Source organism: Opisthocomus hoazin, chromosome Z, assembly GCF_030867145.1.
Source record: "Opisthocomus hoazin isolate bOpiHoa1 chromosome Z, bOpiHoa1.hap1, whole genome shotgun sequence".
Taxonomy (NCBI): Eukaryota; Metazoa; Chordata; class Aves; order Opisthocomiformes; family Opisthocomidae; genus Opisthocomus; species Opisthocomus hoazin.
Window position 1 is genome coordinate 16572378 of NC_134454.1, and position 72089 is coordinate 16644466.

General features: G+C 43.7%; 2 protein-coding genes across 2 annotated transcripts; both read right to left on the reverse strand.

Annotated features, from left to right (window-relative positions):
• Nucleotides 1-27599: 27599 nt before the first annotated feature.
• Nucleotides 27600-48803, reverse strand: FEM1C (fem-1 homolog C). Its single transcript, XM_075411078.1, has 3 exons — nucleotides 48706-48803; nucleotides 47391-48120; nucleotides 27600-33277 (listed from the first exon to the last, which is right to left on the reverse strand). Exons 2-3 carry the CDS (start codon nucleotides 47932-47934, stop codon nucleotides 31968-31970), a joined length of 1854 nt encoding a protein of 617 aa, XP_075267193.1. The 5' UTR covers nucleotides 47935-48120; nucleotides 48706-48803; the 3' UTR covers nucleotides 27600-31967.
• An 11494-nt stretch (nucleotides 48804-60297) lies between these two features.
• Nucleotides 60298-60903, reverse strand: TICAM2 (TIR domain containing adaptor molecule 2). The gene is given in 3 exon segments (XM_009932206.1): nucleotides 60298-60396; nucleotides 60399-60531; nucleotides 60533-60903. Coding segments are annotated over 3 exon segments (603 nt in total).
• Nucleotides 60904-72089: the final 11186 nt, after the last annotated feature.

Below are 72089 nucleotides of genomic sequence, written 5' to 3' on the forward strand. Positions count from 1 at the left end.
AGAGCTCCATCCAGCCTGGCCTTGAACACTGCCAGGGAGGGGGCAGCCGCAGCTTCTCTGGGCAACCTGTGCCAGTGCCTCACTGCCCTCACAGTAAAAAGTTTCTTCCTTATGTCCAATCTAAACCTACTTGCTTTCAACTTAACACTGTTGCCCCTTGTCCTGTCACTACAAGCCCTTGTAAAAGGTCCCTCTCCATTTTTTTAAGTCCACTCTGCATATCAAAAGGCTGCAATAAGGTCTCCCCGGAGCCTTCTCTTCTCCAGGCTGAACAGCTCCAACTCTCTCCGCCTGTCCTCATAATAGAGGTGTTCCAGCCCTCGGATCATTTTCGTGGCCCTCCTCTGGGCCCACACCAACAGCTCCAGGTCTTCCCTGTGCTGAGGGCTCCAGAGCTGGACACAGTACCCCAGATAGGGTCTCACCAGAGCAGAGCAGAGGGGCAGAATCTCCTCCCTCGACCTGCTGGACACGCTGCTGGTGATGCAGCCCAGGATACAGTTGGCCTTCGGGGCTATGAGCGCATTCCAGGCTCATGTCCAACTTTTCATCCACCAAGTCCTCTCCTTCTCTGCTGTCAATACCTTCATCCCCCATTCTGTAATGGTATCAGGGATTTCCCTGACCCAGGTGCAGGATCTTGCACTTGGCTGTGTTGAACTTCATGAAGATCACAGGGGCCCACCTCTCAAGTCTGTCAAGGTTCCTCTGGATGATACTTCCTTGTTAACATGGGTGTGAACAGAGATCTGGTTCTGCATTTGTTTCTGCACTGGTGAGGTTTTAAACCCCAGCAGCTCATGTGAGAGAAGAGCCGGTCCTCAGAGCCAGCTCTGCAAGCCTGACACCCCACGCTGTCCCAGGACGTACTGTCCCCTCTCTGGCTTCACAGACACTCTCTGGCTCCCAGCTGCCGGTGACAGCTCTGCGCAGAGCGTGGCAGGCTCCCGGGAGAAGAACAGAGCCGGCTTTGTCTCCTCACCCACCACCAATGGGTTCCGGCAGACGCCAGCCCCGCGGGACCAGCTGCTGCTGCCCTGCCACATCCGTACCTGGAGGAGCTGGGCTGCCCGGCCGGGCGCTGCGGGAGAGGTCACTGCTCGGACATGTCTTGGAGCAGCAATGCCGGGGGCTTGCCGAAGGGACCGCGACCTCCTGCTCGTTACAGGAGGGGCAGACAGCAGCAATAATGCAGTAGGGACAACCCCTGCCCCTCCCAGGTCTGTGCCGGGCCACACTGATGGAGACGGGCTTCGAGCACGGGTCAGCTCTCCTCTGCTCAGCGAGCAGCCTTTCTGCTGCCAGCCGTGGCAGCTTGTGACCAGAAATTCAAGCGCTCCGTTGTGTCTTAAATTGACCCGTCATTAAATTATCCCTCATTAGCAACTCAGTGATTTCACTTGAAAGGGATAAAGCACTGATTAATGTTAATGGTAGCAGGACTCAGGTAGTGACACAGAGGTGGAAGTCGTGGGCTGGCACTGGCACCGCCCCTGCATCCCCCACCGGCGACAGAGCCATTTCGTGTTCATGCCTCTCACCACTGCTCTTTAATATCTGTTCATCAAGATACATTAAGTAATCCTGGGACAGCCGCAGTGTAAGTTCTACTCGTTCAGATACGGAGCCTATTACTCAAATTGTTCTCGGTTTTGATATTTTAGGGTTTTGACACTGGCTCAGCCAATTAAAGAGAACAGAAAAGAAGCATGTTTGGTTTTAGTTTAACAATGCCAGTCCTTTTTCTCCATCCTCCTTTTATTCCATTGCTTTTTCCTCACTAACATATGCACAGTTCTCTTCTATGGACGGCATTAATTTGTGAACAGAAATGCTACATTTTATCAGCCATGGTGTGAAGGTTTTTTTGTTGAAGACCTTTACTGTTTCTTGCCATGAAAAACCTCTTGCCGTGCTATTATGTGAAACTACAGAGCAAAATATGCACCTCCCTAGTGCATTTCTCCCCCCTCATTGCCTACAATCCCCTTGTAGGAAATAAGTCTCTTCCTTGAGGTAAAATGCTCTGTTTGGCAGTTTTACAGCAGTGTAAACAACCTTTCTGAGCTGCAAATCCTAGCACAACTGATGTTACACACAAAAGCAAGTTCACCTTTTGTTACTTCAGTCACTTCCCTAAAGCTAAAGGTTTTTTCTTGCATATAGATAATGTGCTGCTTGTACCTATGTGTGCATGTGCATCTATCTGTCTAGATATGTTCTGTGTTGTACCCATATACATTGAATACAAGTGTACTACAGCTCAGATTTCCCATTCCATACACTGGAGATCATCGCTTTGTTTGGACTCTGGGCAGAAAAAACGTCTGCATGCACCCATCACCCTGTATCCCTTTAGTCACATACGCAAAAGCTTCCTTACTCCTAAACACATGAGCTGTTCTCTGGCCAGTAGTTCCACCCCCAGGAAAAACTGCTGAAACACATACAACCTGAATTGGCTCCAGATGATGAGAAACCAGAGTGAAAAGTGAACCACAAAGCAGCAGCAGGTATAGGACTGTACCTGAGTCCTTGGGGGGAGGGTGAGAAGGAAAGAAGTCATACTTTCACACTTGGCATCTCTTGATTTTAAAGTTGGAGTCTAAAAGGGCCAAGAGCACTTTTAAAGGGCTTTCTTGGGCACAGGATGACATGTCAACACCATCGACTGTGGCTGGACAAAGTTCTGATCTTCACAAAGGGCCCAGACTCTCCTCTGCCGGGTGGGTACCACTGCCGCCATCACCGGTGCTCTACAGGTGACAGCACGGTGACAGTGACCACACCACCTCTCCGGCTGTAGCCCAGGGGTAATATCCCTTGGGAGGGTTCTTGCCAGCATCTGAGGTACCACAACAAATACACGAAAGTACAGCACTTTGAAGGAGGAAGGTACAACATTCCTCCAGCCATTTTTTAATCTCTGGTTAGTTTGAAGCCATCGTTTTATGAGTTTCAACAGGCTTCAGAGAGAGAAAGCAGCGGATAGGGGAGAGCTCACTTCATCAAAGTGCGCAGCAAGTCTCTGCAGTACCTGCTGGAATTGCCCTTCCATGTGGGTGTATTAACTATGCTTGACCACCTCTCTGCAAGTATACTCATGCTACTCATGACAGGTGAGGCTCAACAGCAGATGCAAATCTATGCTCAGGAGTATTTTGCATGCTATACAGATTATTAACCTTAACATACTTCATTGTGCATGCAGATGAGGAACAGCTTTTTTTTTAAAAAAAAACCTAGAGTATAATTGTGTTCCAGGTAGGAAGGGGGCATATTTTTTTCCCTTTCATTAAGAAAAGCGTTTTGGAGATAGGTGTGATGAAGACGTTGACCTTCCATTTTGAGAAAGCGTGACTTTGGGTAAGAATTCGCCTGCTTTAAGCTCCACCTCCATTAAATTCCACCCCAAACTTAATCAAACATAGATGTGCTGTTTGCAAAGTAATAGTACAGTCACACAGTTTGAAGTGCAGCAGTGTATCTGCGTGAAGTAACTCTAAGGCAGGAAAAAGCGAATCATAAAAGGAAACAATTGGAGAGTTCAGTGGAACTGAGAAAGGTAACACAGGCAGCATTGTGGGGGGGCTCAGAAGAAGGCTAGGATGATCTTTGCAGTTTCTTATGCAGGTAGCTTCACTAAGGGTCATGTCAAGTGAGGTCTTACTCAGACCACAGCTCTCTGAACACTGCTGAAATAAAATTATGGTAATTTCTGTGAGAGGGACAAGAAAAGTGCAAGATTTTAGTATTCAGAAGGGTCAACGTGACTTTACTTACTTTTTTATTTATTTAGAGGCTTTATTTGTGATGTAAAGTTGAGCACTCAAGAGGCCCATCCTGGGTGCTGGCAATATATTTACTTTGATTGTAATTGTGAGATATTTTCAAACAGAGCAGAAGGAACTGTGCAGTGACCTTGCCTTGCACAAGCATCACATTTATAGAAGCTTAGGAAAGTATTTTTGCCCTTGGAAGGGTGCATGCATATTTTAGCTGTTATTTCCAATATTAGAAGTCATCTTTTCCTGTAAAAGTGCTTTGAAGAAATAGAAAGCAGATACGGTATCTTCTGCTCAAGCTTGGTTCCCATAAAGAAACTGCAGCTGACAGCATACTGCCTGAGACCCCAAGAGACACCAGGCTTCCTTCCTCCCTCTGCCAAAAGTTTCCTGTGTCGTCTTGTAAGTGGACTCTTTCTGTGTTCTCTGTTTCTTTGCCTACCCGTAATTTCACAGTGCATCTCCTAGAGATGTTTTGTGACTTAAATCATTTGCTTTAAGGCCTTAGGATGAAAGGCTCCCTAAAAGTCCAGGGATAAATACAGCCAAGACTGCAATTTAATTAAAGTACTCCAATTATTTAGGGAAAGAGGAAATTTAAACCAGAAGCCACCAGATGTTCTTAGCACTCCTTTTGAAATTACCCTGTCAATAATTAAGCAGGATTTTGTGCTCCTGGGAAGTTTTCTTCAGCTTTCAGTCTCTTCTTGCATCCCCTGCTGGAAAGAAATCCAGACCAGCAGCACTTAATCTTACGAGCTGTGTGAATCATTTTCTTCAGACACATGGCCTCATACAATAGATATTGACACAAATGAGAAAAAGATCTACTGATGTTTGCTCTGGAATAGACATCATCATTAACTTGTTATTCAGCACAAATCACACGGGAAGAAGTATTTACACCCCCTCCTTTAAAATGCAGTCCAGTCACGGAGAATAGTGTGCAGCACAAGGGACAGGAGGGAGAATTTATGGCATCCAAGTTGGAAGCATTAAAATAAATATCCCGAGTAGCTCTGCACTCGGTGTCATGTATATTCTTCTAAATGTGTTGTTCTGAACGAGTTGCTATAGAATTATAACTCAGAACACTGTAGTGAGGCGCAGTGCTGGTCGCAGTCCGGGGCAAAGCTGTGCCCCCGCATCCAGCGATGTGCAATACGCACGCCGCACTGCCTGGGCGCTGACGTGGGGGCAAGGAGCCGCTTTTGGCTCACGGTAAATCGATGGACACAGTGACTCGTCTGACATTTATCAGGTTCGCCATTGTGCTTGATGACGCGCAGCTGAAAAATTAACAAAACAGGGTCGAGATCCGAAGCTGCGCTCCCAGCACGGACAAACAGGTTACGCAGCCTGCGGGGCTAGCAACAGCCTCCCTGCGCTGGCTGCCTGCTGCTCTCGGTGCGTCCCCCCTTTAGAGGTGACAGTGTCTGAAATTACGGAGGAAAAACCAGAAGTGCCCCTAGTGACCCCCCTTCAAAGCCAGCCCTACCAAGTGCTGGCTTACCTAAAAAGAACGGTTTGTTATTTTCTCTGAAAAAAATGTGTTTGAAGAGAAGCAAAGGCACATAGCCAGGAGACAGGCATGTTTCGCTTTCAGAGGTCTTGCGAGCTAGCTCAGATGTTATAGATAATAACCAGGAGGCTGGAAGTAGACTGCTAGGACATATGCAAACCTTTGATGATAAATCAATCCCTGGCTATTAATGACAGTTTAATTTATTTTGATGAGGCTCTTGCCTTTCTTTAGGAAGTTCTAAATATCTACAGCAGGCCACAGACTCTGCAGTGCCCTGTGCAGCGTGCACGGTGGGTCGGAGGGTGCTAGAATGCATCTAGGGCCAAGAGCCTCCTTTACTGAGAGACAAACTCTAACCACCCCAGGAGCTGTCGATTTCAAGCTTGGAAACAAAGTTATTAATACTAGGTTTTTTTCCTCTTTAAATTAATTAACCTGGATCAATGACGAGTTGATCTTACCTGCTGCTTAAAAACCCTTCATGATCATCTATGTCACTGTGTTACCGCCCAGTTTTCATACTTCCATCTTATAGTAAGGACTTTTTTATAGCAGCTGGCCTTCTAGCAGCTCTAGGACCCTGCATATTCCAGGTTTCACATGGGGAGACCTTCCCATTACTGTAAAACACCTGTGGTCTGCAGGCTCCCATCACCTAAACATTTACTTCATAAAATGAATGAAGATCATCATCTGCAAAGCTGAGACACAGTTTACTGCTGGAGGCCCAGCTCATCTCTTCACAGCAGCCCTTGCCAGCCACAGTTCAGGTACTGAACACCCACATACACCCAAATTTCTGTTCTCAAAGGGCTGGAGAAGAAACTCTCCTGAGAACAGAATCCAAACTTTGGATTTCCTTCCAAGGAAGACCTGCTTGTGTCCCAGTGTGACTGCCATCATGTCAAAGTGAACCACATGCCCCTTCAGTAAGGTCAAATGATACTTAGAAAAATCCACATACAGATCCACATATACGTCTTGCTAAGGGGGAACACTTTAAAAACCCCTCGATTTCCTCACGGACTCCTCCTTCATGGTTTCCAGTGGTACTTCAGTTGGCAGAGATGGACACGTTGAAATGGGGCAGGGGAGAGCTCTTTTACTGAACTAGGTGAGGATAGTTTTCCCCTGCCCTTCATTCAGCACTTATACTTTTGGATTTTTAAAGGCAGGCATAATCCTTCCGTGTATTCATTTGAAATTTCATGTAGAAGGTTTATTTATTGTTTCAGTTATGTCAATTTCCGAACCCTTCCCCATTACCAGGCTTGCTTTAGAAGGGGACAGCTGAAGGTGACCCTCCACCGGTCACTGCAGCTTCCTTTCCTTACTGTGTTGTAGCCCTTTACAATGAATTTCATTAGCACCTACTAACTCAATACGCATGGTCTAAGTAGGTCGTTCTGAATTTAGTTACTGCCCTCCTTTTGTACATACCCAACCTCGTTACACGTCTGCAGCTACGCTGACCTGCATTCTCCAGGGGAGGACCACTGTAGGACCTAAACCTTCCGCCCGAGACAACTGTCAGTGTAAGGACAGTGAGGTCAATCTCACTGACCTCGCAGCAAGGTACAGCTGCTGGCACAAGGGCCTTAAACTCAACACAAACAACAAATAAAAGAAAGGGGATCTTCATTGCACAAACGTGGAAAGGAGGCACTAAGAGAGGATGCATCCATCCCAAGCCTGTGCCGGAGGATGGACAGTACACCAGGTCTGCTCTGGCACTGTGCTAGTTTTACCACTTCACTGCCGGTATCATATTCTAAAGCAGATTTTGACTTCCCTGCCAAATCTCCAGCCAGCCGACTGGCATTTCAAACTCGTTTGCTTTTTCTGTGTTGAATGATTACATATCTTCATACGCAGGCTTTTGCAGGCTCCCTCAGAAAGATGTCAGATTGATTTGCTTAACTTCCTGCTCTGCCTAGACAATCATTTGTACAGAACTCAGGTGGGATTGAAAATCACATAGCAGGCAGTCTCGAAGTAACCCTGTAGGTGACAATCAAGGGGGTGACAGCCCCAGTGGGGCGAACTGATTCGGAGTGGAAAAGCAGACGAGCTCTTTGAGGAGCAGGAGTTTGCAGAAGTCAGCTTTCCAAGATGCCTCTTAAGCCAGTGGTCTCCAAAGTTTTTTGATTGTGCATACCTATCAGTAGGAAATTTTTGACCATGCATACCCAATATATGTATATTTATTTATTCATAAATAATATACATGTAGTACTGTGCTAATATATTAGGTACCTTATAAAACCTACACAAAACCAGATATTAAAGAAGGATGAGGTAAAGATGAAATAAACAGTTTCAAAATGTAGTTTCATCTTGTTTATTAATGGTACAAAAAATATTTTCTTCCTGCACTCCAACGGGTTGTCTCGCACACCCCCCGGGGGGGGAAGGCCCCCCCCCACTTCAGAGACCACTGTCGTAAGCTACCAGACCAACACAGGGGGAGGATCCACGCAGCAGGTTGCTGAAAGCTGGTGAGAAGGGGAAAGGGATGAAAATAGCACTGTGCAATGAACATCCTGCTCACGTACTGCATGACTCTGGCTATTCTAGGGATGAGAGGAGCACAACCACCAAAACAAGAACTTCATTAACTGCTCTTCTTGGGGCTCGTTACCCACAGATGTTATCGGCACCTTTCCGTGCCAACCCAGACAGCTGCAAACTATCTTCCAAAAGCTGCAGGGGGAGGAAATTGTGCACGCCCGGAGAAGATGAGCAGAGGGATTTTCCTGGTCCTGGTTTTACAAAAAGGAACATAGTGGGGAAAAGTCCATTCTTAGGCATTTAAGCAAGCCCTGTGCAGAGTGACAGGGGTCAGAGCCCTGCCAGACCCCTGACGGATCCCTGCTGCCTGGCAGAAGGACCCACAGGTGGCAGGTTCAGGATCCTCAAAGCCAAAGGCAGAACTGCGGAGATGACAGCGTGCACTCAGCAGTGCAAGACAAGATGAAGCTAAACAGAGGAACAGTTTGCTAGTGTGAGTCCAGTCTGGTCCCATATTTCAGTGAGACATCAGCCAGCAATAAATGCTTGAGGCAAGAGCATAAAGCACAACCCAAGTAGGAAGCAATCCTTTCCTTAGCACGGACTCTGGAAATTAACAGTTTAGGGGTTCAGGTGCATGCAGACCATGCAGTGTTTCCTTGAAGTGTCAATTTAACATGCCCAATCCCTTTCTAGAGCTACTGGTACTTTCAGCCACCTCAATCCTGTGGCAAAGCTGAAAGTAACAGTGCAAACTGCAGGCAAAGTAGCACAGGCAGCCCTGGCAGCCAGCCCCGGTGCTCCTTATAGTGGGGTCTGACAGCTCAGGGCCTAGTGATGGTGCAGCTTCAGCAGCAGCTTGAGCATCCCCTCCCCTGGCCCGTACAGGGACCCCAGTTGCCTTGATCTGAGCATCAGCAATGAAATTCTGCTGTTCAACACGTTATACAGCAGAAGCATATATTTTCCTGGAGAGTTTCCAACCCTCAACTCTTCAGAAATAGATAACAGTTTTTGTTACTGAACTGGTCTATTTACACACATATCTTTCAATAATGTAGCCCTCAGATTCAATTTAGTTTATTCATTCTGAAGCCCCTAAGCACATAAATTTCTTAATTTAATCTGAGGTAACTTCTGGTTTACAGCCAGTCGGTGAAAAAAAATTCCAACTAACAGTCCTTTTGGGGATTCTTTGTTTATTTGTTGATTTGTTTGGTTTTCTTTTAACTAAGATGTTAAATTAATTTCTAAAGGGTGAGAAAGAAGTGCCATACTTGCCCAGAGTGTGTGCTGGGCTGCTCTTGTTGTTTCACACTGCAATGGCTGTATTCAGAAGCTTTGTTTGTACAAGTGTAACAGCACGCCTTGCAGATATTTCAGCTCTTTTCATAGATCAGATAGTTTCTGTGCCTGGTCTAAACCCAGGACTGATACTACCAAGGCCACCTTCCTCTGGGTTAAAACACATCCACACCACTCATTTCCACCTGAGGACAGGGTGAAAAATTTAAGCCTGAAAAGCAAAACCTTTAGATTCTGTGTGATCTCACTTTGCTTAGAGTTTAAGAAATGCTTCAGGAAATGTTTTACAATGCAATGTTTTATCCAATTAAACCAGAAATGAATTGGGTAATTCTCTAGAATACTTCATTAGGAAAATGAATTGGGCTCCTCAGAAGTGAATCCGCAAGAGGAAAATCCCCTACATTGCAAAGTTACAGAGAAAACAGAAGGATTAACCCCAAATATGCATTAGTTTCTTTCTGTTTTACTTTCAGCTTTCCTTTCTGTAACACCCCGGTGCACACACTACACAAGAGCAGTAACCAGATTTCCTTCCCGGCGAGATACCGCACTTAACACAACTGGTACCCGACTGACAGAATTATGTTCGTACCTCCCTGTCCACGGGCAATCACCTCTGCCCCTGCGTGAAGGGCCCTCAGCTTGCCCCAGGAGGTGGTCACGGACCCCCGCAGGGGCACTGGCTGGGGGCAAGGGCCCTGCATTATGTCCCCAGATGCTGCCACCCCCAGCCTTGCCTCCCTACAGGCTATGAGGGCTACGAGGATGATGAGGGGACTGGGCCATTTCTCCTATGAGGAGAGGCTGGGGGAGCTAGGCTTGTTCAGCCTGAAGAAGAGAAGGCTGCGAGGGGACCTAACATATGCTTATCAGTATCTAAAGGGTGGGTGTCAGGAGGATGGGGCCAGACTCTTTTCAGTGGTGCCCAGTAATAGGACAAGGGGCAATGGGCACAAACTGAAGCACAGGAAGTTCCGTCTGAACATGAGGAAGAACTTCTTCCCTCTGAGGGTGACGGAGCACTGGCACAGGCTGCCCAGGGAGGTTGTGGAGTCTCCTTCTCTGGAGATATTCAAGACCCGCCCGGACGCGGTCCTGTGCAGCCTGCTGTAGGTGACCCTGCTTCGGCAGGAGGGTTGGACTAGATGACCCACAGAGGTCCCTTCCAACCCCGAACATTCTGTGACTCTGTGATTCTGTGATTCTGTGTCACAGCAGCGCTCATTCAGCAGAAAGCAGAAGAGGGACAGACCTAGGGAAACAGTTGGGGGCTGCAGTGGTTAAGTGTTTTGTTGTATTTTTCCCACGTGTAGCTTATCCCGCACAGTCCAGCACCTGCTACAAATAGGTGACGGTACCTCTACGTAAGCTGTTTAAGCCACATGGGTACAGATGTGCTCCTGAGCCTTTGAGACATTTCACACACCAGTCTTTGCTCCATTGCTACACTTGGCAGAACATCACATGTCCACTTTTGGCAGGATGTTTCCTTTAAAAGAAATCTTTTACGAGCTGGAAAAATCACTTTTTCTCACCTGGTTCTTGGTATTATTCCCTGCAAGACCATGTAAGAAACACTCCTACTGGAGAAACGCAAACAGATTTGCAAGGACTCGTCAAGAAAAGATAATGTCACATCTAAAAGATACAAGTCAAGCACTGTTTTGATTCCTTCTGCAATGAATATTGAATCATATTTATTTTAAAACTGTGCTGGCTTATTTCTGTTTCTGCAGAATGGTGATCCCAAGGATTACTAAGCCCTCAGAACTATCAATCAAATAAAGAATAACATCAAGAGTAAGCAAAGTGAACCCTACCATTTTTTAACCACTAATATCTTCAAGTTTTTGCAAAGCATCCGTTCAGTTCATCATGCCCAGGGATCTCATTTTCTCCTCTGCCCGGCTTGCAGTGCCCGAGGCTCTATTTGCACAGCTGTTGAACAATCTGAGTTCCCACTGCCGCCTCCTGAGTGCTTCACTTTTTGAAACTGGGGGTGTGTAAACTGAAACACAAAATAAGTAGGTGCATTTGAAATTAATGGACCTGAGTGACTTCTTGGAAATTGGCAGATCCTGGTGCTAGCAAGATAACCAACTCTGCCTCTTGGGTATTTCAGTAAAGATAATTGTAAATGTAAATGATATTTTCGGAAGGTGGGTGGTTCCCTTCCATGGCCTCAGCACTTCGCGCTGCATTAAAAGAGCAGTTCTCAGGCTGCAGCCCTGTCAGAGATTGCCAGGAGGGCAGCTGGGACCATCGACTTCCACTTTTGCTTCTACAGGCGAGAGACTGTGTGCTGCACGGATGCTGCAGCAGCCGTAAGCACATTGCTCGGCTGTACCCTCCCCGCTGAGCTGCCACCAGTATGAAGCTGCCACTACTGTTTGCATTTCATTCTTCTCCATCACCTGGAAGTGGAGGAGCCCCAACATCTGACCAGCCACTTGAGCAGTCACCAGCAGGGACTTGTGAGGAGTGGTCCTGCTGCCACCCAGCATCTCCCACTGCAGTTCTGCTGCCAGAGGAGCTCACTAGCACTTGCTTCCATCCGCATCTCCCCAATACAAACAAACTCCCCGAAAAAACCCCAGCTGAACAGTTTGGTCCACCACACCTTGGTCCACCAGACCTGTCTCCTGGCAGGCAAGAGGCATCCAGACCACCCACCTAGTCATTTCAATCACTGTTGCCACTCAGCCACCAGTCTATAGCGGCAGATGGCCTGGGAGACAAATTCCTTCCACAGACCACCCCCCCATCCCATTACTGAGCAGGGCTGCTGAGGGTCTCCCTCGACAACGTTGACTATGCACAGACACACACGTGTCCTCTGGGAACTTGTCATGCCATCCGCAGCACGTGCCTGTCCCAGAGCAAAAGGAACATTTGCTCTTTCCCTAGCCATGGTGCGCCCTTGTTCCCAAAGGCTTGTAAAACTAATGAAATTAGGAAAGGAGAGAGAGGGAAAAGGGACAGGGAAAAAACATCTACATGTCCTGTGTTTGTTGCGGTTGGTTGCACTGCTTTCATCCTGGGGATTTTGTGAGCATCAATTCAGTTGTGACCAGACAAATGAACTGCAACACGACCTGAAGAGATTAGAGCTGAGTGGGCTGCTGGCAGTGTCAAGATATTTGGTATTAACAAATGTATAAACCCATAAACTAGAGAGCTGATACAAACATCATCATGGTAGGTGGAAAGGCAGGCAATGTAACCAAGCAGCTGCACTGTCAGAGAAGTTTAAACTAATCTTTGATCCCTTATACCATCCCACGAATGCTAGTCCCTCTCCCCAGGCAGTGACTGTGCTGCTGGGAGACAGGGTGAGCTGTAAGAAATACATTTTAGGAATTGGTCCTAAAACAATATGCAAATGTAGTCAAAGCAAGATAAACAGTTGCCTATCTAACGAATTCATCCTTCTGGAGTTTTCTTGTAAAACTGCTGTGTCAGTTCCAACTGATATCTGCTTTTAATCTCCTTTGAAACCAGTGTTTCTTGGAAACGAAACAGGCATTGCTCTCTCACAAACGTTTGGCCAAGATTAGCATCACACTCGTTTCACGTCATTCACACACTTCACTGAGGGCGCATGTCCTCCTGTTGTTCAGGGGGAGCGGGGAGCATCAACTCAATCTTCCCCATTCAGATGTCTCCACGCTCAACTTATATTTCAGTAGATGCAGACACGCTAAAACATGCTATGGCAACACTGAGGTTGTGACATACAGGAAGCGAAGCAGAAAATGCAGCGTGAAGGATTACACACTGGCTGCTCCTCCTGTTACAAAAGAAAACCATGGGGCTGTGGCTCGGCAAACCGTCAGTCCCAGCACCCAGCCTTCCCACTTGTGTCCATCACCCATTTTACTACAGAAGTTCTATTTAGTGGCTCCGTAATACTTTTTCACCTGGTTTGCCAGAGTAATTTTCATTATTATGGTTTACTGCCTCCTGTTATTCATATAGCCTGGGGCCAGATCATCTCAAGGTATCTCACTCCTATCAGCAAAGGAGAGCTAGAAATTTGTACTGTCAGACCTCACACTTCTCAGCTAGTTTACTTGCTAGAAGCATTAACAAGTCTTGTATCAACAAAAATAAGGGCATGCCCTTGTCTGGGTTATGGCATGCCAGAGCACGCTGCAACCACTGGTTTCCCAAGGAGGTGGCTCCTTCATGGACAGCAAAGGGCAGGAGAGTGCTCCTGTGTCTCCTCCCGCGGTCTGGTACTGAGCTGCACTGCTGATTAGCTAGCTCCAGGTTTTACTGATCATGAAGGTCTTTTTCGGATACAGACAAAGCCATAACTACATCCTCCATGTCCTGTCATGGAGATATTTATTTTAGGGGTGATGTCCCATAATGCTCTACAAGAAGTTGAAAAAAAATTGTATGCTCTTAATGACAAATGACCCACTTGTTTGCTTCACTAAACTAAATTTCATGTGACTGCAGCAGTTAGGTATGACAGATGCTGAGGTTGAGCTCACTGAGGAACAACTGGGTGAGGCCACCTGCCCTGGGTTTCAGTCATAGAGGTGTGCACTGTTGTATCTGACATACACCCAACCTCTAAAAGATGTTGTCCCTTTTTCCTCTCCAATACTTTTCAGCTAGTTTGGTTGCCTCCAATATTTACAGCAAAAATACGCTTCCTAGCAGTGTTCAGGTAAGTCATTTTTATGCTCAAATTATTACATCTGAATATGGACTTCTGTAACTATTAATCCATTTTCATGCTAACTAGCAACACTGACAATATCGTATATGCTTTAAAAACAACAAATTTACCCTAAACCTGCGTACCTGCTTTTTAGTTAATACTTGAAACCACTGGCATAGCTGGGTATCTGCCCCCAGTATTTTGTTGCGGATAAAGCCCCGCAGCTCCCGTCAGTGCTAATTCACGGTACGGTGATTCAACGCCAAAGATGCCGACTGTACTGAGAAGCACTGCTGAGGCGGTATTTTCTCAGTGCTGTGCAGGTTGCCTAGTGACCGCTCACCAAAACAAATGTGGTCACTGGGGTATTTAAAGAGCAGTTTCCCCCAAAGGGTCCAGCATTTTGCAGGGGCACCTGTTACTTCCATGCTTGAAATTTCTGTCCTGAAATGACAGGCTCGATGTCGTACTCTAGCTGGTTAACACTTTTTATAAGGAAATCGTGCAACATGTGTGCAATCCTCTCTGACTCATCTCACACCAGAGCTGCTTAAATCACACTTCAACGTGCACATTGTCAGGCCAGCCACAGGAGCAAGAGTGAATAAAGCACCACCCTTTCCCAGACACGTAGTGGTTTATACGTTTGTTTCCTATTTCTCCATCTTTGGTGGAAACTGAAGGTAAACGGCACTCTTCTCAGGAAAACACAGCATTCGGTCACCCGTGAACAAGGACATGGGGCAGTATCTGAGGAAAGGGTTTCCCAGCAGTTTGGACACAAGTTGTCCTACGACGTTGTATCACCCCACGCACCCATGACAGGGCTGAGCGCTGATGTTCCCAAGTGCAGGAAGGGTCCTGCCTTATAAAGGTCACACTGTGTATTTCGTGGCTGGAGGTTAAGCGACGGACTCGAGGGTTGTGTCAGGAGGTTGGAGGTGCGTGGCAGCCAGTGCAAGCTCCAGTCAATGCAGGGTCCAGGTGTACCGGCTTAAGTAATAAGGCTTTAGGTATCTGTAACAACAGAGTGAATGACACCAAAAGGATGGCAACTTAAGAGTCACTGATACACATGCTCGTCCTTCTCCCCTCAGGCTGTCACCCACAAAACTAAAAAAGCCCCAAGCCTAACAAAATACATCATGTTTGTGAAGGCAGACACTTTATTTAGAAAACTCCAAACCCAAAGTTTTCACAGGGAACTTTACTTCAGCCCTCCTGTTTGCATGCTTGACGCTGGGACAGGTGAAGACTGCCTTTGGTGCAAGACTGGGGCTATGAGAAAAATTTATTTCTGGTCCAGCCATTGAAAGCAAGGAGATGGGAGTGCAGAAAGCAGGCCTGTCCCTGTGAGAGGAGTGCCTGAGGATGCCATGGTGTTACCAGCTTCCACCAAACCAGCATCCATCGCTTCTCTTCACAGCAAAGCCAGATCTTTTGCCTGGCTCATTTCAGAGCAGTGCATGGGGTGGTACACCTGCGGGACATACAGGACATCAAGGATTAGCCTCACGAACAACAGAGTGTTTTCTTTCTCCAGAGGCTTGGTGCCCACCGGCACTGGAAGAGGCTGGAGTGCCAGCACCAGTACCACCAGCACTGTCACCACCAGTCCCCTGCCCCGCACGCACGCCCCATCGCCCTGTAACTAGCGCGGGTAACTCCCAGCCTCCTTGTGTAACACTCCCTGCCTTGAACAAAGCTCTTATGAATCACAATTTCCTTTTATTCCATTCGTTCAGAGCACAGCCTCTAATGGACACTTCAAAGCCTGGCAGCAACTGTCAGAGAGGTTTCCTCCTGAGTGTGCTCGTGGAGCTCCAATGGCGAATGCTCCACACACACAAATGAGGTGAGTCCCCTCAGCACACCCATCATATCTGGTTGTGGCCTTCTTTTCATTTTAGAGCTTGGGAAATATTCCTAATGCTGTCTTAAACAAGCTGTGCCTCCTTTCAAGTTTTGATGCTCTGTTTGAAACATGGAGACGATTTTTTAAGAATACAGAAAGAGTCAGATTTTTCATATTTCTTCATATATTTAAAGCAAATCTTTCATATTGACTTCAGTTGCATCTGTGAAGATACAGAGTTTCCAATGTCAGGTATCAACTGTTAAGCACCTGGGAAGTGTGAAATGCCCAGTGTAACCACCTGTGAAAATTTAGGTGGAAGCCACCTGCTTTGCACGACCAAAATCCCATACCAGAGTCTAGTGGCATCCGACTGGTCAGGGCAGCGGTCAGTCCCCTTAACCACGAGGCTATCCTTTTGCTTTTGCTGCAACTGTCTGTCCCCCTTGCTACAAACCCTTCTGCAACAGCAAACAGCTTCCTTCAGTACACAGCCCTGACTCACACCCAGAATCACATCGTGCCCAAGGAACGAGGAAGGGTTTTGTGAATAAAATAACTTGATCATGTAATTATCAGCAGCTTGATCAGCCATGTGCATGTGGGAATGAAAAATGAGACAGCTGGCAGTCTTTCCTGAATTTTTAATTGTTTGACTTTGTCATCATATTTTCCTTTTAACTTTGCTCTTCTGCATAATTGTATACACACATGTCTATCCACATGAAGAAGCTGTTCAGAGAAACTGGATGATGCTGGAAGAAGTGTGGGATCAGAGAGGTGAGAGCAATGGGAACTTGGAGAGTACCTGGTGGCTGAAGAATAATCAGAGATGAAGAAGCATAAGGGAGTCTGACAACAATGGAGATTCAGGAAATGCTGAGGAAGGAAACCTGCAGTTTGCTAATCTATTAAATTAATATTAGGGGAAGAAAAGCACAAATCCAAATAGCAAACACATCTCAAACTATGCACGTGACTCACAGATGATGTGTTCGTGGAGCTTACTTTCCAGAGGCTGGTGCATTAAGCCAGCCAGGACAAAAAGCAGAAATACTCTTTATCCTGGGCTGGCTCTGGTAAAACATGCACATAGTTCTACACTGAAGAACATAAATGAGAAATCTTTCTCTCCAAGTATTCAGCAGAGACTAGATTATTCTGTAAGCAACATCTACCACCAAGATTTTCAAGACCCATCTGGACAAAACCCTGTGGCAACCTGGCCTGGCTTCACACTGGCCATGCTTTCAGCTGGAGGTTGGACGAGAGATATCCCGAGCTCCCATCCAACCTAAATTATCCTGTGAAAGACTAACTAATGGCACCAACACCCAGAAAACATGCAGTGTCTCATGCGTACTTAGCATTTGGCTGAGAGTCACGCGTAAAGTACATTTCCAGTCTCCTTGACAGCAGCAGAGCTACTCACAGGAAGAAATTGAGAAGAAGCACATTCTTAGTTACCAGTCTGGTTTGATAGGCTGTGATACTGCAAACCACACTGTTCCAAACCCACTCTGATCTGTGAGTTTCCAACAGGATAACAAGAATGAAAGTTGGCTGAAAAGCAAGAGACCATCAAAAACGGGAATTTGCCAAGCCATGTTGCACACATGTGCCACAGAGGATGTGGGTGAAGGTGAGGCCTCATCTGGAGTACTCTGTCCAGTTCTGGGCTCCCCAGTTCAAGAAAGATGAAGAGCTACTAGAGAGAGTCCAGCGGAGGGCCACAAGGATGATGAGGGGACCGGAACATCTCCCCTACGAGGAGAGGCTGAGCGAGCTGGGCTTGTTCAGCCTGAAGAAGAGAAGGCTGCGAGGGGACCTAATAAATGCTTATAAATATCTGAAGGGTGGGTGTCAGGAGGATGGGGCCAAGCTCTTTTCAGTGGTGCCCAGTGACAGGACAAGGGGCAATGGGCACAAACTGAAGCACAGGAAGTTCCGTCTGAACATGAGGAAGAACTTCTTCCCTCTGAGGGTGATGGAGCACTGGAACAGGCTGCCCAGGGAGGTTGTGGAGTCTCCTTCTCTGGAGATATTCAAGACCCGCCTGGACAAGGTCCTGTGCAGCCTGCTGTAGGTGACCCTGCTTCAGCAGGAGGGTTGGACTAGATGACCCACAGAGGTCCCTTCCAACCCCTACTATTCTGTGATTCTGTGATTCTGTGAAATACGGCTGGTGACTTCTGTAGCAACAAAGAAGAAAGCAGTACAGGTACCCTTCCAAGGGATGTTGTTATACTCACGGTTTATCTTCAACAGTGCAAACTGAGGAAAGTCCCCCAGTCACTGTAGAGGGTTAGAGAGCCAAGTGCAGATTCCTGGGGGAACTGCATCTGGACATGCCCACAGCACTAGGGGGGAGACACACCTGGAATCGGGAAAAACAAGGAATGTGATGGCACCCTCCTCGGCTTCACTAAGCCTTATGAAGCTAGAGCAACACTATTAATAATCCTGACATTTCTTTGCCTTTCCTAGAAGCTTTAGCTGTCATTTGCACAGTTAATAATGCTGTTGTATCATTGTGAGCTATCACTGTCATCATCCTGGAGAGATGGCTGGGAAATGCCAAAGCTTCAGGCTGTCTGCAAACATGAGATCTCTACCACTGGTTCACTGCTGAATGCTAAGGTCACAGCCACAAACACGAATGTCTACATTCACTTTTAAAAAACTGAAGTCTGAAATTAGGGAGCAGGCAAAAGGGATGGATGTTAGTTCTGCAACCTGCTGTCTCCGTTCTTTCCTGCTGTTGATATTCGCACTTGCAATTTGCCCTGTTTTAGAGGTGTCTCTTACCAGCACTTGTTCAGCAGCACAAACCATAGCTAGGGATGTATTTTAGTAATAGTAATTACATACTGAGGTGCATGCCAACTAAACAATGCTCTCTCTACTGCAGCATTTCACTGGGTGTGATGGAGAATTACTGTCCTTTGAATGCTCTCAGACACTGGGGACAAGCCAAAGAGATTTCTAGTCTTCATTTCTGCGAAGAATTCAACAAGTTCTCAATCAAGTAGTTTTGCGAGTGAGCTACTTAAGCAAACTGCAATTCCACCTTGCAGACAGTATGATCATTTTGAGGCAAAACACAGTCATTTCTTTGCAGTTCTGTTTTACATCCTGTTATTCTGTTCTGGGGAAAAAAAGCCAATCCGCAAAAGCTTGTAAGAAAAAAAAAATCCTACACAACTTGAGTCTGTAGGTGTTCCTCTCAAAAACATCATATCTTCCTCAACATTGAAAAACACTCTTCGTCCTCTTTCCATTCAATGAGTAGCCTCAATGGGGATGTTCTGTGAATATCTGCCAGATTTCATCCAAGAGATCTCTGCGGGGGCAGCGGTGCAAAACTACATGTGGTGGCTTGCAATTGATTGTAAAATGCTCACAGAAGGAAAGGAAGTAAAATCAGTTTTGGATTTCTTTTCTCTTCTACACTAGTTTGTCACACATTTTTCTAACCATGCTAAACCAGAAAAAGTGTCTACTTATCCATATATGCAGTTGCATTATATGCCATTAATACACAAAATACATTAATTTCTATGAAAACTAGTTTTCTGCTTGGCCAGTCTCTTTGTCCAAGTGCACATTTTTCTCTGTGCCCAGTATTAAACAGCCACAAAAGTAATAAAACGATGATGGTTAATGCTTCTGCTTCACTTAGTGCCTCTGTTTAACTACCTAGTATCTCTGCAGTTGCCTCAATCACTTTATGTCACTCCGCTTTGCCTTTGCTACTTCAGAAAAGAGAAGAGACATGCTAAAAGCAGAGTTAATTACCAAGTTAGGTTTGCAGCTCTTGAAGAAGGAGAGCTTGCTTCCCTGTTTTAAGTATGCACACAGTGTTCTGCTACGCATGCACACGCATATTTATACCATGAGCTATACACCTGTATTTTGATGTAATACAGGCGCGCTTGCTGGCCCCTGCTTGGTTAATGGCGATGGAATGTCTTCAGCCTCTTTCAAGTTGTTGTTCAGCTCTGGCATGTGGTCAACCCCAGGTGCTAAGCCCAGGAGCTTCAGGACACCTTTCAGCAGTCTGCACGGTTTAAACACTCAGGCAGGAGACAGAGACTAGAAATTCTAGGAAAGTTTTTAATTTGTAAGTCTTTCTGATATCCCTGATTAATTAAAAATCCCACCTCTGTATGAAAGCAGATATTTCCCTGATTTGAGTAACAGCAACATTCCTAGAACTCAACCATCTGACTGAACAATTACTGATTCTTTGAAGAAGCATCATCAGCCATCTTTCACAGAACATATAATAAGAGATATGGACAACTTCACTTGATCTTTTTCTTCCAGAGGAAGAATTTATCCAATTTATCTGATTTTTACAGATAAAGAAAATCAGTTGTTCCAGCTGTTAATTGACAGATTTCCTGAATTAAATAAAGGATGTACAGTCCTCCCCACCTTCTGAAATTTCTCTTTTGAACAAGAACTTATTGAGGGCTGAGTTGCTTATTAGTTTTCTGATGCTGTTGCACAATGCCTAGAACATTTTTGTCTCTGTCCCTGATGGAATATTTCCTCATGTCAAGAGTGCTCTTTTATCTGAGTAGACTGCTGAAGAGTTGATTATGTAGATGAACTCTGTCTAGAAGGTCCAAAGTTTGTGCTGAGAGGCCATTTACAGAAGCTTCTCCCGTGACTTTGCATCAATCATGGTGGAGATTTCAGGAATTTTTAGCATCATGCCAAGAATCGTTCGATGACTATGCATAAAATCTTAGCTGCTTAGGAAAGACACAAAGCTACATTTCTACTTATGTTGCTTTTTCTGGGATCAAAGCTTGCTAAAATTACTAAGGTGATATTTCAGATTTCTCTTCCAGCCTGGCAGTTCACAATATGAGAGCACAGACTGTGATCTATCTATAGTGGCTGCTTTGCACTGCTCTTTGCCATTAGTACAGTAATGATACTTCATTTTTCCACTCAGTGTTATTCCAGCATCTTCTCACTCCTCAAATAAAATTTACTATTACCTGCTAAATCAGCTTGGCTTCGCAGTAGCTGCATGCCCTTCTTTCACTTTTCTTCTCGCTGTTTTCTGCCGGTGTAGGTCTAACATTGCATAGTTGAAGACTAAATGGAGGAGGGTTTGAGAGTTTAGTAGGAAAGAGTGGCACCCCCCAGCTCGTCTCCATACCGCTTGCAGTCAGAGCACTATGTTCAGATACCTTGACCAGTACTTCATCCTAGCTCTAGATCATGGCCCAGCTCAAAGTACGGGGCTGCGTAGATCAACTCTGTGCTCCAGAGAACAGGAGGATGGTGGCTGCTGCATACAGGGGACAGAGGAGGGGACTTCTGGCAGCAGCCATTGCTATCCCTGTCACTGCTGGCCACAAGAGTAAGAGCGGAAGGTGCACTCTTCAGCCTCATCCCTTGCACTTGCTGCAGCTGGAATGAGCCCAGACCTTTGCCCAACAGCATGAAATATGCAAGACGGTCAGGAGGGACTGCTATGACGAGCTGGTGAATGCAGAGCTTGATGACAGACTTCCATCTGTGGCACCCCTAGGTCACCTATAGCCTGTGTAAGTCCAGCTGGCCATCACATCTTACTCCTTCCCCAAGACCCTTTCTGGCCTTTCTTCTGTCTTCTGTTCTAAAATGCAATCCCCTGACAGTGCAAGATTAGATTTTCTTTTGCCTACTTTGCCAAGAAGCCTTTGGCCAGCTCTGTGCAGTTAGCATTATTTGCTCTAAGTCCATGGAGATCTAATTATCTAGCCATGGTGAAGTAGCAGTAGCCTGGGTACAAACAGGGTTGTAAGTGAATTTACTTACTTCTCCAGTGCCACCAGTAGGTGCCTGTACCTTGTCCCAAGGTGCAACCATAGCATGCTTGGTGTTTCACTTGATAGAAGTAGGTCCAGCTTCCTTTTATTTTCTCCTTTTTGGATTTAAGAAAATAGTTCCATATTCAATTCAGGTTATTTAACTATGCTTCTAAGTAGTCATTTACAAATTTTCTTTATCACCTATTTTAAAATATTTTTTTTAGCCTACTAGAATTTATCCTGTGAGGTAGGTGACCCTTGCCTTGCTAATGACAAGACAATCAGGCATAACACACAGTAAAAGGCAATTTTTATGCACTTCCCACCTCTGTGGCATCAGCAAACATCTTGAAAAGAAACACGTGAAATGTCACATTCCTAATATTAGCACATATTTCTGCAGCACAAAAGGACAAAATGGGCTCGTGAAGCAGCAACCTGGTGGACAAACTAGTGGGGCTTAGAAAGACACTGAATGACAGATTTTTAAGGCAGATTTTCAGAAGCCAGAAACTGCAAAATCAGCAAGATTGAAAACATAGGACCAGGTGTTTGAACAGGGGAAAAGATTTTTTAAGTACCCTGTGCATGGAGGGAAACCCAGTATTACTGATTCCAGGGTGAGATTTGCTTGTGGAATCATAATAGCTTACACCAGCAATACCTGCACACTGCGTCCGCAGTCTCACGCGAGATAAAAAAACATTGTTCAGATTAATGGAGCCCACGTTTCACATTAATAAGGAGACTAACCGGCAGTGTAGCATCCTTACCTTGCTTAAGAACCAGGCAGATGAAGAAAGGACAAGCAAGCTGAATCCTGCATTTTTTCCAGCCCTCCCACTTCCCAACAGACACAGTTTAGAAACAGCACAAGCTGCTTAAGGCATGGCAAGGGTCAAATCTCACTAAGTACTTCACATTTCAACATGGGCTTGAGTCAGCCACAACGGCAGCGGGGGAAGAGTGGGAAATGAGAAACTCCCCGGAGCAACCGGGAACAGTAAATAAAGGAGACAGAGAACACAATGCAAAGCAACGATGCCATGGCTAGAAAAAAGTCATGAAGGATGGAGGGAAATCTGAGCTTTTAGGGTTTTATTTATTTATTTATTTTTGAATAGCCACCATTTCTCATCCTCTGCACCAGACTTCCCTGACATCGCTGTCAGAGAGGGGCTGACTGGTTTGGCAGCTGGCTCCCCGTAGCAGCACAGGGCAAGAGCAGCTGGGGCCAGGCAGAGTGCATGGCCACGTTCAGCAGGGCATCAGGGCAAGGCATCACAGCGGGAGAAACCGTGCTGCACAAAGAGAGAGATGGAAAATGAGAGAGATGGAAAATTAACCCTCGACAGGGAGAGAGGTGGGGATTTCAGGAAACGTCCTGGTGGAGACTCAGGAGAGAGCAGAGCTCACCAGGCGGACTTTCAGAAGAGCCATATCCCTTTTCCCACAGAACTGTTTTACATCAGATGCGCATTTCCTTTTCCAGAGTTCATTGCACGTCACTTTAAGCTTTTTAATATAACAGCTACCATCCTGGAGAATTGAAATGCAGGGTGATTAGGGAGTCTGGTTTTGCTCATAACCCACACTGAGGTCAACAGAAACCAGGATGCAAGCAAGGTCAGAACCCTTGTAGCTGAAATGGGAGTCACTGTTTCCTCCAACCCTCTTAACAGGCAATCATAGCTTCTCAACAAAATTAACTGTAAACAATTTTGGCATGTATGCTAAGTGGATTTAATTTAGTGCAGTAGTAAGTACACAGCCACAGAGGGTCCTAGAGTTTCTCATTTTGTGCATTCAGTCATTCTTCACTTACATTCTATGGCATTACAGCTAATGACAACAACTCAGGACATTAACTAATGAGGGAGATTAGACTGCAGAAACCAGGATAATCTGTTGGTCAGATGCTACCACCTTGATGAGCAGGTGCAGGAACTGTATGATACACGATGTAATGAATGTATGACATGTGGTGACTGGCGACTGGATCTGCTGCTCTCTAGTAAAGCCCAGGCTGTGATCAAAGCCTTCTGCATGGTCCTAAGTATTTTAATCCCTGTGTGGATTTTCTCATGCCTAGTAAGACTCATGCTCGTGCTGAATTCAGTTCTTCAGTGGGAACTGTTAGTAGGGACTCTGCCTTCTGCCCAGTCTGCTGTTCTCAAGGAAGCTACAGACACGCATGTCTTCAAGGCTGCTCTATTTCTGTTGAACTTATTGAACTGACCAAACATGCTCAAAAAATACTGCGGGAAAGGAGGGATAGACACATACAGTAGTACTGGGAAATGACGTCAACCTAATTTCCCTAAGAAATTCTTGGTGGGTTTTTTTTCTTTTTTTTTTTTAAAGCAGACTCTTCATATATGAAATTACTAACATCAAACCATACCTGGAGCAAAGAGTCTGAAAGTCAAAGTTCCTGGAGCCAGATGACCTGAACCCTGTTCCTTGCTACAGCACAAACTTCTTATGGTCATTTTAAGAGGTCACTGAGTACTTTCTGCCTTTGGATAATGAAGGAAATAATTCTTTACACTACTTCAAGAGCATTTTGTACTAAGGTCAGTCATGCTGTCAGGAGGAAGTATCCACGACACGTACAGCACGGCTGATTCATTTTCCAACAGCTAATCATGTGGTAGATCCACCTTAGCAATCAACTACATTATCTCATTTTAATTTTCCAGCTCAAAGCATAACATGGGTTATGGGATGTTACACTGGACAGGCAGTAACCACTTGCAAGGAAGTGAAAATAAAAAAACCCCAGTGTATGTGTCAATGTAATGTTTAACATCGGAAGAGAAACAGAAAACTACGGCTACACCTGTATTAGCAAGGAGCAGATCTGTAGCACGGAAGAGATGGTGCCAAGGATCAAAAGCCTGTGGCACTTTGGGGGGTGGAGGGAACAAGAGAGGAAAAAGGGGTTATTTCAGAAGAAGTTATAGTCAGCTCTCATGAACTGAACACCCATTAGTGGTCAGAGCCTGTCAGGTGAGTTCTTGGAGCACATCTTTCAGCTCAGTTTCTTTCGAAAGGAATCCAGGTCGGGGACTAAAACAACTCCATGATAGGAACCCAAACATGCAAAGTGAGGACAACTGGGAGACTCATTTCGAAAGCAGACTCCCGATTAAAACACTGGGGTGGGAGCACCCTGCATGGCCCAGCCTTGTTACAGGACTATGTGCTCTTCGGCTCTAGGGTTAACACCAGGCGGGATTGAAAACAAACCATGTGCACTCCTCATTTAGCAACTCACTGGGCATCTCCCTCACAGAGCATATTTTGTTGTTTTTTACAGTAGGCCCTGGTTTTGGGTGGGGGTTTTTTTGTTGTTGTTTTTGCTTGTTTATTTGTTTGTGTTTTTTTTTTTTTGGGGGGGGGGGCAGTTGCAAATCCCTGGAGTTCCTACTTTATGGATGAAGGGAAAAAAAGCATGATAAAAAAGGTGACGTGTTTCCCTCAGTTGGCAGACAGAAAAACTGAGAAAGAGCACAGACAGCTTACGAGGACTCCATCTTACAGGCTAGCAAATAAAAGTATAGTGAGAGCCCGGTAGCCATACATGCAAAAAGAAAGAAAATGAGAAAATGCAAGTTTACAAATACAAAACCTGTGGGATGGAAATAAAAAATAATCCAAGTCTGGCTCATCCATTGAACATTTTGCCTCACTTTCAAGTTAGGATAATGCTGTGTGTGAATAGAACAAAATGATATCTAACAAAAATTAGAACAGGACAATACAAGCTAAAGTATCTAAACAGAAAACAGTTGACTGTTTACTGTAAAAAAAAAAAAAACACCTTCCCACTGTAACAAGGAAAGAATTGGCAAGTTAAATTGCAGGTTCAGCAGCAAAAAATGTTTAGTGAATCAGTGATTCCACCCCCCTTTTTTTTTTGTAACATACAAGCAAGGGAGGGGAAAAAGAGAACTGAACCATCAGGTCAGCTTACCCAATTGGACTATTCTCTGTTCTTTGCTCATCTTTACAGCTTGGGGTTTTTTTGTTTGTTTGATTTAGCCTAACCACATGAAAGTGAGGGATATTAACTCTGTCTGAAGGACAGACAAGTGCTGAAACTATGAAAAGATGAAACATACAAAACTGTGAAAAAATAGGTATCAAATGAGAAGTAAGTCCCTAATTATTTAAGGACTGGAGTTCCAAATAGCCTTCTAAAGAGACATTTGGCAAAGAACTTACAACTTGATAAATCTTCAGGAGATATGATAGAAGCAATCCTTTGAACTTCAGATAGGAACCCACATGTTTTATGACCTGATGGGAGACATGGCTGCCATTTACTTCACAGCCTCACACTCACTGGCTTCTGACAGGCACTTGTAGGGATCAGAAAGCATTTCTTTCTCCTCCTTTGTGCATAATTCAGCATTGTTGTCCATAACTTCTTTCTGACTGTAGAAACTCGGTCATCAATTTTTCTCAATGTTGGAGATCAACTTGCAAGGTAAGGCTTTGATTTGGCAGGCCATGGCAGGGCTTTCTGCTTTTCACTGTGGATGGTATTGGCCCTCTAAATATTATGTGGGAACAAACAAATGTATTGCCTTTGCCAGAGTAACATACCACATGTTCGGCTTCTTTTGCCCTCTTCCTGTGCTGCTTTATTCAATGAGCTCTGGTCTTCAACTGGCAGCCAGCATTTGCTACTGCCAAGAAGCATTTTCGGATGGGTATAGAGCTGAGGTAACTAGCAGACACTTCTAGACAAAAACATCTTTGATCATCTAGTGAGGCCCCATCTAGAGTACTGTGTCCAGTTCTGGGCTCCCCACTTCAAGGAAGATGAGGAGCTACTGGAGAAAGTCCAACGGAGGGCTACAAGGATGATGAGGGGACAGGAGCATCTCTCCTACGAGGAGAGGCTGAGGGAGCTGGGCTTGTTCAGCCTGAAGAAGAGAAGGCTGCGAGGGGACCTAATATATACTTACAAATATCTGACGGGGGGTGTCAGGAGGATGGGGCCACACTCTTTTCACTGGTGCCCAGCAACAGGACAAGGGGCAATGGGCAAAAACTGAGGCACAGGAAGTTCCGTCTGAACATGAGGAAGAACTTCTTCCCTCTGAGGGTGACGGAGCCCTGGAACAGGCTGCCCAGGGAGGCTGTGGAGTCTCCTCTTCCGGAGATATTCAAGCCCCGCCTGGACAAGGTCCTGTGCAGCCTGCTGTGGGTGACCCTGCTTCGGCAGGGGGGTTGAACTAGATGACCACAGAGGTCCCTTCCAACCCCGACCATTCTGTGACTCTGTGAATAACAATGTACATGATCCTTTCCAGTTCTTCCCTTTCCTAATTAAGAGAATCTATAGAAATTCATTAAAGCCATCTGTGTGACAAGTATCTTAACTGTGAAAGCTCTGGATCGGTTTTCCTCATCCAGAACCTCATCTTTTTTGATGCTGTTTGTTACCAATTAGGCCTACATCTAAAATCTCAGCTCTCTGAAGTATATGCTGCCTTTAAGTACAGGATTGTGACTACTGTGCCTAACTATTAAGATCTTTAGAAATTACAATGGTGATGTTCTTCAAAGCCTTTCACTCTCTAGCTGCCTTTAACAAGGATCTTCTCATACTTCTTCTCTCACCCTTGGAGTATTCTATTCCTCTACATGTTTTTTTAAATTGTCCATGCAATAAGGAAGAGACTTCAAAAACTTTAAGGATAAATTTATGCAACTTTCTTGAAAAACTGGCTGTTGCTTACTTCTTACAAGGGCTTGCCAACTACTTTTATGCAATAAACTAAAACTATGTTTTCACAGAGTTAATAGCACGACTAACTGCATTTTCTAGAAACTGGGAAAATAATGTGTCCTATCTCTATCATCCAGTTTAAGCCTCTTCTTTACTATTACCCTCTACCAGAATTTAAAGACTTGGCTGGACCACTGTTTCACAGAAAGAAAGAGAATGAGATGTGACATTTTGTTTAAGGTACATTTCTTAATGACATGAAGATCAAACTCTAAAGCTGCAGCATTCACGTTCAACTACTTATACTCAACAGAAAAAAGCAGCTTACCAACCAGTATTGCAGTAACCCTAAAGAAAACATACATAGACTCAGACAGGTGTTCTCCAAAACATATTTTTAATGTAATCTGCATTTGGAGCCTAAAGAGAGTCAGAGCAGAGAAATATGCTTGTTATTCCTTTTTTACATTACTGTTAAAGCTGAATTACTTCACATAAAAAAGAAACGGCAGTATTTCCATGCACGAAGTTAGCCGTGCATAGAAAGTCTTTGTGATAGAATGCAACACAAATACAATGTTAGTTAAAACCAAACCAACAACAGCTTTTCATCCTGCCCTCACTGAGGGGTCATTACTTTCACACTCAAAGCCAAGATATATAAGCAATCTAGTATGTTTCCCACCAATTTCCCCCAAATTGCTTTGAAGCATTAAATACCAGTTGACTTCACTGTAGTCACAGAAGACAGAAATTAGTGTTTAGTCTACTTACTCACATCTGTCAACATTTTAAAGCATAACAGGCATTACACTCTATATTTCAAAGCATAAGGAAGCTATTTCAAGAGCAGTCATATCCTGCCACTGTTACCTTGCAGTTGTTCTAAAACTGAGGAGAGGCACATTTTCCTTATAAGGTTTTTATCTTTTTATAAGTCCTCCTGTAAGGATTTTTCTATAGCACTCTATTCCTCTTCTTTAAGTAGTGTTTTGTAAAAATGGAAAGAGGTTAATTTTAACCAGTTGCAAAACAGTTGTTAAGAGAGATCTTTTGGGACTTAGGAAATACACAAAATTGCTTCCTATCCAGGGACTGTTGTAAAATATATATGGAAAACTAACCACACTGTTGCCTTGCATTTCAGAAAATGTCTTTACACCGCACTTAAACAAAACCGAGACACCACAGACAGCTGGAATCTTGTTACCAGCATAAGTGATACAAAAATAGGAATACAATTTTAGCATTTGGTAAGAAAAGTATTTCATTTTTGTACAAGAATACTCTTCATCTTACTGGTTGAACTATTTCAGCTGAAACCCAACATGACTGGAAGAAAAACTGCTTTGAGCATTTATCCCCTGCCCCAAAAAATACAACTTCAGAGGTCTCAACAAGCAAGGAGGTATCAATATCTTTGTCTCTAAGGAGCCATACCTGTAAATTGTTTAATCAGTTTTAAAACTTGCCTCACCCCTGCAGGGCATACATTTTTTCCGCAGTGTTCTCAACATTTTTCTGCGTCAGTAGCTCAGAAGCAGTATCTTTCATCAGAAAAAAGCCCAAATAGGAAGAATATAGAAGAACAGAGAAAGAATGAGTTAAAAATGACAAAAATAAATCAATTCTTTGTGTTCTGAATGCTATTTAGTTCCTTGTCCTTACCATGGTTTGAGTCCAGCTAGAAACACTACTGCATTTAGCATCGACATGTTTCACTAAAATAAATTTATTCCCACCTCTGAATGATTAAGCAGCATACGAATTAAAAAAGAAAAAAAATCTGGTCCAGAAAGTTGGTATCTCCACAGAAGCACAGATTGGTGTGCAGATGGAACTGGTTTGAATCAGGGGCTGGGGGGGCGAAACTGCTATTACTCATTAGCACTGGCCTTAGTGGCACATACATCTCAGACAGGGCCTCCTGTCCCAGCCCTCCCTCCCAATCAGCAAATCCTGAACTAATTCCTAACACATCACCGAGCACAGGCTCTGTATCAATTTGTTTAACAATTCAGAAAAGTTAGGGTATTGTAAACATATAGGGCTAAATGGAAAGTGGTATTAAATGCATCAGCGATTCTGCCTAGACACCCAAGTTCAAGGATTTGGCAAGGTAAGAGTTCAGCAGATAGCCCTATCACCATGAAAAATTAAATTCTGCATGGAAGTGCTAGTCTTCAGAACTGATGCACATTAGCAGACATTTAGAACAGATGATAAATCAGTATGTCCTACTGAATTCATTTGTTTTTAAAGAGCAGCTAACAGAATAACCCTTCCCTGTAACAGTTTTCACTGGATTTACATATACTTAATAGTGATATGCTTTCTCCTTTGGGAATGTTTTCCATTTAAAAATTTGCTAACAATTAACAGGTTTTATGTTATCTTTCTGGACTAATAATGTCCAACTAATTTTAGGCAGGATATTTGATAAAGACAGAAATTTAAATTAAAAACACTAAACAGCAGTACAGATTCCAGAGTATAAAACCCTAAAAATCTAAATATCCCCTTCTCTGTGACCTATAGAAAAAGAACTACTTTTATGACTTCAAGTATAATGTGGATCATTACTAGTGTGATGTGATTTGATGATTACCCCTACTCACAGAGTAGCATAAAAACATAAAAATAAATTTTTAAAAAAATTCAAAAATCAAACTACATGTTCTCACAAATGACAACTTCAGTAGCATGTGTTTTAATCACTACAAAACAGAAAATTCAGCCAATTGAACAGAATTTTACTCCTGTGTATTTCAAGAGAAACTAACAGGGTTTCCTCATTCTCATCATTTCATACAATGTAGACATGGCATGGGACAAACAGGTGAAAGCTGCTTTAAAATACAGAGTCTGAAAGTGGCAACACACAAACAGCACTGCTTTCAACACATCTTTGTTTAAAAACATCCCCATATTTTTTGCAAGAATGGCTAAGCTAGTAGGCACCACACTGTACACTAACAGGAACACCAAAACAGCCCAAAAGCAAGGAAGAACTATTTTTATATGCTCCCAAGACACATTCTTCCTCAATTCACAAATGACAAAAATGTTTTGACATCAACTTTAAAAATAAAATATTACAAAAGAACATCCCCTAAAAGCAACTTTACTTTTATCTAACTAATTTGGCTTCTGAAGATCTCTATCACTGACAAAGGCCTAAATCAACTTGTTGAATTTCTGGAGCAAGAACCTCGTACATACACTTACAGTCCACCACTGAAATGAAACATCAGGTCAAAAATATCCCATATGCTAGACCACTAAACTTGCAAGTAAATTGTATTCTATCCAGCAGAAATGAATTTCACTTTAAGACATTTGCAGGGCTAATGTGCCATAATAAATTCCACTATTAATCAACAATAAAGTGCTGAATTATATTAATTACCTGAATCGCACTCACATTTATGTTCTTCATTTATAGATTTCTAATCAAGTCAAAAGAGCCCTTTCTGTTGTAAAAGCTAAGCTGTTATGCAAATATTATAAAAATAGGTACTTTAATTAGGAGCTATATACACAACAGAACTTCTGCTTTTTGTTAAGTACAGCTGACACAGAAGAGATGAAAAATCCATGCAAGTATTTATAAAGATATTCAGAGAAAAAAAGGACACTGCTATAGAACTTCCAACACCCTGCCATACAGCCACTTACTATGTTATATTAGATGATGTCTAGATCTGGACTGATAAGCATCATGCCACCAACATGCTTTAGTTTCTTTTGTAGCTAAAGGTGATTTGTAAATTTTAAACTACAGCATACACTTGATCTATTTCTCATTAAAGTGTATCATTAAGTTTGAAATTAAACGTTGAGCAAACTTCACATCTAGTCACAAAACCAGCACAAGCAAGACATTAGTGCAAAGGGAAAGGTGTCAGTTGTACATAAGGAGGACTCTTCCCCTAACTGCACGATGCAATAAAACAATTTTCAGATTTAAAGTTCAAGTGGACTATGACAAGAAAAAAGCAAGATTTTCTTCTCCCAAATTTCAGACAAATTTCCAGAGGATCAAAAGGAAAGCAACCTCAGTTATGGCAGTCAAAAAAGTCAAACCCAAGTTTGGAGAGCTGATAAGTAACTCAAAAATTCATCATGCTATGAAGACAGCACTCTCAGAAAAGCTCCAAACAAACTGCAAAACAAAATTGGCATTGAAGTTGAAATTGGCCAAGTGCTGCATAGAAATATGCTCACACACAACAGTCATGTTTAAGCCAGTGCATAGAGAAGATAAAAGCACTTATGGTAGTTGCAAATGTAACAAGTCCATACAACTTGTACAGTTTAGCAATGAGTCCATAGAAAAAGAATAGAGTAAGAGTAGAAATGCTCAAGCAAAACCAAAAAAAGATGACCTTCCAACTGTATAAAACCCACGTAACAGTTAATAGTAAAAAGACATCAGTGGAAAATACTCAACTCAGTCCCAAACACCCAACAGGCAAATAAGACCAGAACAGACAAGCCTTTGTCAGACAATTTTAAGTGTCTAAATATGGCATTACATTTCTAAATAATTCACAAAATATATTATATGGCATATTCATATTAAATACTGGGTAGCCAACTCTGCAGATCTGATGCTAACAATGCTTTAGCCAATGAGAGCAAGATGGAACAAGCTAAGGGAATGCTGGTGTATCACAACAGTGCTCAAGGAAAATATCAAAACCAAGTCGTGCTTCAAAAACAGTACTCTGAGACTCCACACTATCATCTATGGAGCAAAACAAACTTCTCTAGTTTTTCAGGGATGTGCCCTGCATAGTATATGTTATGATTCACTATTACACGAGCAGCAAGACACTGCAATGTAGTATGATTTATGGGCTGGATTAAATTTTTTGCTATTTCCTTCTCATCCAGCAAATCACTAGCAGTTTGTTTATGCGAGTTTGTGGCATCAAAGTGTGAGCCTGACTTGATAAGAAGATTCATGATGTCTGGATGGTTGTTCAGTGCAGCAATGTGTAATGGACTGTTGTTATCAGAGTCTCTGACATCTACATCAGCACCACATTCCACCAAAATAGCGGTAACTTGTAGGGAGGGGAATTTACAAACTGGGTAGCGACCCACACATGTAGTATTATTGTCAACAGCAAGGTGAAGCGGACTGAAGTTATTCTTCCCTCTAGGCTGAAGCTTAAGAAACTTGTAAATAGTCTGTTTCTTAAAATGCTCCTGTTCTGAGCTGCAAGGTACTTTCTCCAACAAGCAAATTAAATGTAAAATGATGGAAAGGGCTTTGTTCAGCTGTATTGGATCAGGAGGACACTGGGTTTGTTTCATTGCCCGTTCTATTTCAAGAACGCTTTTGCACAGTATACCCATGAGATCATCAAATGTGACGGTAGTGCCTAGCAGGCCTTTTGCCCTATCTTGCAGCATGAAGGAGAAAAGTTCAGCAAATGATAGTAAACTGCTGGCTGTCATAGGGCTCAGCGGATCAAGATTGCTCTGCTGCATGTCCAAAGCATATTTCCATAAGTTGATGCAACGCTTGAAGTTTCCAGAGTCTGCATAGACAGCACCTCTGTATCTAATATAGTAAGATGTATCTGGGTGAGAAGGGCCAAGAATACGCTCTCTAATTAATAACGCTTGCATTCTCATTTCATCAGGGTCTGCAATAAGATTTTCTAGCTCTTCTGAGCTGTTTACCTCTTTAGCATAATCATATGCCATAATTAGTGTTTGTGGCACAGGTTTGCTCAGGACATTAGTTCTATCACTGTATCTCATTTCCATAGCTCGCTTCCAGTATTTCAGAGCACCAAGCAGATCTCTCTTTTTGTCCACGAATGTTGCTCCTAGAAGTTCCAGAGCATTTATACGCTCAGCCTTACTGGTTTGTACATGCTGGGTCAGAAAGTCCACGATATTTGTGTGGCCTGTCACACTAGCTGACAGAAGGGGAGTCATTCCATAACCATCCTTTTCCATTTTAGCACAATACTTGAGAAGCATCTTCATAATCTCCAAACTTCCAGATTCTGCACAGTCATGTAACGCGGTGTTTCCTGCAACAGAAAAAACACAATTACACAAATTGTAACCAAATTATAGTCCAAACTTTGCCGTGATAACAGTAAAAAAAAAGAAGCTGAAAAACAATTTAAAACTCCCAAACATTAGCATTTAAAAAAATACCTGGTTTGACATTTACAGACTGTGAAAAACTTTGATGACAAGTCAAAATATTCAACATCTGATTAAATATCAAGGCTGCCAGGCAGTTACATAAATCAAAATGCTTGAAATTATTGCCTGAAAGAATTAAACATGTTTTAAGGATCTTTTTGTCTCATTATTCAAAATTAAAAAAACACCACCAGGATTAAAATGGAACTCTCCACTACGTAAAAGCACATGTGCAGGCAATTCCACTGCGTCAGAAGTCAGGTAAGCGGGGCACAAGACCAGCTTGGCTGAACAGGGAACTCCTTGTGGAGCTCTAGAGGCAAAAGAAATTATACGATCTCTGCAAGCAAGGTCAGGCTTTGCAGGAAGATTACAGAGCTGTGGTTCATATCTGCAGGGAGAAGACACAAAAGGCCAAAGCCGAATAAGAGTTGAAACTGGCCAGCACTGTATCAGACAAGAATGGCTTTCTTAAGTATGTTAATAGGAAGCGGAAGTCTAAACAAAACATCAGATGGATACTTGTTGCAGATGGTCATCTGACTAATAGGTATGAAGAAAAAGGGGAGGCATTCAATGCTTTTTTTGACTCATTCTTTAATAATATGGCTAGACCTTGGGATGTTCGGTCCCCAGAGTCAGAGGACAAGTGCAGGAACAGTGACTTTTCATTCGCGGACACTGAAATTGTAAGGGACCAGCTGTGTCAGCTGAACGTTCACAAGTCTATGGGGCCTGATGGCATTCATCCCAGGGTACTGAAGGAGCCAGCAGATGCTACAGCAGGATCCCTCTCGATCATCTCCCAAAGGTCTTGGGAGTCTGGGGAGGTCCCTGCTGACTGGAAGCTAGCCAGTGTTAGTCAAATTCATAACAAGGGTGTGAGGGAAGACCCAGGGAACTACAGACCTGTTAGTCTAACCTCAATTCCTGGAAAAATTACGGAGCAGATCATACTGGGTACTACTGAAAGGCATTTAAAGAACAGTGCCACCATCAGGCACAGGCAACATGGGTTCACAAAGGGGAAGTCCTGTTTAACTAATTTGATATCCTTCTACAGTAAGGTCACCTGCCTAGGGGATGAAGGGAAGGTGGTGGATGTGGTTTCTCTGGATTTTCGTAAGGCTTTTGATGCTGTCCTTCACAGCATCCTTCTGGACAAGTTGGCCAACTGTGGGATGAGCAGGTTCACAGTGCACTGGGTGAAGAGCTGGCTGAAGGGCAGAGCTCAACGGGTTGTAGAGAATGGGGCTACGTCTGGCTGGTGACCGGTCACCAGCGGTGTTCCTCAGGGCTCAGTCCTAGGGCTAGTTCTGTTCCATACACTCATCAATGATCTGGATGCAGGAGTTGAATGCACCATTAGTAAGTTTGCTGATGACACCAAACCATGTATACTCTCAAAACCATGTTGAGTGTCTCACGGGACAAGAGGCCTTGCAGAGGGATCTAGATAGATTGGAGCACTGGGCAATCATTATTGAATGAAATTTAACAAAAACAAATGCCAGATTCTGCACCTGGGAGTAACATCAGGCACAAGTATAAATTGGGAGAGGAGTGGCTGGAGAGCAGCCCTGCAGAAGGGGACCTGGGGGTGCTGGCTGGCAGCAGGCTCAGTGTGAGCCAGCAGCTGCCCTGGCAGCCACGGGGGCAAAACCTCTGCAGCCTAGGGTGCATCAGACCCAGCCCAGCCAGCCGGCCAAGGAGGTGACTGTCTCATTGTATTTAGTGTTGGCGTGGCCTCACCTTGAGCACTGTGTGCAGTTCTGGGCCCCATGATTTAAGAAGGACGTTAAGGCACTAGAATGTGTCCAGAGGAGGGCAATCTAGCCGGTGGAAGGGCTGGAACGCATGTCCTGTGAGCAGTGGCCAAGGACTTTGGGCTTGTCTAGTTTGGAGACAAGGAGGCTGAGGGGCAACCTCGGTTGCTCACCACAGCTTCTTGAGGAGGGGACGTGGAGAGGGAATGTGCTGAGCTCTTCTGCCTGGATCCCAGGATAGGACACGTGGGAATGGTTCAAAGCCGCACCAGGGGAGGTTTAGACTGGACATTAAGAAGCATTTCTCTGCCGAGAGGGTGGTGAAATATCGGAACAGGCTTCCTAGAGAGCTGGTCGATGCCCCAAGCCTGTCAGTGTTTATAACACATTTGGTCAATGCCCTTAATAATTTTACTTAACTTTTGGTCAGCCCTGAAGTGGTCAGGCAGTTGGACTAAACAATTGTTGTAGGTCCTTCCAACTGAACTATTCTATAAGGGATTTTATATCTGCTTTCAAGTATGAAACAGAAACTTATGCTGGCTGTCTCCATGTTGTTTCACTCTTCCCTTCCTCCTTTGTCAAATTTCCTTTCCTCTCTATCTCCAGCAATGATCAAAAAATAATGCGATCTGTATGAAAATTAAAGCTGGGTTAAGTCAATGCTGGCTTTGTTTGCCTCTGCACTATACCTCTTCCTCTCTCTGTCTGCCCACCCTTTTGATATACATATTTTGAAACAATAATTGTACACAACGGAAAATAATATCCATCACAACAGGCTCTTCATCTCAGCCGAGGCCTTTGAGACTGCCAGTATATTCTGCAGGAGCTGCCTATTTTGTGAAGCATAGGTATATCTCCAGACAAACCATTCTTAATGCTTTCTTAGGTTTTTATCCTGAAGTCACACTAACCCCTCTGCTCCTATGGCTAGGATTCCAAAAGCCAAGAATAAAACAATGCCTTCAACACACAACACGAAGCCATCTATATTATAAATGTCTTATCATTTACATGCAGATTAGGTCTCATTAGCATGACATTGTACAATCTTACATTTAAAGGCATTCCAGTTCTAACACCAGGCAGGGAAATTTCTGGTAAGCACTAGTGCCACCTGTTTGAAAACCTTTTTCATACGAAATAAGAAAGCAAGCACTTGACACCACAGGTAAATATTTAACTATTAGGCTTCAACTAGATGAAAATTTTGCTTAACTTCAAATATAAGCACTTCACTGGAGGAGAGGGAAAAAGATGGAGAAAAACTCTCCTGGTCCTCTTACAGCATAAAAAAGCCTCTTATGTGGTTGACTGGTTTTAAAACTACAGAATTTAAATCCACCTTGTTCTATATAATATAGTACACATACTACATATTCAGGCATAGTAACCATTCAGCCTCCCACTAAATTAATACATAATTAACAGAAAGCTCATGTAAAAATCTGCATCCCCCAAGTAAGATTTCTTACATCATTAGACCTGCAAATTCCATTTAACTGCCTATCAGATCAACAGCTACTGTTTCACTGTCAGCAAGTTTCCACATTCACAAATAAGACCTTCTTTTCTAAGGGTTCTCTGCCCATTCATCAGATTTGGCTTTTGAAAGTTAAAAGAGAGAAGTGTCCTGAAACTTCCTTATTTGCATTTTTGGTAGGCTTTTTTTAATGCCAACTAGACAGCAAACTACAGTGCCCTTTGCTGTTGTATTTCTAGTATCGAACAGAACTACTGTGGGTTAGGAAACAAGCAGTAGTCTTGAAATCTTCAGCTGATGTTTAGGATATGTGTGTATTTGTAGATTATAGTCTACTGATCTAAACAGCTTCTATCTATCATCATGCATTTTTTTTTCCAAGCTCTGATCTCTAGAATGTGCAGTCCACTCTTCATACTAATTTAGCTAATGAAACTCAAATCAAAAGCGTACCTGAGATCTATCTTAACAGCTGAACACTGTATAGAAATATATTAAAAATAAGAGGTAAAGTCTTTCCACTCATGCATTCTTTCTGCCACAAGCTTATTGTTTCTTCTACCTTAAATACAATAAATTCAAAAGCAAAATACTTGAAATCAGTATATGTATATGCATCGAGGAAAAAAGATTCATACTTCTTAAATAAACTTCAGAAATAGAAAATTTGTTCCATTTTCATTTCAATTATAAGAACCTGATGTAGGTCTATACACATAATTTTTACCTCTTCTAGCTTTTACATATGTGACTTCATAGCACACTTCTTTCTAACAAGACACAGTAAGAGAATATAAAGTTGAAGAAAAAACACAAAGGCAAAACTCAGAAATATCTAGTCAGACCATAATGACTGTCCTCTAAATTGAATACCCACTTGTTGCCAGCAAAACCAGACACCTTAGATTCACAATGTAGACCTCTACTCTCTGTTTCGAATTAGCAGGTTATCATGTAGTGCTTGCTTTTATCTTCTGTTGACCAGCCACCAAGACATGAAAACATTCACCCAATGCTTTTGCAAGCTTTGGTATGCAGAAGAAGTATGTAGAGACTCAAGGTCTGTTTAGATGAAAACTTTCTAAAGGGCACTGGGCGTTTTGCCTTGGTTTCTCCACTAGTATCCCAGTCATGTCCTCGTCACTCTTTCTTTTCTAATCTTGTACTTCTCAAAACTTTATATGTGAATTGGTCTGCTGCTTCTTTCTCAAACTTGGTTGTGGACCATCTGAACAATTGACAGCACATGTCAAAGTCTCTTTGTTGCTCTCAATTCCAGCAACCAGAAGAACAGCAGTAAAGCAGAACGTCAGTCATTCAGGACAAACCGCATCTCAATCCAGGCTCACCAGACACCAAAGTTTAGCTGTCACTAATCAAATTCATACAAAAGATGTGTAAAAAGCTATGTTCAAAAGCTTATGACTCAACAGGTTTTTGCAATTACAGCAGAGCTATGAATATATTTTGTACACCCAAGCAGTATTTTAAGTGCAAGTTGCAAACATTAAAAAAAACCACAGAAAATATCAGACTGTTTCATTAGCAGACAGTGAACTTAACTTGCAAAATATTCCTTTCCTGAAACATTTCTGAATAGTGGCCAGTGATTTTCCTAACAAGTAAGCTGAAGAAGACATGCCGATGTAAAGGGGCACCTGAAATTCTCTGTTAGATGAAGATTCACAAAGCTAAACCCAGTTCAGACAATGGTAAGTGATTTTCAATCTTTAATACCTTGGACATTTTTTATCACTAATAAAGAGTGTTCAGTCAGTTATAGGCCTGGCCACACTACAGTCTCTACGAATACCAACAAAATTTCCAACCACACAAACAGTCATTTAACCAAATACAGGTGGATTAGAACTTTGGTGAATTTGGCATGCGCAGTTTATCAGCTACAATTCCCTCTGTCCTTATCACACATCACAGATCGGAAAACTGTCAATACCACAATATTGAGGAGCATGAGACCTTTAAATTCCCAATACAGAAATGTGTCAAAAGCAGACAGATACACAAACTTGCCAACACACATACATCATAAGTCTTCTTGCTATGCTGGAGAACGTCTAGTTAAAATGCAAGTACAGCAGTCAATCCAGAACTAAAGACTTGCTGGTTCCTCAGACCACCTGCACTTCTGCACTCAGTGATTAAGGCAAAACCAGATGCCTATGGGTGTTGGCTGAGCCACCACCATTTCAGGGTGTACTCAAGTCCATACACCATCCCTCACAGCAGAGCTCTGAAACAGTGGAACTGGGACCTATTTTCCACCTTCAAGCCAATATTTTAAGATATTTACAAAGTCATAACATAAAAGCATATCAAAGACAAATAAACCAAAAGGTATCAATAACACCAAAGTTCTTCCTGTTGCTTCACATCTACTCATACACATTTTGTTGGCTTTGACAACAGGACCAATGGCAGCTATCCATATTACACACTGGAGATCCATGGCCATATAATGCTGCTCTTGACACTGTCTTATCAATGGCCAGGCTATACACTATGACACATTAATACTGAAAAAATCCACACAAATTAAGCTTCACCATTGTTTGGGTAAAATCAGGTCCAATCCAATAGCCTGTATGTCATTAATTTATAATGCAGCTATACAGAACATGTGGAAATCTGCTCAAGACTCCAAGAAATTTCACTACTCTATCCAACTGAATGTCCTTCATTTAAAAAAAAAAGGGGTTTTCATTCCTATTACAATTACTGACTTAAGCTTAAACCGCTGTTACTGACAGCATATCAGACACAGTATAATTTTTTTATCTACTTGTATTGTAGTAGCCCTTACAGTTAAAATAACCACTGTTATTTTAAGCCAAGTACAAACTAGTAAGCGAAGGCGATCATCACTAATTTTTAGTGGCAACACCTCACTTCAGTCTGACTGGACGGTACAGATACAGCAGGGGGAAGTTTTTTGGTTTTTTTTTTTTTACAATGTTCCATAGACTAAAAGTGGAAGGGGTAGACAAGTATTCCAGAGCTACCATCCTAAAAAGCCATAAACCTCAACTTTAAGAAGTAACAAAATTACCAACCATCTACACCTAGAAAGTAACAAGTGTTAGATTTGAGGAAAAACTTGAAAGAAAACACGGCAGTGGCCTTAACAGCTAATTCAAAGTCTACGTTCGACATATTGGCCAGGAATTGAAGAGTTCAGGTAAGTATGGCAAATCAACCATTATTCTATGAATTAACTCATCCATTTCAAAAACACCATATTGTCTATAGTGACAGCACCAAACAGTGGCTGAACACAATTCAGCAGTTAATTCAATTTTTGTAACATTTATTCACTAGTAAACTAAAAGGCAACATTATCTCTACTGCTGTATTAAAAAGGAAAAAGGCTGAATAAGTGAAAGTAATTTCAAAGTCATTTGCTTTGACAAGTAGTTTTCCAATGGACACATATGAAGATGTTGGTCAAATCAAAGGGGTTTTTTTAAAGTTGTGAACGGTTATTTCAAAACAGGATTAATTAAATTTTCCTGATCCATTTTTAATTCCAAAATGATCAGCAGGAATTTAATCACATATAGAAGATAGCTACAACAACATGAAAGGCTCATTGTTCTTGCACAGAAACAAAATTGGACGATAAATGTTTTGGTAGTCACAGTACTTCTCTCCTAGAAAGTGAGCGCCACTATACTGTATTGCTAATACTGCTTACAAACCATTTCTATCTGTATAAAACTTCAGTATTCACTTTACCCAATAGCTATCTCTAATTAAAACCTACAACAAGTAAATGGTATAATGCCACCTCCAGCACTCCCCAAAACAAATTAGGGGGAAAGGTACGGTCAACTGACGCCATAGCTTCCTGGTTTATTTCTGTTTTATTCCCATGCAACAGTACAGGCTTGGGGTGGACCTGCTGCAGAACAGCTCTGCAGAGAGGGACCTGGGTGTCCTGGTGGACAACAGGTTGACCACGAGCCAGCAGTGTGCCCTGGCTGCCAAGAAGGCCAATGGGATCCTGGGGTGCATCAAGAGGACTGTGGCCAGTAGGTCGAGGGAGGTTCTTCCTCCCCTCTACGCTGCCCTGTGAGGCCCCATCTGGAATACTCTGTCCAGTTCTGGGCTCCCCACTTCTAGAAAGATGAGGAGCTACTGGAGAGAGTCCAGCGGAGGGCTACGAGCATGATGAGGGGACTACAGCACCTCTTCTATGAGGAAAGGCTGAGGGAGATGGGCTTGTTTAGCCTGAAGAAGAGAAGGCTGCGAGGGGACCTAATATATACTTACAAATATCTGAAGGGTGGGTGTCAGGAGGATGGGGCCACACTCTTTCCAGTAGTGCCCAGCGACAGGACAAGGGGCAATGGGCACAAACTGGAGCACAGGAAGCTCCGTTTGAACATGGGGAAGAACTTCACTCTGAAGGTGTCGGAGCCCTGGCACAGGCTGCCCAGGGAGGTTGTGGAGTCTCCTTCTCTGGAGATATTCAAGACCCGCCTGGACAAGGTCTTGTGCAGCCTGCTCTGGGTGACCCTGTTTCGGCAGGGAGGTTGGACTAGATGACTCACAGAGGTCCCTTCCAACCCTGAACATTCTGTGATTCTTTTGTTACAGTCCTCCATTAAAAGTGGTGTGAACATCACACAAACACTTCATGTATCACAGAACTAATTCTCTAACTATCCAGTATTACCAAAAGCTTATCAGAGTGGGGGGGGGGGGGCATTCAAATTCATAATGAGGCCATGTCTTTATATGTCAGAAGCAAATAATCCCCGAAATAGACTGGTAACTTGTGACATGGGAATGAAAGAAAGTGAAGCAATGGCACAGAAAGTGTTTTGACTTGATTTGCAACCAATTAAGTACATCCACTTCCTAATACTTAGGAAATGCTTGATCAAATTTCTGGGTAGTAAGACTTACATTAAAATTTAGTATTTATCTGATTTCGTATCAAAAATGTTTAAACAGAAGGAAAAAAAATTCATTTAAATGACTGACCAGTATGCAAAATTAACCACATGTACATATTTTTGCAGCCTTACAGATGAAATCAATCTCTTTATAAAGTGAAGTTGTTCATGCAACATTTTTTTTATTTCTAACAGTGCACTTGAAGTAATTAAGTCTTCCAAGAGTTTCACTGATTTTAAAAAAAGTATTCCTAGATACATACAAACACAGACAATACACACAACTGTTATACATCCCGACACTTAGTATGCATAACAAAGAAAAACTAAAGGTATGCCTTCCCTTTGAGAAGAAATTAAGTAAAAATTGCAAAGAACTGCTAATCTCAAAAAGTTATTTTAATCTAGTTTCCATATGCTGTAACAGGATAATTGATCTCTTGCTCACCAAAGTATTCACAAGAATTTGTATTATCAAGATTACCAACACAAAGCATGCTGTTAATCATTTAATTTCAACATAAACTCCTTTTTAGTTGAAATTTGAGAATTTATTCCTTTAAACTGTATCTTCCTTAATTTATTTACAGATATGTCTACTGAAGTTCAGTTTCCACATAGCGTCACACACAAAATATTTACAAAATGCAGTGTACTGTGCCATGTAATACCAACCAAAAAAGGAAAAAGAAGCCAACCAAAAAAAAAAAAAAAAAAAAAGACACAGATACTTTTTGAGCAAGCGTTTCTCCAGAGGGGAAAAAAAAAGGAGGGGAAAAAAAAAAAAGCTTTGTTTTGATTTTTTGTTTGGTTCCGTCCCACCCTCCAATGAATTTTGGCAGGCATACAAGACAAAGAAGCTCAGCAGAGAACAAACCTGTCAGACTCCTTCATGTTCACTACAAGAGGAAATTAATTACTTTTAATGCATACCAGACCACACTGATCATAGAGCAAAGATTGTGAACCTCTCTAATACCCCTCTTTCTGGGTCTGCCAAGTCTGTAAAACTTCCCCCCTCCCCTTACCAGCAGGTTTGAGTGTTACACCTTCCAACACCTCATATAAATGACAAAGGTGAAATAACACTAGCCCTTAACATAGTACTACTGTATGTATAACATTGATATACTACCCATAGAGATTGAGCTCTGTATGCTTCTATACTTTCCAAAATGAGGAAGCAAAGTCAACAAGCCTTGTCCTCTATATTATTTTACAAAGCTATTCTAACCAAATACTGTGTCTGTGGAATTTAAGAATAACAAGATTTTTAATTATAGTGTTACAGCATTTTCAAAACATACGAGTCCCTCCAACTGCTACGGTAGTATGGAGGATCATAAACAACAAAGAATCCGGGCTGGAACCAAACACTGCTGTGCAGATCTCAAGGAACACCTACAGGAACCCTAGTCCAGCAGTTCTTCCAAAATTTCCTCACACTCAGAAGAAAAAAACTAGTCTTCTGCCTAGCAGTTGAGTCTGCTAACTACAGAAGAGGGACACAGTTAGTGAAGACCACTAGTGAAAACCATGACTATCACCTTGAAAAGAAAGAGACCACATACCAAGCAGCTGAGCAATGGAAAGACTTACAAGCCGTGTCGAGAAAAAATATCTGCCTTTCAAGTAGATATTTTGAAAAAAAGAGTCTTTTGTTCCTTGCACCATAATGTTCAGACCACCCTGGCTATCAGCACCTGTGTACTTTACCTATAATTGAACTTGTTAATTGCAGAAAGCAAGGGAATGAATCCCCACTATTGCAGGAAGTGTGATGGAGTAGGATAAAGCGTAACACAAATTGTCAAAATGTGCACTGCAAATTTTAGAAATACAACATCTCAGTGTCCTGTCTGGAGGTAGAATATAAGTTCCTTTTAAAGTGATCTGCATGAAGAATAATTTTTTGGGGGTAATTATATGAAATGTTTTATCTGAACTATAAAATCCAACAAACAAAGCCTTGGGCATATTCCCAACAGAGACCAAGTCTGTAATTTGAAGGCCCAAAGACTGTTAGCACTTGAATTACAAGAGTAAGCATTTCCCTCCCTACAGATAGCAGCCGAAGGAAAGCTGTGCACAGAAACACATTAGTGAAACACTGTATTCAAGAATCCAGAGGTCTATTCTGAACATAAGGTAGCACCACTCTAACAGTGGATCACCGGCAGGCTTCGCAATGCAGCAGAACAGAAAACTGCATGCAGCTGACACAGAGAATACTCTCTTCATCCAGCACAGGGGTAGGTCTGTGCTTCACTTGAGTTTTAGTTCTAGGGCTCCACATCCTCATGAAAAAACTCAGGTTTCTGCAGCTCTGGCATTATCTACATCCTTCCTCCTTTTTAAGAGCAGCATAAAAGCTTTAAGATTTGTAAGTTTTAAGAGGGAAAAAAATCCACAAACTTGCAATCTGAGATATCATCATATACCAATGAAACTTATTAAACTTTTTCCTTTTTAATCTGAAGCTTCTTAAACTAGCAGTAATATACCGGACAAACCTTTGAATTAGGAAGACAGTGGTGAATTAACTCACCAAGTGTTGCTTTGGCTGCTTTTTGCCTTTCTACAAAACAAAACAAAATAGAACAAAAAAAACCCTACAGATATCTTTGCTATCCTTCACAATTCTAAGAGAAAAAAACCCACCTTTCTCACCCCAGGTATCAGATTTCCCCCCCTCACTAACACTGTTCATGTAACCTAAAACATTTTTTACAAAATCCTTTGTATACATTTCTGTTGCTTATGTGCTTCACAGATGTTTCGGGAAACTGTGAAAGTTCAGATCTGCAAAACCACAGAAACAAGGCAACTAAAGGCTGGTGCTCTGAATTCAGAACCATTAGCCATCTTTCAGTTTAGCACTTCTCTACCCTGAACACCCTGTTACCATCTTCTTCACCACTATCTCCTGTGCGACATTGCCAGACCTGCACTTTATCTCGGTGTAGCACCTTATCTGACTCAGACTGTGAAGTTTATGAACACCTTGATCACTTCCTAGCTGTACTTCTGCACTTCCACAACCGTCTTTTCAAGAACCTCTGCATTCTAAATTTCGATAGTCCAAAACACAGTTGGGATTCTGCCTGTATTTTAGAAACAGGATTTCACCACATGTTTTCACCTGCTCTTTTGTACTCTGGCTCAGCTGTCACCCAGACTCTTTCAGATGCCTGTGAATTTAGCTGCTTTCTCATCTGAAAGTATCCGGATTTTTCACTGGAACTGTCAAAACTTCATAACATTTTCATATCTCTCCCAGTTCTAGATCTTCCTGGGTTTTAAAATGTGAATAAAGTTCTACCTCACAATATGAAAATCCAGTGGAAAAAACACAAGGAATAGTTCAAGTAATTTTGCTTCCCTCCCCAGTTTTAAGAATAGTATCTGGAAAAGAATGTACAGTAATCTCCCACAACAGCACCTCTACTGAAGTTACATATTTCTGTTCTTGTAAAGGAGTGTTCTAATTTTAAATGCAGCAAAATTTACAGTAGCTTTTACAAAAGCTTTTACATACATGGCTTCTCCATACATGGCCCAGGAAGGGGCCTATCTAAAAAGAATACAAATACAATGATAGCAACAACTTCTACTACTCAAGAGCAGAGCACTCAGGTTCTGTGCATCTCCCTACCGCAAGTGCAGACATACTGTCATCTGTTTAGTACACAGCAGTGAGCAGCAGAAACTGAAAATAACACACCGAGACTTTGAGGTGGACCATGACAATGTAGAATGAATCCTGTTGGAAATACGGATTTTGAAATTAATAGCTACTGAGCATTCTTGCAAAACAAAGTCCAGAGGGTTGGTTGTTGAGCCTCAGCCACTGCAATATCCACACTGTTGCAATACTTCAGACTCTCAGTTTTGCTCATGTCTTCTGCCTTTCCACAGCTGACTTTCACTTCCAGGGTTTATAGTGCCTTCTTTCTCTCTTCCTTTACCTCACCACTGCTTATTAAATAACTTCAGAAATCAGACTGCTTTAAGATGCCAAAAAGATCAGAGGGGATTTCCACATACAAAAACATACTCCACCTACTTGATCGATAGGCATTACCTACGTACCTCCATTTGTACACACTGCAGTTCAAAATATAAAATTAATTTTAATAAGCTAAAACATATGAAATGCACCTTTTTTTCTAATATATTTTAAATAAGGATCAGTTATACCCTATGAACCTTTGCTCATGTGGCTAGCTGTGAGTCACATGGAAACTAAAGGAAGCACGGAAAGGAAGGAATTAAGATCATACAGAAACTGAGAGCCCTGAGAAAATCCTCAGAAGTGAATGGCTGTCACTCAGTCATTTAAACAAAGACAAATAACACTAATGCACTAGTAAAGTGAATAAAAAGAACCAGTAAAGGAAAGCCTACTACACCAACACAAAATGAGGGGGAAAGAGCTGCAGAGATTTACCTTTTTTCCCCTTTTACGTCAGATATTTAACAGAGCTGCTCTGTTCATACCTATCACATAAAGGGATTGGTTTAAAACTAAAAAACAACACAGACTTTATATTTAGCTTGGTATTCCAAGAACCCTGTCTAGAGAAATGACATTTTTATCCTATCACAAGTCCATGATGATTCATAAGCAACATCAAATCCTTACAAAGGAAGATTTATTTTGCTCTGCCCACCTCTATGACAAATCTGTAGTTTAGCTTTCTTTACATTAAACCCACATACCTGCATGATTTTCTGAAAAAAGGCATATTTAACCAAACAGCTTTTCCAAAGATTTCTCTCATATTTAGCATTTACCAGTCTCTTACAATAATCTAGACAGAAAGTATACTTTAACAGAAATAACTGTAAAGCATAGTGTACTGTTACAAATGTAATTAGCCAGAAACAGGCAGTGGAATTATTATGCTACAAAAAGGTTTATTAGCAGATTAGTTATATATATATATAAACTGCTGAAACACAATCCTGGCACAGTGGGCTAAAAATTAACCATAACCTGCAATAATCGGTATGTTTTTCAGGCAAATACCGCATGTACATACAAGTCTGAGACGTAATAAAAATCCCAGCGGTTAAACCAAGAGGTCCACATAACTACGATCACAGTAAAAATGACAGAAATCTTCACTTTGAATGATAAAGCCAGGGTAATTGTAAACAGTGGCAAAGAGCTGTCCTTTGCTATCTGCGCACCACTAAGTCCTTCCGCTGGGATCACCGTCACCTGCAGCTTTGTTTCTTTAATCTTAATACACGTTTTTGTTTAGTAGCACTGAAAAAAGGTCTAAAATTATTCAAGAGTTTGGAGGGAGAGAAGCGTGAAGAGCAAAGTGGTTATTCATTTCCAATGCAGAAATGAATTTTTCTCCTTTATGCATCTTTCCTTGTACTAACCGTATTAGCACGGGGCAGTTCCATGTACCACATGTATTTGGTTTGTTAAGAAACAGCATGAAAAACAAGAATATATACTCACATATCTGAATATGTTGCCAACCAACCTACTATAAAGAGGAGTTCTCAGCAAGTTTATTAGCTTTTTGCACACACATAAATGTGACATTTCATACGACTAAGTCTTCTTAAGAATTAGGGGTTTAATATCAAAATGCATCTATTTAGAATGAAATTATACAACTAATTATAAGAGTGGTAGGTTGAAAAAAAACCTAGTAAAAACACATCTAAACATACTTTATCACTTCATCATCTACTTTACGAGACTAGAAGAGTATTTTTGGATGTCAGCCTCCTAAAAACAGGTAAATTAAAAACTGCAACCCTATTTACCACAAGGAAAGTGGAAAAGTTAACTTACCTTTAACACTTTTTCTGTTAACATCAGCTCCTTTTTCAAGTAAATACTGAGCAATTTCTTTGTGGCCTTTGTAACATGAGATCATCAAGCACGTATGCCCATGACGGTTTGACACTTCCAGGTCTGCTTTGTGCTCCACAAGATATTTCACTATTTCCAAGTGACCATCAAAACAGGCAGCTCTAAGCGGTGTTGAATTTGTCAGAGTTGTATTGTTGACAGACGCACCGTGATCTAACAGACACTGAACCACCTTCAAGTGGCCAGCTGCTGACGCTGCCCATAACGGCGGAGCCCCCTCAATCGTCTCACCATCAAAATTCACCGAGCCACCAACTTCTATCGACGCAGAGCAATGGTCCAACAAGTACTCCACCATGTCAAGGTGACCATAACGGGCTGCCATCAGAAGTGGGGTGGCACCATTGGTTTTCTCTGACATCAGTAGGGCTACCTCTTCTCTTGTTTTGCTTGCCAGTAACTTGGAAAGGAGCCGCAGCTTGCCATCACGAGCTGCGTTGAACACTGCTGTCTTTAGATCCATTTAGTCTGTCCCTCTCTGCCTCTTGAAGGATACACGCCTGCCTTTTTCAGACTCAAAAGCTTACTGGAAACGCACAGCCCAAACAGAATGTCCCCAGCTTTTTCTCAGACCAGTTTCATCTGGATGGGACAACATGGAGGCTCTGAACAGTGTCCTGACAAAGCATGCACTGCACTTATTATAAACCTGCAAGAGAAAGAATTCTAGATGTTTTCACCTCCTGCTTCACGAACAAGTAACTGCAACTGTATTTTTCCACAGCTATACCCCAGCACCCCACTGCTGCGGCGCGCCGATCTCCAGCTGCCTTCCTCGGGACCCTCCGGGGCTCCGCGGTGCCCCCGGAGGAAAGCTGCTGGCAGGGAGGCGGCTGATTCCACCGTCGTGCTACCCATACCAGCCGCAGAACAATCCTCCTCTCCCTTACAGTGTTACGAGTCGTATCCCGGGGCTGCAGCCTAAGGAAAGACCCCCGCCCCCCCCCCCCCCCCCCGCTCCCCACGGAGCCCGCAACACGCACCCCGCGGGGGAAAGCTAGGCGGGGAAGGCGACGCACGCCCCGGCCGCCGCGCTCTGGCCGAGCCTCAGGCGGCGGGGACAGCCCGAGGCCGCCCTCCCTCTCACGACCACCCTCCGCCCAGGGGCCCACCGCCCCTCCTCAAACCTCCCTCTCCTCAGGGCCCCAAACCCACTCCCGTCTCCCTCACGGCCCGCTCCGGCCTCCCCGCCCGCCCGGAGCCGGCCAGAAAGAGCCGCCGGGCTGCGGGTTACCTTCCCGGGGCGCCACCAGCCCCCTCCCGCCGCAGCCGGCCTCACAGGGAAGCGCCCTCCGACCCGTTCCGCTCCTCCATGACAACCGGGCCCCCCCCGCCCAGATACCGGCCCTGCGCCCGGGGCGCGGCGCGGCGCAGCCTCCTGGGCGCGGCCGGAACCAATCAGAGCAGGGCGCGGGCGCCCGCCAGCCACTCGTGGAAGGGTTGGGGGCGGGACTACGCCGCCGCTGAAAGGGCGGCGGGGAGCGCTGCGATGTGGCCGCTAGGGGGCGGGCGAGGGCGGCCACCCGCGGCGTGTCCGGCTATGAGGCGGCGGGGGGAGGCGGAGCTTATGGCGGGGGGAGGCGGGGCTTATTGCGGGGTCGGCGCCGCTTGAGCGGGAGGAAGAGCACCCGCTATACCCGTCCTCAGCCAATAAATTTCGGGCGATGTGTCCGGTTTTCGTAGCCGGGGGATGTTGTGGCTCCAGGTGGCTTCGCTGTTTGGTGTAGAATTTTGCTTTTTCTCCCATTGCACGTGGCTTGCTAGGGGCTTAGCATGTAAAGTTTTTATATTCCTAGACTACTAAAAAGGGAGAAAGAGCCTAAAAAAGCTCGGAAGGGAGGGCCACCATATACAGAAACAAACTTGGAGAAGACCCACGGGCAGTAATGTGGGCATCAGTTTGCAACGCAATCTAGTCGCCTCACCCCCAAAACAGACCAGCCCCCCCCCCCCAAAAAAGAGAGAGCAGTTCAATTTGCGATTTCATGCACAGGAGCAGCATATTGCAGCTTGGGTTGCCGTTTGTCGCTTTCTGCCTTGCGCTGGCAAGGCGGTAGGTGGCTGCTGGTTGTTTTGTCTACAAAACCTCAGAACCAGGAAGGTGAAAACAAACTGAGGAGGATTTAGGGAAGAGCAATCAAATGATTCAGGAGCTGGTGGTATTAATTCATGGAGAGAGATTAAAAGATGTATCAGTAAGTAAATGCTAATTTAGGAACAAGTAGGGGTAAGAAGAATAGGGAACTTCTTCAAGAGATAGGAGTGGAGTGAGGGAATTACCTGAAGAGTTTGGTCAACAGCAATTGGGAAGAAAATAGAGAGGGGAAAGCGCATGCTTAGCATCAAAAATGATATCCTGGTAGGGAGGCTCTGTCAAGCCAGAAAAATCACTTAGAAGTTGTGGGAGCTCATTGACAGAGTCATTAGTGACGGGGCTGTGCAAATCACATCATGTACAAATAAGGTACTGCAGGGAGCAGTTCTGTGCTGGAGGGAACGTGGAGATGGCAACCAGACAGACCTTTCCCCTTCAGTCCCTGGAGTTTTCAGGGCGGGCGATGTGCAGCGCAGTTGGCACTGACGGAACTACAAGCTACAGGGCTTCACGGTTGCTTGCAAAGCAGCAGATGCAGCAGTGCTTCTACAATTGTCAAACACGGGCATGTCCCCACTGCCTTCCGGCTCTGAATGAGGCCGTGGTCCCCAGACAGGGTCCACGGCAGGAAAACTGGGCTTCTGCAGAGAGCTCCTGCCTGGACCACGGCAGAGGATGAACCCTGGCACACAGCTGCGAGGCACACCGACAGGGAGTTTAAACACAGCCTGTTGGACTGCCAGGCTTTGTCTTTAAGCAAAAATCTCTGTCTCCTGGGCAAATAGTAGATCTCCCTTGATATTTTGGAAATGTACCTTAGAGTGATTAGATGTAGACATCTATGAATTAAGCAGAGAATGAAATTATTAAAAAAAAATTTTACAGGAGTTACACTCTTCTAAGTGCCCTGCTGCCATCCTTCTCTTTCATACCTCGATATACATCTGTCTTCAATGATTATTTAATTGTATTTGTATTTTATAAAGGCGATTCTCAGGACATAAGCAGAATTAAGGACGTCTGACAACGCAACTGCATCCTGACCGCTGTTGTAGGTGTTTCACACTTCCACGCTGCCCCAGCACTTGCTCGGCAATACCTGGCTCTGGAGGGGCACTGGGACCCACGGGTCCAGGTACAGCCCCAGCCAGCACTTCTCTGCTGCAGTTATTTTCTAACTCCCAGAATGGACCTAAGCTCCCACAGGTAAAAAGCAAGTATTTTGACCCAGTGTACCTGAAGCACCATGAAAAACAAGAGATACCAATACCTTCTTTAAGATTTAAACCTCAATCATTTGTAGCCAGTTCATTCTACAGAATCAACTGTAGCCAGCTGGTGCCAGGGGCTATCTCCTCTGGCTTACCTCCCCTTCTCTTGTGGCCCCATGCTGGGTGTGGGAATAATGGCCCCATGCCCACAGGGATGGCGGGTGTTGTTGGCAGACTGGGATTTTTGGTGGTGCCCCAAACACAGCCTGTGCCATTAAAAAGACAAGTTAGCCTTCATGTTTGATCAGTTTCGCAGATTCCTTCCCCAAAATATGCTCTCTGTTTTTGAAAACTGTGAATGGAGAACGTTGTTAAGTGGAATAATAACATGTGTTGTGATGACTTAGTTCTCACCTCATGGTCCTCACAGCTGTTCACAGGAGACAGCAGCAGGGGTTTGTCACATATGCAAGGGACTAATGTGTTACCCAGCTTGCAGACACCTACGGTCTGGTATGGAGTGGTCCTGCCCTCGTTGCCTGGGTCATGCCTCTGTGGCACTGCATCTTGCAGAACAGTGCTTTACTGTGGTGTCCACAGTCTCAGTTCCACATGGACGAAGAAATACTCATTTTGTGTACAAATGGTAATATCCTAAGGAAAAACTTGCAGGTCACAAGACAACACTTGATGGAGTGCTTGGCATTTTCATACGAAGCAGAAGAGCTTTGAGAGGACCGACAGAGACACCCTCCCTGGAAGAATCTGTGCCCAGGGGCTGCGACACCCTCACCCTCTGCAGCAGCAGGCGACCCCCGCACCATGTGAGCTGGCTCGGGGACGAAAACCTGCGCCCCGGGGCTGGGCTGAGGGCTCAAGGCACCGGCAGCACCTCCTCTCCCTGCCTGAGCCTGAGCAACCTCTGCCCGTGCTGCATCGCAAAACATCCCTCTCTCCCTCAGAGCAGCAAGCACCGCACGCCCTGGGTCAAGGCCAGGTTGGACGGGGCTCTGAGCAACCTCGTCTGGTTGAAGATGTCCCTGCTCACTACAGGGCGGTTTGCACTAGAAGACCTCTAATGGTCCCCTCCAACCCAAAGCATTCTATGATTCTGTGACTGTATGACACTCGCTCAGGCTGGGGAGACTGCACATGTGAAGGAGCTGCATACTTAGGCGAAGTCTCCTAAAATGTGATTGCACACTTTAGGTGACATTAGTGATCCATAAGTTCACCCTTTGGTCTGAAACTCCAGGACTTTGTATGCAAGTCCACTGTGGGCAAGCCAGGTGACGAAATTTCTTCTTTAACTGGCAACTCTTGCATGTATCGTCCCGTCAACAAAACTCTGGGAGCTGAGTTCGCAAGTTGTTCTGTAAATGGACAAACTTGGTGCAGTTTGGTGTTGAAATTGTAAGAGAGGGTACATGCTGGCTGGAAATGAGAGTCTGCAGGAACTGAAAAGTTTTGGCAGATTTGCTAAACCCCTTTGGCACTTAACTCACAGCCAACAGCAGAGACTCTGTGCAGCCCACGTGAGGACATAGACCAAGACTGAGAAGTCTGGTCCTGGAAGTACCTCGTTTCTCAAGAGGAAATAAATGTTGCTGCCTATTCACCCTGGAGTGTAAGGATGACATTTTGTTTCCAGTGAAGTCAGCCGAGCCAGGGTTTTATTTTACCCTGAGTATCCATAATAATGTTTGGCTCACTGATTTTCCCTAGTTGTACTATGAAAGCAAGGAAATAAGGAGAAAATGATAATCAGTTTTTTTACAATTTGTAAAAAACTTGTACAAATCATACTAATTTTATAGGCTATTATACATTTGTACATGTATATGTATGTATGTGTATATAATGGAAATAGTTTGTAGATGAACTTCCCTAAAATACACACAGTGGTTTAGTAATGGAAATATACTACAGGAGGCAGGTGCTATTCCATGTGACATGGAATAAAGAAAAAAAAAAAAGACAAGTTTTACAAATATCCTCGTAAAGAGAGTTCAGGGTTTTTAAACAGTCTAATTAACCTACATCTTTCCTCACTATTCTGGTATTTGGTGTGCAAGCTGCAAAATTTCCTTTACTCTCTCTCTGCTGCCTCTGGTGCTAATTCAAGAGGTTGAAAGTACATTGACAAGGGTTGCAATTTTCAGATATTCAAACATTTCTATCTTTAAAATTGGTGGCAGATGTGCACCTAGCTTTTAGGTCAGTATTTGCCAAGCTTGTGAAAGCTGAATTTCCCTCCAAGAAAACAAACCCAATTTTATTGCTCTCCTGGCAATTCCTAGCATGCATTGTAAAAGACCTGCACGTCTGAATTCGTGCACGACCTTACGTTGCCTATTTGGTAACTATAGCCTGGCATTTTGTGAGAGGCTGCCCGAGGCTGCATTACTGATCTTGAGGGGTAAAACCAGTAAATTTAGCATGGCAGAATTCAAATGTAAGCAACTGCCAGAGTAAAATTCTCTGCCAAAGCAACATTTGCAACTTACAAAAGAATCCCAGATTCACCAGCACAGTTGTTTTAAGTGAAAAGTTCGCACAGCTGTAGATAACAAATGCATTAAAAATTAGCTTACCATTAAAAATTTGCTCACTGTACTTCAACTGTGCCATTATTAGGTACAGCCAGTCGTGTTCATGTTGCTAGACATGCTGGGGGGGAACAGTGTTCTGCCATGGTGTGATCCTCTACCAGAGATATGTTGGGCATGCACTGTGACTTTCCATATACTCGATTGGTTTGTTAAACTTCAGGTTGTGCCCTGGTGAAACCAGAAGCCTCTCCTATCCTGCAGGCTATACCCATTCCAGCATATTATAGATGTGAAACTTCCAGAATAGTCTGCTCACAGCCTCTTTGCTGTCCTTTTTTAACCCCATACTTATTATCCCCCAGTTATTTTCCTTTCTTTGCTCACAGGCCAAGGAAAGACCGTCCCGATAGTGTTGATAAAGATACACAGAATTTTAGCTACTGAATTCACAAGATTTCCATGGTGGGTGGAATAAAAAATACACAACATCCTCTGCTTTCCAAGTATGGAACAGACATTTCACCTACAACGAAACCTACAAGGCTAGTCATGATACTTGGGAATATGCATATTTAACTTCCAGGCATTTGTACAGACCCCACTGCTAATTCATTGCACAGAAAAATTACAGAGCTGATCGGCCAGGGAGCACTCTGGTCTGACGGAATGCTCAAAAGGCTCCAGGGGGGTCCAAAATGGCTGGAAGCAAATGTCTATGTGGTAAAGCTACTTTTCCTCAAATAGATGTTGGTAGAAGGGGAGGGCGGGGGTAAGCATAGAAATACTCCATTTACCGTAAGCACCAGCCAGCATGAACACAGAGAACAAACAAAACAAAGTACAAGCGCTAGGCAACGGTCTGGATTGCAACACGCGTGCACTGCAGCTCCTGCAGAAGCTGCTGAGTGGCTGGGAGCACGCCGGTAGTGTTTCAGTCCTTGGCTTCAGATGGAAGTGCTATAAGCCTCCCTACGTTTTAGTCATCTGCAGCTGGAACTGTCATTGGATGTCTGGAGAGGCACCAAGCAGCTCAGACTAGCCGTGACCTTTTGCATTGCCATATATATCCAGAAACCATTCTGTCTGTAGCAAAGAATCCCAGTTCCCAACGGTTTCTGGCCACGTGGGTGTGTGTGTGCATACACACGCAGTCACATGCGTATGTGCTTTGGAGAGTTCTGCTCTCATTTTCTGCCTTCTAACCATTTCCTGGTCAGAGGCAAGTGTGTGGCCTCTTAGCAAAAAGATTCCCAGGACTAGCTTCTTACTAAATCATGACTAGGGACTCATCCATTCATCTGCCTCTGATCTCTGGCTCTAGCTTGACCCTGAAGGAAAAGAGGGCCTGGACTAACAGGAAGACTATTTACAAGCCTGCCGTAATTCTAGGTTAGGAGGCAGAGGTTTGGGGTTTTTTTTAAATGACATAAGGCTCAGCTAGTGGGTTTCTCAGTTCCCTTGTGTAGGGGTGTCTCTGCCTGTCTGTCTGGTGGTTTTCTGATAAGAAAGACTGGTGTCATTTCAGTAGTGGCTCGTTTCCTTGAGGATCTGCTGTTGGCCACAACTACCCCTGGGCATTGCCCAGCATATTCCCGTCCAGACGCCCAACCTGCCTGAGGAAACCCCAGAAGATGTTCCACACTTGCCTTAAACAGCACGATTTCACATTTCTGAGTAAGGCTGCAACAGACACCCATGTAAGCAATTCCCTCCTTATCGAGGCTGCCTGTTCCACTTCTGCAGCATATGAGCATCAACTCCATTTTCCTCTGCAGGCTGGATTGCTACAATATGCTTTACTGGGGTGTCTCGCAAGCATGCCTCAGAAGATTCACTCAGAACAGATTGGAGCTGTTTGCTTGCCTTTAATGATAACCACACTAAGCTTATTAAAACTGTTCTCCACAGAACGCCTTAGCTTATTGAAGATTTATAAATCTCTTGGATTTATGCTAGTAGTACCTGGGGTACTCAGACGTTGTCCTTTACTCAGGTACCCCACACCTCTGGTTGTCGGCCAGCGATCTCAGGCAAACCACACCAGCACTGAAATCTGATGAGATGCTTCTTATGGCAGTTTTGGTTTTTCGCTTGGTTTTCCCCTTGTAATGGTTGTGCCAAATGAGATGATTGATGGTTTTCTGACAAGGAAGAGCTGTTGCTTTTACACTGCCCTTTTTCTAGGGCATGAATGCAGTGCAGGGAGAGGTGGCAGCCACAAGACTTCACGTTTTCCACAGGCCAAGTTGATTGGGAAATAACTGAGACAAATGCCAGAAATTTTGCAATAAGATTGTACTTTTAAGAGAAAAAAAAACAGAAAATGGCTTATTCCAGTTAGTAAGTCTCAGCATTTTTTTGCAGAAGTCTTTATAGGCCTTCAGGCAGAACACAGGAAAATTTAAAATCACAAATAACCTATTGCAGAGAAAGCCAAATACACCCTTAGGCATATGAACTGTGTCAACTCTGCTTTCCATTGTGCAGTGCCTTCTATCACAAGACTTTGTGAATAAAATGTCTATAGTCTTCTGTGACATTAGGATCGCTGTCCTTGTTTAAGAGCTGAACAGTACCGAGGCATGGAGAGATCTCTGAACACCTAACCTTTTGTGGGGAGAGGGGGCTGAGGGTGCTTTCCCAGTGTGCTGCCTTGCTGTCCCAGCCCTCAGCCTCACCATTCCCCTTCCTTATCTGTTTGGACACATCTAATTTCCAACCATTAACAAGGCACCTGCTTCATAGAATCATAGAACCATAGAATCATAAAATCACAAAATCATAGAATAGTTTCAGTTGTAAAGGACCTTACAGATCCCCTAGTTCCAACCCCCCTGCCATGGGCAGGGACACCTTCCACTAGACCAGGTTGCTCAAAGCCCCGTCCAGCCTGGCCTTGAGCACTGCCAGGGAGGGGGCAGCCACAGCTTCTCTGGGCAACCTGTGCCAGGGCCTCACCACCCTCATAGTGAAGAATTTCTTTCTTATATCTAAGACAGAATTATCAAAACTTACATCTTACATTTGTTATATCGAAGAAAGAAGTATCAAACACTGCTGTTGAACTAGGGGACTGCCATGGTCCCTCCCGCCCTCCAGGTCCAGGAGCCTTTCACTCAAGTCCAGTGCAATGCTCAGTATCCCCGAGGTCTCTCCCGATCTCTGACTCTTTGCTCACTGCTGCCAGGACAGAGCTTACCCAGAAGACGGGTGGTGTCAAGGCGACATTTGGGACCTCCAGAGGGAGAAGGCATCCAGAGGCTGCTGTCTGCAGAGTGCTCTGAGATGCAGGCGAGAGTCTCCCTTGCAAATGCGATAGTCATGGCAACAGTGCTCCCGCTTCTCCCGGAGATCAGTAATTCAGCCTTAGGCGTAATTCCATGTATTCAGTTTGTGATGCAGTATTGCTCACCCAGCAATATGCTCAAAACTTCTGATAGAGAGGATTGTAAGAAACATGAAACTATAACAAAAAAGCCTTAATATTTTCTAGTTTTTAGTAGTCTTTAGTACTGTAACTTGTATTTCTGCATGCATAGTGATCTAATGATGTAACTGTTACACTAATCCCTGTTTTCTCATTAAGGAATGTAGTGGAAGGACATGGGCACAAGCTATCACTTAGTCATTAGACAAAATAATTAAGTGAAACAAAAGTCGTCTTGGTTCTCAGCAAATAATTGGGATAACTGTGGGATAAAAGAGACTCCTAAATAATTCTACTCCAGACAGCTCGGGTTTGGGAGGGCAAATGCGCCAAGCTACAGAGATAAGGAGGCACCCAGAGAGCAACAAGACTGGAGCCAAACAACCTGAAGGACATGGTGGACGTGATCCTAGAACTGAGTTTGCGCAGAGACAAATGTCAATCAGTGAACAGCGTGATGAAGAGGATGTGCCTTCATCTTGGGACTCCCGAAGACCACCCCCACCCAAAGATGCTAACGGACATACATGAAAGATATTTACATATGGCAATTAGTTCCTAGAAATATAATTAATATTTACATGTATGATTGTATTTAACCTGAAGCAACAGGGTGTCTGGCATGCACGTTTGGAGGAGAAATCCCCCATGTGCCTGGCGCCGCAATAAAGAATCCCTGCTGAACAGTATGCATGGTACTGTTAGGTTTTTCCTACCGGATCACAGTATCACTTCTGAACTGTTTTTCTCTTACCATACCAAAGGCAGCTGGGGGGTCACTCAGCTTCCTTTACCTGCACTCACATCCGTGAGTGAGAGCAGAGGCAGGTCACAGTTGAATTACATACGCATTTATTAGACTTTTCTTATCAAGGGATACAAATTTCCTCCCTTTGCCAGAGTATCCCCATGTACCCTTTTAAGTACTGCATTCTGCTGCAGTGCTCGGGGAACTCTGCAAATAGTGCGAAAGCAGCTGCCCGGGAGAGGTACCGCAGAGCTGCAGTCAGCAGCAAATGCAGCCTTAGACAAGTAACAGGAGTTTGGTTCAGCTGGAGTCTGCAGCTCCCAGACAGATCCTTTCTTAACGGCCAGGCAGCTGTCAGTTGGCAGGGCAGCACACTAAGCATCCAGGTAAAACCAACAGGAGGATGGGCAGTGGTCAGCTGTGACAAGTTGCACATTTCTGCATGAAAAGAAGATGGCAATTGTTATTTGTACGCACCTAGCATACAAGATAACTGTCTGTGTGGTTCTTGCAGGCAGTATGCAGGAGTATGAGCTGACAGTAACACTTGCGGGAACACTTTTTTTCTGAACTAGATACTGAAAGAGAACAACATTAAAGCGTAAATGACCTGGGGACTTTAACCCTCAAACATTGCCCGAGAGCTGCACAGTAGGAAATTACCTACATGTATGGGCTTCTCACCAACGAAGTAACTGTTATCTCCCAGGATCAGCCAGAAGGAACGATTTTACAGAGGTGGAAGAAATAACTAGCAGCAACAATGCAGGAGCTCAGTAGCGCAGGAACTGGAGTCTCTGGGTTGCTGAGGTTTGGTCCAAGCCTGAGAATGGGTTTCACTTTTTGGAAACACTTCGCTGTGTAACAGCCCAGGACAGGCCAGATCTACTCCTGCTTCTCTTAGACTTCTTCACATTCTCTTTTTCGTCTGTCTTCTTTGCATAGTTCTCCTACTGGTATGGTTTATAGACTGTATGCTATAGACAAGTTGTCTTATGTTTACTATTTTAAACATCACAGGATAAAGTACATTTACACGGGGGGGAGGGGGAGGGGGGGAGAAAAAGGGTAAAAAATACTGTAGAGAGCACTTAAATGAATCAGCATTGACACAGGAACTCTGAAAGCCTCCCACAGCCGAAATCTTCCACCCGTGCTCACCGTGCTTGTGGCTCTGCTCAAGGAGCTGGGGTGGCTCCAGCCAGCCTGTGGTGGCAAGGGGGGCAGAGGGGAGCAGAGGCCTGGGCCCCCCCCAGTTACGGTGACTCCATCCCCAATGCTGGAGGCAGAAGTGCCCCTCTGCCTGCAGGCAGGTGCCCCTTGTCCATGGGCATCACCCACAACACTGGGGACACTGGGGATGATTAACTGAGAAACCCCCTACCCTGCTCAGGACTTTCTGCCATCCCAGGCACCATGACCAGCTGCACTGAGGGCACTTTGCAAGGGCTGCGGACACTCAGCAGCCCCCCGGTGTCGCAACTTTTCTTTCCTGTGGGACAAGAGTACAACCCACATGTGGGTGAAGCACATTGCGTCTCCATAACTGATTCTTGAGCTGATTTTTTGAGACAGAGATATATAGCTGTTATTCTGTTCATTTGCAAAGCTGAGAACAGAGGCAGAACACAAAACATTGTGTCCAAAATCATGCCATGTGCAGGCAATCGAACAGCAAACACGCCAGCTACCTTCCACAAGCATGGTGTCGATGCTGATTCAGACACTAAAGCCCCTCTTGCTGCCTTTTCTCTTCAGCAAGGAACAAATTGTTTTGCTCAGAGCAGACTGTCCTTACATTTGGAACAACCAGATTTCAGTCATTCAGAAAATAATAAATTATCATGTTTTAATTTAAATTACACGAGGAAAAGCAAGGATTTCCAATGCTATTTTAGTAATTATATTCCACATCAGCGATACAAAACTACAGTGAAAGCTAATGCAGGCTGGATTACTGAATCACAGCCAGCAATCCTATCAAGTACAGGAGGAAAAAAAGAACACTCAAGATCTGTCTTAAATCTGTTCAAATATGCTTAAGAACTGGGATAAGTGAAGTGCACTAAATACAAGTAATTCAAACCAATGCCATTTCTGTGGCTCTCCTTTTCCAGCCTCAGCCCAGGACACTTGCCTGGAAGACAAACACAGTCTCCCACAATATTTTTTCCAATATAACTATCTAATGCTTTCCCTTGAAGTATGCGTCAAACAAAGTTTAGTCAGAATAAGCCACGAAAATGTTTCTTGAAATAACAAAAGACATCAAAAAATGTTTTCTTTGTAGGAAAAAATCCCAAAGGTAACAAAACAATATATATATATATATTTGAAATGCTCATTTCTCAAAGTGGCAGTGATTTTGATAGAGTGCCTTTCATAACACATGGATTTCTTTGTGATGACAAGTATTCCTCTTTTTAATATTTTTCAGTACCAGCTATGAGATGCGAAAAGCTGTATGTTGTTAATGGGAAACAATAGATGTCTGGCAGAGCTCACAAGATAAAGCCAAACATAGCTAGGGTTTTGGTTTGCCAGCGTCTTATACCTCTGAGTAGACACAGTGACAAGCATGCCTTTGTATACGGAGTATAAGCAATACTTAATTAACATGCCTTGGCAGTGGACTGTATCATTAGTTTTGTCAAAAGAAGAGTTTCCCTTCCTTTATAAAACAAGAGCAAAGAATATCACTTCTGCTGTATTCTAAACATGGTCTGCCTTCACAGTTTTTCACCATGACAAATGCTCTGGTTTCTGTTTCGTGCTTTCCTCCCTCCATATCTCTCACTGTTGTGTGTATTTAGACTCACAGAAAATTTTCTCCACTTCTTTTGCAAAGCCAGGACTATTCTCTTACAGTGCATTAACAGCCTGCAAAATAAAAAAAGGGTCTTCTCCTGGGTAAGTGGGTTATTCAGTGGCCTCACAGTTATCACAGAGTTGTAATTTATGCTGTTAAGAGCATTGACAAGGGAGGTGAAAGACTGAAACACATACAAAGATGCATTCAGAAAATTTTGTCAGTAGCATAATAGTCCATGCTGAACCATTCACAGCATCACTGAAGTTTTCTAACACATGTTCACTACAAGGCATCACTGCAAAGACTATTCCAGATTTAATACAAAATACATACTGCAGCAGGTTCTGGATCTGGATGGCTTCATCTGCATCATTGTCAGCACACAGCATCACAAGCTTACAGAAAACAGCCTCAGTAGTCTCATTACTACTGCAAACTCCTGAAGGCCTTCTTGTGGGCTCTCTGATTGCAGCAGAGAGGCCAGACAGTTCATTAATTGGCTTGGAACCTCCTAGACCTGTTCTCAAGCTGTTAGCTTTTTGCTGCTCTCTCCTGAGAGTGGTTTGTCTGGGGTTAGTACTTCTCATTTTGAAAAATATGCACAGACAAAAATTATTTGTTGGTGTGGCTGATGTCTGCTTTCTCCATTATTTGGGGAAAAAAAAAAAAAGAAAGAAAAAATCAAGAGAACTGAGTGTTAGGACAATGTGAAAAAAAACAATTCCTTGCCTTTTTTATGTAATAAACTGGCTTGACTAGAGGAAGCTATTACTTGTGCTAATGAAGGCAGGCAGAAATGCTGAGAGAACGGGTATCAAGCTGATATGCAAGTTCAGTAGTTCCCAGCCCTTTTTGCAGATGAACTCGATGCCAAGCATTCTCCAGCTTGCAAGCAGGCCAGGCACCTCCCATGGAGACCCACCAGCCACCACTAATAGGAAAGTCCATCCAGAGGCATCCAGCTCTTTGCTGTGCTGCAAAGGGAGATGCTCTGCTGAAGATGTTTGCATGGGGATGGCAGAGTGGAAGCTCATCTGTCCCCTGTGTGATCTGCGCTCTCACCCCAGCCAAAATGCGTGACAGTCAGAGACACAGGGGCTGCCCAGCTGCCAGCAGCATTGTGCAGCCAGCGCCTCTGCTCTGGGGAGGTGATACAAGGTGAGGCACCTGCAGAAAACTGAACGGCCAGCCTTTCACTGTCTTACTCCTGTTTATTTCTTTACTTTCATTTGTGCAGCTTTAGCTGAGCTTACAGGAGCATTCTCCCTCTGTGCAAAGAAGTTGAAGAAGCTGGGATTTTTGATTCTGCTAATGCCGCTGGCAGACCTGAGAAAACTGCCCTGGGGAGAGCGGGGCAGGAGGGGTCCTGCCACCTTCAGCAGCTGCCAAAACAATTTAGCTGTAGCATGAAAGTGCAGCCAAGGTTCACACCCTCCAGGGAACTTAGGCAACTGAATTGGCCTTTAAATTGACGTATGCTCCAGTGCCCTTACCCAGGTTGCAGAGCACATCTGGGGAAGAATCAGGCCGCGGACGGTAAGGGCAGTGGTACCTGCACGGAGAGCGGTGTCTGCCTGGCGTAACCCTGCCACTCTCGTTCCCTGTGCTTCCCCTCGTCTTGTTTATTCTCCTTCCCCTTAAAATGCTGGTTGCTGCGCAGCCTCCTGGCTGAGGGAAAATGTGCAGGGTCACTGGTGGGACCGCAGGTGTGTCCCCTTCGCCACCCAGAGAGGTTTCTGATGTGAGGCCTCCCGGGTCTGACACTGGCTGAACACCTTCCCTGTGGGCTTCGGGCTCCTCCAGCAAATCCTGCCCTGAGAAGCCTGCCAGAGTCTCCTACAGCTAGGTCTCGGTCTGACCCTTAGCTTTTCCTTTTTTTGTATACAAGGTTGAGCCAGCATTAGTCCGTTCAAGTCTAAGTATAGCGCAGGCAGCAGGAGTCATCCACCGCTTCGTGCTTTCCCACCGTTCTAGCCCCATCTTGCTCCGCACTGTGTGCTTCTGCCCTTAAAGATTGGTTTCAGTATATTTTATTGGTAGAGCTTCAGGTGTTTTCAAACGACTGGGTAAAGCGTCAGCATCCATGTTTGACATGGAAAAAGCAGAGCCTCAGAGAACAAGAGTACTTTTGTCCTGCAGTAACACAAAGCCCACACGGACCCTCCCTCTCTCTGCCTCCATTTTCCATCAGGCCATGACATTTTCCTCATTAAGTGAAAGTCCACTGTGAAAGTTGTGTTTTAAAGTTGTAGTCTCAAAAATATGGGCAGGAGAACCAACGGCCTCCAGAGGCAGAGGCCAGAACACTGCAGCTCCTTTTGGTTTAAAAATAATTAACTTTATTAAAACCAACCAGGTCACTTTTTTTTTCCTAAAGCAGGTTCAGCCTGGATCAAGTCAATAAATACCGGGACAAGCATGTCTTCAAGAATATGTGGTGATCTGATCATGCAGACTTTACACATGAAGGAAGTGGCTCTGGATCATACAGGAATGATGGATTTGAGAGAAAACGCAGCCCATTTGAGACCAGAGCAGTGTATTATCGGTAACACAGCCTTCAGTAGGAAGCTGACAGCATGAATGATGAAAATGTCTTACACATGGAAATAAACATACAATATAGCTGTACACTCGTTTGTTACGTGCATTTAGTCCCCTGTAAAGCTGTGGAAACGCAGGTTTGGGGTCTATGCCTTCTACACAGCGTCCCCAGAGGAGCCTCTGGTGTTTGTCTGTCTATGTTCCTGTGGCACAGAACTTATTTTCAAATGATCCAGCAGAAATTTGTACTTATTTATTTTGTTTGAAAAAAATAACACAAAGGAAAGAAAAAAATTCAGAGGTTTACTTTTGCAGTAAGAAAAACTTTGGCATTGGGCTAAGTGCATGGAGCAGTAATTATTGTAAGATACAGAGCTTCTGTGCTAATGATCCCTTAAATTAAATTCCCATGTGACCTAATACAGGGACAGGCGTGCAGTTTCTGTGCGTGCTTGCTGCCCTCTCTTGGCAGCATGACCAGCCTCCAGGAGAGAAAACGAAATTTGTCGAGAAAAGTATCAAACCACACTCATTCAGAGAAGATGGAAGACAGAGTGTTGCACCAAAGAAAAATGCAACATTTTGCATCTTTTTCCACAGTGGAAAAAAAATTAATTTCTTGTAAGAAGTCAGATCTTGTGTCTTCTCTAAGACGAAGTTCATTGACTCAATCTGTGTGTGAGAGGCAGAACTGATTTGGGTAAAGAGACTGTTTGCCACAGACAAACGTCATCCTTTCCTATACATTATTTTATACAGCTACCAACTGTCTTGCCCTTCCTCCCCCGTAAAACAGAGAGTTTTTTGCTTTTCAGTCCCTAGAAGAATATACAAGAATACTTCCAAGGCGTTGCCTCAATTGCCCTCCATAAAGATTTCCATCTGTAATACACATAGAATCACAGAATTATAGAATCATGGAATCATAGAATGGTTTGGGTTGGAAGGGACCTTAAAGATCATCTGGTTCCAATCCCCCTGCCATGGGCAGGGACACCTTCCACTAGACCAGGTTGCTCAAAGGCCCATCCAACCTGGCCTTGAACACTGCCAGGGAGGGGGCAGCCACAGTTTCTCTGGGCAACCTGTGCCAGTGTTTCACCACCCTCATGGTGAAGAATTTCTTCCTAATATCTAATCTAAATCTGCCCTCTTTAGAGTCATGTATCTTCTATTACAATGATCACAAAGGCTGAAAGAAAAGTAGATCCTGTGAATAATGGTAATCCTTTGTGGCAAATATGAGCTTTGCTCTTCAGGACAAGTCTTCTTACAGCTTTAACTTCAAGAAGGGGAATTTGTGTCATTCGGGATCCTGTTTGCAGATACAGAAATGCATCCCACATAGCAGTTTACTATCGACTCTGTGTATGTGCACACAGCCTGCTGTCAGCCTGTGTGTTCACAGCCCAGGCGCACAGGGCATTCGTACTTTAGGAAGCTGCAAACGAACAGCCATCTGATTACTCAGTGAGGAATGCTTTTTCGCAAAACTTCAATGCCAGTCTTGTTCAATATTTCACCTATGCATAAGAAAACACAAATTACCTTTTTAGGTAATGGAGGTTTTCCCATGGAGGAACCATTCCTTGTCATCTTGCTCGATAGTAGAGGCTTCAACCTTAAGAACCTCCTCCAGAAGTCCCTACTTTTTGTCAACAGGAACATGTTGACATATGTATGCTCGGCCAAGGAGCACAAGCAGCATCCTTCAGTCAGCTGCCTTCCCCAGGACATCTTCCTAGAGCATCCAGAGAGACCGTCATTGACAATAGCACCCTTTGTCAACACATCCTTTCAGTTTGATCCCCCACGAAATAATATGTACCATGTTCTGCACTGAACACTTCTGAAAAGTGAAGAAGGCAGGGTATTAATGGTATGTACTTTTCATGGTTTCTCAGAAGGGAGTTTGAAAGTTGAAGTTATGTAAAGTCATCCTGTATTATCACAGTATGATAAATATATCCACAGAATATTTCAAAGTTGTGTTTAACATAAAATAAGAATAAAAACCAAGGAAATGTGTCATTTGCTGTCTTTGAAAGGCATTGCTCTTCTTTACCCCACCCACTTCTAGCTGGGATAACGCTGCTCAGGGAGCCGAATATGACTCTTCTCCCTAGAGACACATAGCACTGCCTCTCCTTCTACCTGATCCCAGCTGCAGAAGTGTGACCTCCAGCAGCACATCCCTCTGGTTTACCTGGGGAAACATTTGCATGTTAATTTGTTGTTGGCTGTAATAGGGCATTCATTAGTCCTTCCATGGTTTGGGGCTCACATCCCTTTATCATGTTTTTGTGATTCAGGAGGAAAGCACGGATGCTAGAGCACCGGGAGGAGACTCATGCACAGCCAAGGTCTGCAGAGGAGGGAACAGCAAACTAGCCAGCTCTTCCCCAGGCCTCCATGGGCTTGACCTCCACAGGACCCAACACAGGGGAAACTTTACACTCTGAGTTGAAAACAGGCAAATCTGGAAGTTAAATGGATCGTTCTCACAGTTGTTGCTCCACACAGCTGGGAAGAGCAGAAGCCTTGTGGATCCTCTCCCGTAATCCACACAGACCCAGTCCACCTCATCCCACCCACAAAAGCCTTAGAGCTGGGGAAAAGCCTTCCTCTCTGGAGGCTTGGCTCTGCTCCCACTGAGCGGCCACATCCTTTGGGGTTTCTCAATCAGCAGAGCTTTTGCCTACGTGCAGCTTTTATATGGGAGAGCACACAGGGGCTTTGCTTTCGTGCCCTACTAAGCAGCAGCCACAGCACCTGGCAGTGCCCAAGTTGCGGCCAGAAGAAACCACCCCTTCCCTTTCCCAGACATGGTACCCCACCTGCCCCCTGATCCACACCAAAAATGCGTGGTACTCCTACAGCACAGATGTGAACAGGGAGCAGGTGTCTCTGGAGGGACACCAGGGCCGTTTGCCAGTGAGAACTTTCTTCTGAGGTCCCTCCTCTGACCTAGTGACTATGGCATGTCTCAGATACCTGCAGGGAGGTGGGTGTTGAGCCCTACCCCCTCCCTCCCCATGGTAGGGGCAGTGCCATGGAGTGCCTTGGAGAAGGGCAGCTGGGCACACGCTGGGAGCAGGAGGCCATGGGCTGGGGAAAGGTCCCTCTCAGGCACACCAGTGACAGCTCCGCTGGGGAAGGAGGTCAGCAGGAGGCTCAAACCATTTGATTTGCTTTGTTTTTTTCTTTTAGAATATTGCACATTAGCTGCACCCTCCTACAAATACATCATGGTCAACTTCTCTGTCTTTGTTTGAGATGCTAGCACAGGCATGCAGAGAGCATCCTGGAGCTGCAAGTGGGCAGATAATGATCTGTGCAGGGTTTGGGTTGCTTTGTGCTGTTGCAGACCTTCCAAGTGCCATTTGACAGTTGCCAAAACCAAATTAATCCATTCTGTTTTTTCTCCTTCCGGGCAGCTGAGTGTTCACGACCACCCAGAGCTGTTTTCCCTGTGAACTGCCACGAGATGGCAAAATACTCACCAGCATTGCTCCCAAGCCTGCTAGCCAGCACCGCGGGCTGGAGCTGTTGCAGGAGAGGATGCAGGAGAGGAGGAACTGGCAGTGTTTCCCTCCCCCTGGGATTAGCTGCTCCTTGGCATGTCCGGGGGTGACTCTCCAAGGCCTCCGGGGACCAAGAGCTGCTCGTTGCCGCTGGACACTGAAAGTCCAAAGCAGAACATGCAACTGCTCCCATCAGGCATGAAACACTCCAAAATGTCTCTGCCATTCACTATGCCTTAACACCACGATGGTGAGGAGGCACATAGATAGCCCGCACTTATATTGGTACTTTCCTTAGCTGTGACTGGTCTACAAACCCCTACAGAGGGAAAAGGCTCAGAGAAGTTAGACAAGGGTGAAGTGCTCATGTGGCTCAGAAAGGAAGCTAGACAGTGGCTACAGCTGTTGTAAGGAATGCTGATTGTAACACCAAGGGGATCAACAGGTGACTTGTTTGTAAATGGCACAGCCGCTGGGTGGATTGACTGGTTATGTCAATGGACTTCCTTATGATAATCAATAGAAATTATGGTATTCCTAAGCCAGCCAGATCAGCCCTATTGTATACATGGCTCAGCACAACACGAAGTGTAAAAATCAAACAACCAGCAAAATAAACTTTGAGGAAGGCAATGGGCTTGAGCTGGCTTAAACCCACCTATGCCTTCCCAGTGACTGGGAACACCTAGCATCATGACAGTGGAGCACGTGGGTACTGGTAATGGGCATCATATTTGTATCATGGTTCAACTGCATATTGCAGTTGCTATATTGTGCTTGTGTTGAGGTTTCAGTGCGTTGCTGTAACACTCTCCTAATTCAAAATCCCATGTAATGTGAGTTATCTTCAAATAAGAAAATTTGGTTTTAAAACATTAAACTCTCTTCATGTGGAACATCTGAGAGTATGACCAGACCATCTGTCTGCAGTAAAGGCTTTAGGACGTGAAAGGAAATGAAGGTCCTACAGCTGCTGCCCGCAGTTGTCAGGTGGGTGTCTGGCCCAGGTGAGACCTCTGAAAAATGCTCCCACCACCATCTGCTGAAATTGCCTTCACTCCCTCCTCGGCCAGGCAAGCCTGGCTCCTGACGGAGCATCTTTTGCCTGTGCTGAAGCAGGTCATTTCTTTACACAGGGTGTCCTTCCAGCAGTAGAGAACACTGGTGCCAGGTTATGAGTGGCAGGAAGAGGCTTCAGCTGACTGTCTTCGTTCCACCAAATAAAATCAAGCCTCACGGACCTGCTTCAGGCCTCTGGTAGGACGTTATATTAGGTGATGTAAACATACACACAGACCTTGTGTTTACCTTTGTTGTGGTCCCACAGATGCTGCTGCTGCCCAGTGGAACTGGTGCTCTTCTCAGTCCCACAGCTGCTGAGAACTGAGATCCCTGGGAATTATGTCTTACCTTCAAGACTGACTCCTTAGATCTGAAGTTCATGGCAATATCTACCTCACAGGTCTCCCTAGGAAGTTCAGGTTTCTCAGTTTTCGTACAGTTTAAGCACCGATCCACTAGGACAACCTCCCGACTCCCTCGGAAGATGGAAGGTGAGGCGTGTTGCAGTTGCAGCAGTTTGAACTGAACAAACTGACACTGTGTATAAAGCTGAATTTTGCAGAAAGCTTCTAACTAAGTCCACTTCATTACATAGTAACCATTAAGGTCAAGGACAACGATCAAGGTAATGTTATATTTCCCATGTGTGTGCACAACCCCAGGGGGTGTTTAGGATATACAGAATTCTTAAAAGTAACCACTGTCACTAATTACCTAAGGATTTAGGAGACTTGAACAAAATTTTAGTCCTTGCTTAAATTAGAGTCATTTTTCTACAGAAGAGATAATTAGGGGTAAATTTTTAAAACACAGTCTGTCATTTGCTTTCTTTTGATCTAGACTCTGCCACTCTGCTTTGTAACTCTTGCCACTAATGGAATATTTTGGATGAAGTATTTAATTAGGCAAAACTCATTTGAGTTAGTTAGTGACAAAAGTGGAAAAACTATTCCTGTCTTATTTTTCTTCTGATCTTGTTGTTGTTTCATCACTATTATTATTCTGCACTGCTATTGTATTTGCTAAACCAGTTAATATCTATCTGGATGACTTAATTTTCTGAGCTGACTCACGTTACTTTCTGCTAACACAAGAGATGGAGAGAAAAATAAACAGATTAAAAGGGCACATCAAATTAAACTCTTTAGGCTTACCACTCTCCCAATACATCATATTCTTATATATTCATTTTAATGTAAACAATATTAAAAATTATTATGACAGCATCTTAGTGTCCTAACACAGAGTAGTAAAGAAGGATTCTCAGAAGCTTTCAGTGATTATTCAGATACAAATGGAGCTGGTCAAATTCCTGTGAAACTGTTTATTATCTTTCACTTCTTTCAAATCAAGCTGTCAGCAGCCTCCAAAACATTCATCAGGTTTGTTTTTTTTCCTAAAAATATCAAAACAATTAGGCTATTTCTGGAAAGGCAGAGAGCACAAAATTTTTGCAGAAAGACAAACCTCAGAATCATAATAGAGAAGGCACTGTTCATCTCTCACATTTTGCTAGATATTTATTCACCAGTTAAGGCCTTCATTCAAAGCAGTTAAACACATCCTTAGTCAGAACCCCAATGCTATAGCCTTAATCAATGTAGTCTGACATTAATTTAAGTGATTTACCAGCTTGAAAAGCCAAGTCAGGCTTTCTCCAACTTGTAATAAAATCTTAACTCATCATAAACAATCTACTGCTGTTTGGATCTAAGTGATGTCTGCTGTAAAAAAACAAACTCTGAAAGTTAATAATGGACTATCAGTTTGGTTGTGTAGGTTAAAACAAGGATGTGTATTAAATACGAATGCTCTGCTACAAGAGAAAGCTGAGCAGCGGTATCATAATTTTGTTTTCAACAGTTTGCTGAGTGGAATTATGTAGGTTGTTTTTTTTTCCCCAACAGCTCTGTGCTGGAAGCAATTTAAGGGATTTCAGGTTTGCCATGAAGTGTTAATTAATCCTGCATGTCTTGCTGAGCACCTGAACGAGCAATGGCTATGAATAATGTAACTGTACAGGAGTGGATATTTTAATTTGGGCAGTAGCTACCTTAAAAGAAGAAAGTACTGCACACAGAACAGCTTCAAAAGGAGGCTTAAATAATTTCTGTTCATTTTGGGAGAAAGAGTGAAGTCCTTCTGGCAATAATTTCTCAACCTAGAAAGATCTGTAACCACCAGATCAATGCATGAGACCAGGCTTTGCAGGTTCACTTGTCCCAAGAATGTTGTCTGGCTCACATACAACCCCTCCCTGCTCTAACAAGATAGGCAGGGGAAGGGATTGGGTTTTGTCCAGATTTGATTTAGAAATTAGTACTGAACTACTCCATACCACAAAGCCCAAACCTATTCCAGTCATGCCCCATTCTGCCCCGAATCTGTAATATTCATGGAAATATTATACTCAGGGAGGGAGTATTGATAGCTGCTGAGCCAGATTTCTCAGGAAGGTGATCTTTGCCCCTCAAAGCCTGTGGGGCTTCACATGGAATTTAAGCCTTGAATTCCTTTTTCTTTTGATCTGGTGCCAAGCCTGTGTCTCCAGTGGCTGTAGTCTTTGATTCAGCAGGGTACTGAAGCATAATAAATGAACACTTTTTTTTGCTCTGGATACACTCCTGGGCTGGCACTTAAGCATACGTCTCATGGAAATGATGCCTCTGTAACAGCCATTTGTTGTAAAATACCTGTTCTTTTTGTTCTTGTCTGTTCTCTTCACTTACCCTCTCACCCCTGTTATTCTAATATGCGATGTTGTAGTAATGAAATACAGATTCACCCAAGCTAACACTTGGATAACAATTTTTTAAATTTTATTTTTTAATGGCCTTGTTGACATTTTCTAACTGTATCACAGAGAACTGTGCCTAAGGCTTGTATCAGCTGAGCAGCCAACCTTTCTCATCAAGGAATGCTACTGAAAGGACAAGGAATGCAAATCTGCCAAGCATTGAAGAATTACAGTCACAGACGGGAGGCTGTCTTCACAGCTATGTTACCACCCACATAGACATTTAGATGCTAAGTTACACTTCAGAAGAACCTTTGCAAAAATTTTTAGGTTAGCTATACAAAAACCCCTCTTCTTTAACTCCCTTCATCACTAGCATTGTATCATGAACACTACAAGACAAGAGACACAGGTCATCAGCATGGGCAAAATGCTGAACAGTTGTTGGTCTTCTGCTTTGTGTCCTCACCCAGTAAGCAACAGGTAGACCTCAAAGCTAATGCCTGACTCAGGGCCTCAGCACTAATAGCAGCATAAATGTGCTTTTGGTCATACAAAAGCTGACTTCTCTGTCTGTCTGAAGTTCCAGGTAAGTCCCATAAAGCACAGAGGGGTTTTCCACAGTTTTTTTAAGTCCTGCATTTCAAAATAATTTGTGATCCAGCTTTTTTTTTTTCTTTTGGGTGTTGAGGGGAGGTGGGATGCACACTTAAGGGTCACATGCATTACGGCGGTTGTACATCTCCTAATGTGGTACATGCACATGAGATTCTGATGGGAATCAGAGCCTGTCTAGGTGATAAGAAAATACACACAGCCTGTGATTACTGGGTTCCTACAGTAAGCAAACAAAATATCTGAAATATCCTATGCACATCAAAATGCACCACTGTTCCAGTAAGCGCCACTCACAAAGGGAATGTAATTCTAGTGAGACAAAGTGCATGGTGATGTGTCACAGGGACAACAGTTAGGACTCTGGTTTCAAATTGGTGTGAGATCAGCCTTTTTGAGAGCAAGCAATGGATAGGGCTATTTTTGTTCTTTTCCCAAGACAGAAGCATTACCCAATAAAAGAAAATGTACTAGAATACAACATATACTATTTTGGCTATTCAGTTCTTCTAATGGTGAAACTTTTCAAAACATATCTGTCTTTAAAGAGTCCAGTTCTAGCTTTGAAGAACCATATGGGGGCTGGACTCGATGGTCTTTATAGATCCCTTCCAGCTTGAGATATTCTATGATTTGAAGGCACTATGGTGTTAGATGCTTTTTTGGCTATATATGAATTCATGAAAACAAACTGTGAAGAAATACACAGAGCAAGGAAACTTGAACACACAACTTGTGCTGTTGTAAGCACCTTCAAAAAACTCCCTATGAAGCCCATGGCCAGTTTCAGACATCTAGGATGTTCCCACATATCCAAGGCTATTGCTCCTTCTCAAGCCAACTTATTTCTTCCTTCATTCAATTAAATAGAGTTACATGACTGCATTGAGCTGCTCTTTCTTACTAAGCTCCTTCTCTGAGAATTGTTTCAGATACCTGTCTGGCTTGTCTCACTTTAGTAACAAGGAATCGTGAAGTTTTCCAATAAACAATTGAAATCTCACGATGGGTCTTGCAGCTTAGGACCTGTCATTGGAATGCCTGTTTTGAGACCCAAATGCTTTCTATGAACCTGGAACAAAAGCACTTTAAAATACTGATTTACATCATATACATGAGAAGCATTGGCTGTTGTAATCCATAGTGTCTGATAATAATAATTTCTGCTGTTTCAATTGGATCATTAGCTATTTCATTCAAGACAGCCAGCATGGCTTCACCAAGGGCAGGTCCTGCCTGACCAACCCAGTAGCCTTCTGAGATGGACTGACTGCATTGGTGGACAAGGGAA

Bases quoted from the DNA above. Each gene is read 5' to 3' on its own strand.
- FEM1C (XM_075411078.1), bottom strand. From the start codon at position 47,934: ATGGATCTAAAGACAGCAGTGTTCAACGCAGCTCGTGATGGCAAGCTG. The intron at 33,278-47,390 runs GTAAGTTAACTT...TTTCTGTTGCAG, and splicing joins TAACAGAAAAAGTGTTAAAG to GAAACACCGCGTTACATGAC.